The 72,089-nt window shown below is 46.1% G+C and overlaps 3 protein-coding genes and 1 non-coding gene across 4 annotated transcripts; 3 read left to right on the plus strand and 1 right to left on the minus strand.

Moving 5' to 3' along the window:
• Positions 1-23,812: 23,812 nt before the first annotated feature.
• On the minus strand, positions 23,813-27,345 carry LOC123169009 (galactoside 2-alpha-L-fucosyltransferase-like). The gene is made up of 2 exons (XM_044586872.1): positions 26,890-27,345; positions 23,813-25,502 (listed from the first exon to the last, which is right to left on the minus strand). The coding sequence occupies exons 1-2, from the start codon at positions 27,062-27,064 to the stop codon at positions 24,028-24,030; spliced, it is 1,650 nt and encodes a 549-aa protein (XP_044442807.1). The 5' UTR covers positions 27,065-27,345; the 3' UTR covers positions 23,813-24,027.
• A 2,256-nt stretch (positions 27,346-29,601) lies between these two features.
• LOC123170078 (galactoside 2-alpha-L-fucosyltransferase-like) lies at positions 29,602-32,855 on the plus strand. Its single transcript, XM_044587922.1, has 2 exons — positions 29,602-29,830; positions 31,353-32,855. The coding sequence occupies exons 1-2, from the start codon at positions 29,662-29,664 to the stop codon at positions 32,819-32,821; spliced, it is 1,638 nt and encodes a 545-aa protein (XP_044443857.1). The 5' UTR covers positions 29,602-29,661; the 3' UTR covers positions 32,822-32,855.
• A 1,598-nt stretch (positions 32,856-34,453) lies between these two features.
• Positions 34,454-38,051, plus strand: LOC123169620 (galactoside 2-alpha-L-fucosyltransferase-like). The gene is made up of 2 exons (XM_044587490.1): positions 34,454-34,639; positions 36,466-38,051. The coding sequence occupies exons 1-2, from the start codon at positions 34,510-34,512 to the stop codon at positions 37,950-37,952; spliced, it is 1,617 nt and encodes a 538-aa protein (XP_044443425.1). The 5' UTR covers positions 34,454-34,509; the 3' UTR covers positions 37,953-38,051.
• Positions 38,052-40,873: 2,822 nt separating this feature from the next.
• Positions 40,874-40,979, plus strand: LOC123171704 (small nucleolar RNA Z279/snoR105/snoR108). The gene has a single exon (XR_006485374.1). It is a non-coding gene; the product is annotated as a small nucleolar RNA Z279/snoR105/snoR108 (small nucleolar RNA).
• The last annotated feature ends 31,110 nt before the right edge of the window (positions 40,980-72,089 follow it).

Here is a 72,089-nt window from a genome sequence, read left to right on the forward strand (position 1 = left end):
ATACGTTGGAGACGTACCAATTATCAGCTTATCTATGAATATTATTTCAATCTTCCCTGAATTCTTATATGCATGATTTGATATCTTTGTAATTCTCTTCGAACTATCGGTTTGGTTTGGCCAACTAGATTGGTTTTTCTTGCAATGGGGGAAGTGCTTAGCTTTGGGTTCAATCTTGCGGCGTCCTTTCCCAGTGACAGTAGGGGCAGCAAGGCACGTATTGTATTGTTGCCATCGAGGATAAAAGGATGGGGTTTACAACATATTGCTTGAGTTTATTCCTATACATCATGTCATCTTACTTAATGCATTACTCTGTTCTCATGAACTTAATACTCTAGATGCAGGCAGGAGTCGGTCGATGTGTGGAGTAATAGTAGTAGATGCAGAATCCTTTCGGTCTACTTGACACAGACATGATGCCTATATCTCATAATCATTGCCTTAGATATCGTCATAATTATGCGCTTTTCTACCAATTTCTTGGCAGTAATTTGTTTATCCATCGTATTATTTGCTATCTTGAGAGAAGCCTCTAGTGAAACCTATGGCCCCCGGGTCTATGTCCATATTGGTTCCCACATATTCTACAAAGATCTTTATCGGTCGAAAGTCGATACCAAGGATTCAGCTAATCTCGTATGCAGTTCCTTTGTCTATCGGTATGTTACTTGCTGGAGATTCGATCGTCGGTATCTCCATACCTAGTTCAATGTCGTTATCGGCAAGTCTCTTTACTCGTTTCGTAATACAAGATCCCATGGCTAACTCTTTAGTCACATTGCTTGCAAGCTCATTATGATGTTGTATTACCAAGTGGGCCCTGAGATACCTCTTCGTCATATGGAGTGACAAATCCCAGTCTTGATCCATGCCAACTCAACAGACACCCTCAGAGATACCTGTAGATCATCTTTATAGTCACCCAGTTACGTTGCGATGTTTGATACACACAAGGTACTCCTCCGGCGTCAGTGAGTTGCATGATCTCATGGCCATAGGAACAGATACTTGACATGCAAAAAATGAGAGCAATAAACTTGATACGATCATATGCTACGTTTATAGTTTGGGTCTTTTCCATCACATCATTCTCCTAATGATGTGATCCCGTTATCAAATGACAACTCATGTCTATCGCTAGGAAACCATAGCCATCTTTGATCAACAAGCTAGTCCTGTAGAGGCTCACTAGGGACATATTGTTGTCTATGTATCCACACATGTATTTGAGTTTCCAGTCAATACAATTATAGCATGGACAATAAACGATTATCATGAACAAGGAAATATAATAATAACCGCTTTATTATTGCCTCTAGGGCATATTATCAATAGTCTCCCACTTGCACTAGAGTCAATAATCTAGTATTACAGGGTAATGATCTAACACCCATAGAGTTCTGGTCTTGACCATGTTTTGCCCGTGGAAGAGGTTTAGTCAACGGATCTGCAACATTCTGATTTGTATGTACTTTGCAAATGTTTATGTCCTCCTCCTTGACTGCATCACGGATGGAGTTGAAGCGTCGCTATATGTGTCTGGTCCTCTTGTGAAAGTTTGGTTCCTTGGCTAGAGCAATGGCACCAGTGTTGTCACAGAACATAGTCATTGGGTTAAGTACACTGGGCACAACTCCAAGATCTGTCATGAACTGCTTCATCCACACACCTTCCTTCACTGCCTCCGGGGCAGCTATGTACTCCGCTTCGCATGTAGAATCAGCTACCACGCTTTGCTTGGAACTGCACCAGCTTACCGCTCCCCCAATTAGAATATATACGTATCCGTTTTGAGACTTAGAGTCATCCGGATCAGTGTCAAAGCTTGCATCGACGTAACCCTTTACGACGAGCTCTTGATCACCTCCATAAACGAGAAACATTTCCTTAGTCCTTTTCAGGTACTTAAGGATATTCATCACCGCTGTCCAATGATCCATTCCTGGCTTACTTTGAAAACTTCCGGCCATACTTATGGCAAGGCTGACATCCGGTCTTGTGCACAACATCGCATACATCATAGAGCCTATGGCAGAAGCATAGGGGATGAAACTCATCTTCTCTCTATCCTCTGTAGTCGCTAGGCATTGAGTCTGACTCAACTTCACACCTTGCAAAATAGGAAAGAACTGAAAGAAATATGCCCTAGAGGCAATAATAAAGTTGTTATTTATATTTCCTCATATCATGATAAATGTTTATTATTCATGCTAGAATTGTATTAACCGGAAACTTAGTACATGTGAATACATAGACAAATAGAGTGTCCCTAGTATGGCTCTACTAGACTAGCTCGTTAACCAAAGATGGTTAAGTTTCCTAGCCATAGACATGTGTTGTCATTTGATAAATGGGATCACATCATTAGAGAATGATGTGATGGCAAGACCCATCCGTTAGCTTAGCACTATGATCGTTTAGTTTATTGATATTGCTTTCTTCATGACTTATACATGTTCCTATGACTATGAGATTATGCAACTCCCGAATACCGGAGGAACACTTAGTGTGCTATCAAATGTCACAACGTAACTGGGTGATTATAAAGATGCTCTATAGGTGTCTCCGGTGATGTTTGTTGAGTTGGCATACATCGAGATTAAGATTTGTCACTCCGATTGTCGGAGAGGTATCTCTAGGCCCTCTCGGTAATGCACATCACTATAAGCCTTGCAAACAATGTGAGTTAGTTGCGGGATGATGCATTACGGAACGAGTAAAGAGACTTGCCGGTAATGAGATTGAACTAGGTATGGTGATACCGACGATCGAATCTCGGGCAAGTAACATACCGATGACAAAGGGAACAACGTATGTTGTTGTGCCGTTTGACCGATAAAGATCTTCGTAGAATATGTAGGAGCCAATACGAACATCCAGGTTCTGCTCTTGGTTATTGACCGGAGATGTGTCTCGGTCATGTCTACATAGTTCTCGAACCGGTAGGGTCCGCACGCTTAACGTTCGATGACGATTCATATTATGAGTTTATGTGATTTGATATACCAAAGGTTGTTCGGAGTCTCGGATGAGATCACGGACATGACGAGAAGTCTCGAAATGGTTGAGACATAAAGATCCATATATTGGAAGGCTACATTCGGAAACCGGAATGGTTCACGTCGTTTCGGATAAGTTTCGGAGTACAAGGTGTTACCGGAACCCCCCGGGAAGTTATTGAACCTCATGGGCCTAGTGGTGGAAGAGAGGAGGCAAGCCAAGGTGTGGCGTGCGCCCCCCTAGCCCAAACCGAATTGGACTAGGGCTAGGGGGGCTGCCCCCCTTTCCTTCTCTTCTTCCTCTCCTTCCTTCTTCTCCTACTTGGACTAGGAAAGGGGGAAACCTACTCCTACTAGGAGTAGGAATCCCCCCTTGGGCGCGCCCCTTGTGGCCGGCCCTCCTCCTCCCCTCCTTTATATACGGGGGAGGGGGCACCCCATAGACACACAAGTTGATCTTTAGCCGTGTGCGGTGCCCCCCTCCACAGTTTTCCACCTCGGTCATATTATCGTAGTGCTTAGGTGAAGCCCTGCGTCGGTAACTTCATCATCACCGTCACCACATCGTCGTGCTGATGAAACTCTCCCTCGGCCTCAGTTGGATCTAGAGTTCGAGCGACGTCACTGAGCTGAACATGTACAGATCACGGAGGTGCCGTGCGTTTGATACTTGATCGGTTGGATCGCGAAGACGTTCGAGTACATCAACCGCGTTACTAAACGCTTCCGCTTTTGGTCTATGAGGGTACGTGGACACACTCTCCCCGCTCGTTGCTATGCTTCTCATAGATAGATCTTGTGTGATCATAGGAATTTTTTGAAATACTACGTTCCCCAACAGTGATATCAGAGCCAGGTCTATGCGTAGATGTTCATGCATGAGTAGAACACAAACAGTTGTGGGCGATAATAGTCATACTGCTTACTAGCATGTCATACTTTGATTCGGCGGTATTGTTGGATGAAGCGGCCCATACCGACATTACATGACCACGTTCATGAGACTGGTTCTACTGACGTGCTTCGCACACAAGTGGCTAGTGGGTGTCTATTTCTCCAACTTTAGTTGAATCGAGTGTGACTATGCCCGGACCTTGTTGAAGGTTAAAACAACACACTTGACGAAAAATCATTGTGGTTTTGATGCGTAGGTAAGAACGGTTCTTGCTAGAAGCCCGTAGCAGCCACGTAAAACTTGCAACAACAAAGTAGAGGACGTCTAACTTGTTTTTGCTGGGCTTGCTGTGATGTGATATGGTCAAGACATGATGATATATAAATTGTTGTATGAGATGATCATGTTTTGTAACAGTTATCGGCAACTGGCTGGAGCCATATGGGTGTCGCTTTATTATATGAAATGCAATCGCCATGTAATTCTTTACTTTATCACTAAGCGGTAGCGATAGTCGTAGTAGCAATAGTTGGCGAGACAATAACGATGCTTCGATGGAGATCAAGGTGTCAAGCCGGTGATGATGGTGATCATGACGGTGCCCTGGAGATGGAGATCAAAGGCACAAGATGATGATGGCCATATCATATCACTTATATTGATTGCATGTGATGTTTATCCTTTATGCATCTTATTTTGCTTAGTACGGCGGTAGCATTATAAGATGATCTCTCACTAAATTTCAAGGTACAAGTGTTCTCCCTGAGTATGCACCGTTGCGACAGTTCGTTGTGCCGAGACACCACGTGATGATCGGGTGTGATAAGCTCTACGTTCACATACAATGGGTGCAAGCCAGTTTTGCACACGTAGAATACTCGGGTTAAACTTGACGAGCCTAGCATATGCAGATATGGCCTTGGAACACGGAGACCGAAAGGTCGAGCGTGAATCATATAGTATATATGATCAACATAGTGATGTTCACCATTGAAAACTACTCCATCTCACGTGATGATCAGACATGGTTTAGTTGATATGGATCATGTGATCACTTAGATGATTAGAGGGATGTCTATCTAAGTGGGAGTTCTTAAGTAATATGATTAATTGAACTTTAATTTATCATGAACTTAGTACCTGATAGTATTTTGCATGTCTATGTTGTTGTAGATAAATGGCCCGTGCTACTGTTCCGTTGAATTTTAATGCGTTCCTAGAGAAAGCTATGTTGAAAGATGATGGTAGCAACTACATGGATTGGGTCCATAACTTGAGGATTATCCTCATTGTTGTACAGAAGAATTATGTCCTGGAAGCACCGCTAGGTGCAAGACCTGCTGCAGAAGCAACGCCGGACATTGTGAACGCCTGGCAGAGCAAAGCTGATAACTACTCGATTGTTCAGTTTGCCATGCTTTACGGCTTAGAACCGGGACTTCAACGACGTTTTGAACGTCATGGAGCATATGAGATGTTCTAGGAGTTGAAGTTAATATTTCCAGCAAATGCCCAGATTGAGAGATATGAAGTCTCCAATAAGTTCTACAGCTGCAAAATGGAGGAGAATAGTTCTGTCAGTGAGCATATACTCAGAATGTCTGGGTACCACAATCACTTGACTCAGCTGCGAGTTAATCTTCCGGTTGATAGTGTCATTGACAGAGTTCTTCAATCACAGCCACCTAGCTACAAAATCTTCGTGATGAACTATAATATGCAAGGGATGGATAAGACAATTCCTGAGCTCTTCGCGATGCTAAAGGCTGCGGAGGTAGAAATCAAGAAGGAGCATCAAATGTTGATGGTCAACAAGACCACTAGTTTCAAGAAGAAGGGCAAAGGGTAGAAGGGGAACTTCAAGAAGAACGGCAAGCAAGTTGCTGCTCAAGTGAAGAAGCCCAAGTCTGGACCTAAGCCTGAGACTGAGTGCTTCTACTGCAAAGGGACTGGTCACTGGAAGCGGAACTACCCCAAGTATTTGGCGGATAAGAAGGATGACAAAGTGAAAGGTATATTTGATATACATGTTATTGATGTGTACCTTACTAATGCTCATAGTAGCGCCTAGGTATTTGATACTGGTTCTGTTGCTCATATTTGCAACTCGAAACAGGGGCTACAGATTAAGCGAAGATTGGCTAAGGACGAGGTGACGATGCTCGTGAGAAATGGTTCCAAAGTCGATGTGATCACCGTCGGCATGCTACCTCTACATCTACCTTCGGGATTAGTTTTAGACCTGAATAATTGTTATTTGGTGCTAGCGTTAAGCATGAACATTATATCTGGATCTTGTTTGATGCGAAATGGTTATTCATTTAAATCGGAGAATAATGGTTGTTCTATTTATATGGGTAATATCTTTTATGGTCATGCACCCTTAATGAGTGGTCTATTTTTATTGAATCTCGATAGTAGAGATACACATATTCATAGTATTGAAGCCAAAAGATATAAGTTTAATAATGATAGTGCAAACTTATTTGTGGCACTGCTGTTTAGGTCATATTGGTGTAAACTGCATGAAGAAACTCCATGTTGATGGGATTTTGAAATCACTTGATTAGGAATCACTTGATGCTTGCTAACCATGCCTCATGGGCAAGATGACTAAGACTCCATTCTCTGGAACAATGGAGCAAGCAACAGACTTGTTGGAAATAATACATACTGATGTATGCGGTCCGATGAGTGTTGATGCTCGCGGCGGGTATCGTTATTCTCTGACCTTCACAGATGATTTAAGCAGATATGGGTATATCTACTTGATGAAACATAAGTCTGAAACATTTGAAAAGTTCAAAGAATTTCAGAGTGAAGTGCAAAATCATCGTAACAAGAAAATAAAGTTTCTATGATCTGATCGTGGAGGTGAATATTTGAGTTACGAGTTTGGTCTTTCATTTGAAACAATGCGGAATAGTTTCGCAGCTCATGCCACATGGAACACCACAGCGTAATGGTGTATCCGAACGTCGTAACCACACTTTATTAGATATGGTGCGATCTATGATGTCTCTTACTGATTTAACGCTATCTTTTTGGGGTTATGCTTTAGAGACGGCTGCATTCACGTTAAATAGGGCACCATCTAAATCCGTTGAGACGACACCATATGAACTGTGGTTTGGCAAGAAACCCAAGTTGTCATTTCTTAAAGTTTGGGGATGCGATGCTTATGTGATTAAGCTTCAACCTGATAAGCTCGGACCCAAATCGGAGAAATGTGTCTTCATAGGATACCCAAAGGAAACTGTTGGGTACACCTTCTATCACAGATCCGAAGGCAAGATATTCGTTGCTAAGAATGGATCCTTTCTAGAGGAGTTTCTCTCAAAAGAAGTGAGTGGGAGGAAAGTGGAACTTTGAGGTAACTGTACCTGCTCCCTTATTGGAAAGTAGTTCATCACAGAAATTAGTTCCAGTCATTCCTACACCAATTAGTGAGGAAGCTAATGATGATGATCATGAAACTTCTGATCAAGTTACTACAGAACCTCATAGGTCAACCAAAGTAAGATCCACACCAGAGTGGTATGGTAATCCTGTTCTGGAGGTCATGTTACTTAACCATGACGAACCTATGAACTATGAGGAAGCGATTATGAGCCCAGATTCCGCGAAATGGCTTGAGGCCATGAAATCTGAGATGGGATCCATGTATGAGAACAAAGTGTGGACTTTGGTTCACTTGCCCGATGATCGGCAAGCCGTAGAGAATAAATGGATCTTCAAGAAGAAGACTGAAACTGACAGTAATGTTACTGTCTACAAAGCTCGACTTGTTGCGAAAGGTTTTCGACAAGTTCAAGGAGTTGACTACGATGAGACATTCTCACCCATAGCGATGCTTAAGTCCGTCCGAATCATGTTAGCAATTGCCACATTTTATGATTATGAAATTTGGCAAATGGATGTCAAAATTGCATTCCTTAATGGATATCTTAAAGAAGAGTTGTATATGATGCAACCAGAAGGTTTTGTCGATCCAAAAGGTTCTAACAAAGTGTGCAAGCTCCAGCGATCCATTTATGGACTGGTGCAAGCATCTCGGAGTTGGAATATACGCTTTGATAGAGTGATCAAAGCATATGGTTTTATACAGACTTTTGGAGAAACCTGTATTTACAAGAAAGTGAGTGGGAGCTCTGTAGCATTTCTGATATTATATGTGGATGACATATTGTTGATCGGAAATGATACTGAATTTATGGATAGCATAAAAGGATACTTGAATAAGAATTTTTCATTGAAAGACCTCGGTGAAGCTGCTTATATATTGGGCATCAAGATCTATAGAGAGAAAGGGTTCTTGCCCGTGTTACAAGGTGTGAAGTTGAGTCAGACTCAATGCCCGAGCACTGCAGAAGATAGAGAGAAAATGTAAGTCATTCCCTATGCTTCAACCATAGGTTCTATCATGTATGCAATGATGTGTACCAGACCTGATGTGTACCTTGCTATTAGTTTAGCAGGGAGGTACCAAAGTAATCCAGGAGTGGATCACTAGACAGCGGTCAAGAACATCCTGAAATACCTCAAAATGACTAAGGATGTGTTTCTCGTTTATGGAGGTGACAAAGAGCTCGTCCTAAATGGTTACGTCGATGCAAGGTTTGACACTGATCCGGATGACTCTAAGTCACAAACCGGATACATATTTATATTGAATGTAGGAGCTGTAAGTTGGTGCGGTTCCAAGAAGAGTGTCGTGGCGGGATCTACGTGTGAAGCGGAGTACATAGCTGCTTCGGAAGCAGCAAATGAAGGAGTCTGGATGAAGGAGTTCACATCCGATCTAGGTGTCATACCTAGTGCATCAGGTCCAATGAAAATCTTTTGTGACAATACTGGTGCAATTGCCTTGGCAAAGGAATCCAGATTACACAAGAGAACCAAGCACATCAAGAGACGCTTCAATTCCATCCGCGATCAAGTCAAGGAGGGAGACATAGAGATTTGCAAGATACATTCGGATCTGAATGTTGCAGACCCGTTGACTAAGCCTCTCTCACGAGCAAAACATGATCAACACCAAGACTCCATGGGTGTTAGAATCATTACTATGTAATCTAGATTATTGACTCTAGTGCAAGTGGGAGACTGAAAGAAATATGCCCTAGAGGCAATAATAAAGTTGTTATTCATATTTCCATATATCATGATAAATGTTTATTATTGATGCTAGAATTGTATTAATGGGAAACTTAGTACATGTGTGAATACATAGACAAACAGAGCGTCCCTAGTATGCCTCTACTAGACTAGCTCGTTAATCAAATATGGTTAAGTTTCCTAGCCATAGACATGTGTTGTCATTTGATAAACGGGATCACATCATTAGAGAATGATGTGATGGACAAGACCCATCCGTTAGCTTAGCACTATGATCGTTTAGCTTATTGCTATTGCTTTCTTCATGACTTATACATGTTCCTATGACTATGAGATTATGCAACTCCCGAATATCGGAGGAACACTTAATGTGCTATCAAACGTCACAACATAACTGGGTGATTATAAAGATGCTCTACAGGTGTCTCCGATGGTGTTTCTTGAGTTGGCATAGATCGAGATTAGGATTTGTCACTCCGATTGTCAGAGAGGTATCCCTGGGCCCTCTCGGTAATGGACATCACTATAAGCCTTGCAAGCAATGTGATTAATGAGTTAGTTGTGGGATGATGCATTACACAACGAGTAAAGAGACTTGCCGGTAATGAGATTGAACTAGGTATGGTGATACCGACGATCGAATCTCGGGCAAGTAACATACCGATGACAAAGGGAACAACGTATGTTGTTGTGCCGTTTGACCGATAAAGATCTTCGTAGAATATGTAGGAGCCAATATGAACATCCAAGTTCCGCTATTGGTTATTGAACGGAGATGTGTCTCGGTCATGTCTACATAGTTGTCGAACCCGTAGGGTTCACGCGCTTAACGTTTGATGACGATTCGTATTATGAGTTTATGTGATTTGATGTACCGAAGGTTGTTCGGAGTCCTGGATGAGATCACGGACATGACGAGGAGTCTCGAAATGGTCAAGACATGAAGATTCATATATTGGAAGGCTACATTCGGACACCGGAATTGTTCGGGTCATTTCGGATAAGTTTCGGAGTACCAGGGGTTACCAGAACCCCCCCCCCCCGGGAAGTTATTGGGCCTCATGGGCCTAGTGGTGGAAGAGAGGAGGCAGACCAAGGTGTGGCGCGCGCCCCCCTAGCCCAAACCGAATTGGACTAGGGCTAGGGGGCCGGCCCCCCCTTTCCTTCTCTTCTTCCTCTCCTTCCTTCTTCTCCTACTTGGACTAGGAAAGGGGGGAAACCTACTCCTACTAGGAGTAGGAATCCCCCCCTTGGGTGCGCCCCTTGTGGCCGGCCCTCCTCCTCCTCCCCTCCTTTATATACGGGGGAGGGGGGCACCCCATAGACACACAAGTTGATCTTTAGCCGTGTGCGGTGCCCCCCTCCTCGGTTTTCCACCTCGGTCATATTGTCGTAGTGCTTAGGCGAAGCCCTGCGTCGGTAACTTCATCATCACCGTCACCACGCCGTCGTGCTGACGAAACTCTTCCTCGGCCTCAGCTAGATCTAGAGTTCGAGGGACGTCACCGAGCTGAACGTGTGTAGATCGCGGAGGTGCCATGCGTTCGATACTTGATCGGTTGGATCGCGAAGACGTTCGACTACATCAACCGCGTTACTAAACGCTTCCGCTTTCGGTCTACGAGGGTATGTGGACACACTCTCCCCGCTCGTTGCTATCCTTCTCATATATAGATCTTGTGTGATTGTAGGAATTTTTTTTTGAAATACTACGTTCCCCAACAAGAACCCCTTCTTGGACTGATCCATTTTGAACTTCTTCAAAATCTTATCAAGGTATGTGCTTTGTGAAAGTCCTATTAGGCGTCTCGATCTATCTCTATAGATCTTGATGCCGATGATTGAAACAACTTCTCCTAGGTCCTTCATTGAAAATCTCTTGTTCAAATATTCCTTCACATTTTCCAAAAGTTCTATATTGTTTCTAATCAGCAATATGTCATCCACATATAATATTAGAAACGTTATAGAGCTCCCACTCACTTCCTTGTAACTACAAGATTCTCTGAAACTTGTATAAACCCAAACGCTTTGATCACCTCATCAAAGTGAAGATTCCAATTCCGAGATGCTTGCACCAGCCCATAAATGGACCACTGGAGTTTGCACACTTTGTCAGCATTCTCTGGATCGACAAAACCTTCCGGTTGCATCATATACAACTCTTCCTTAAGGAAACCGTTAAGGAACACTGTTTTGACATCCATCTGCCAGATTTCATAATCGAAATATGCAGCTATTGCTAACATTATTCTGACGGACTTAAGAATCACTATGGGTGAGAAAGTCTCATCGTAGTCAACTCCTTGAACTTGTGAAAACCCCTTTGCCACAAGTCAAGCTTTATAGACGATGACATTACTGTCCGCGTACGTCTTCTTCTTGAAAATCCATTTATTCTGAATGGCCTTTTTCCCTTCAGGTAATACTTCCAAAGTCCACACTTTGTTTTCATACATGGATCCCATCTCGAATTTCATGGCCACTAACCATTTGTCAGAATCTGGGCCCACCATCGCTTCTCTGTAGCTCGTAGGTTCACCGTTGTCCAACAACATGACCTCTAAGACAGGGTTACCATACCACTCACGAGCTGTACGTACCCTCGTCGACCTACGAGGTTCGATAGTAACTTGATCTGAAGCTTCGTGATCATCATCATTAACTTCCTCTTCAACTTACGTAGGTGCCACAGAAACATCTTTCTGTGCTGCGCTACTCTCTGGTTGAAGTAAAGGTTCAACAACCTCATCAAGTTCTATCTTCCTCCCACTCAATTCTTTCGAGAGAAACTCTTTCTCGAGAAAGGACTCATTCTTAGCGACAAACACTTTGCCTTCGGACCTGAGATAGAAGGTATACCCAACCATCTATTTTGGGTATCCTATGAAGACGCATTTGTCCGCTTTGGGATCGAGCTTTTCCGGCTAAATCCTTTTAACATAAGCATCACAGCCCCAATCCTTAAGAAACGACAACTTAGGTTTCTTGTCAAACCACAGTTCATACGGTGTCGTCTCCACGGACTTAGATGGTGCCCTATTTGAAGTGAATGCAGCTGTCTCTAATGCATAACCCCAAAACGATAGTGATAGATCGGCAAGAGACATCATGGAATGCACCATATCCGATAAGGTACGATTACGATGTTTGGACACACCATTACGATGTGGTATTCCAAGTGGCGTCGAGTGTGAAATAACTCCACATTGTCTTAAGTGATTGCCAAACTCATAACTCAGATACTCTCATCCTCAACCAGATCATAGGAATTTGATCTTCTTGTTATGATGATTCTCAACTTCACTCTGAAATTGCTTGAACTTTTCAAATGTCTCAGACTTGTGCTCCATTAAGTAAATATACCCATATCTACCCAAATCATCGGTGAAGGTGAGAAAGTAACGATATCCACCGCGCGCGTCAACGCTCATCGGACCGCACACATCAGTATGTATGATTTCCAACAAGTCACTTGCATGTTCCATTGTTCCAGAAAACGGGGTCTTAGTCATCTTGCCCATGAGGTATGGTTCGCATGTGTCAAGTGATTCAAAATCAAGTGACTCCAAAAGTCCATCAGCATGGAGTCTCTTCATGCGCTTTACACCAATATGACCTAAGCCGCAGTGCCACAAGAAAGTGATACTACCATTATCAACTCTACACCTTTTGGCATCAATGTTATGAACATGTGTATCATCACTATCGAGATTCAATAAGAATAAACCCCTCACAATGGGTGCATGACCATAAAAGATATTACCCATATAAATAGAACAACCATTATTCTCTGATTTAAATGAGTAACCGTCTCGCATTAAACAAGATCCAGATATAATGTTCATGCTCAACGCAGGAACTAAATAACAATTATTCAGGTTCATCACTAATCCCTATGGTAATCGAAGAGCGAGCATGCCGACGGCGATCACGTCAACCTTGGAACCATTTCCCACGCGCATCGTCATTTCGTCCTTCGCCAGCCTCTGTCTATTCCATAGTTCCTGCTTTGAGTTGCAAAAGTGAGCAACCGAACCGGTATCAAATACCCAGGCACTACAACGAGAGTTGGTAAGGTACACATCAATAACATGTATATCATATATACCTTTGTTGACGTTAGCCCCCTTCTTGTCGGACAGATACTTGGGGCAGTTCCGCTTCCAGTGGCCAGTTCCCTTGCAATAGAAGCACTCAGCCTCCGGCTTGGGTCCATCCTTGGGTTTCTTCACGGGAGGAGCAACTGCTTTGCCACCTTTCTTGAAGTTTCCCTTCTTTCCCTTGCCTTTCTTGAAACTAGTGGTTTTATTCACCATCAACACTTGATGCTCCTTCTGGATGTCTGACTCAGCGACTTTCACCATCGCAAACAGCTCGGAGACTGACTTGTTAATCCCTTGCATGTTATAGTTCAACACAAAGCTCTTGTAGCTAGGTGGTAGCGATTGAAGAACTCTATCAGTGACAGCCTCTGGCGGGAACTCAACTCCCAACTCAGCCAAACGGTTGTAGTACCCAGACATTCTAAGTATGTGCTCACTGACAGACCCGTTCTCCTCCATCTTGCAGGCATAGAACTTATCGTAGGTCTCATACCTCTCGATCCAGGCATTCTTCTCAAAGATAAACTTCAACTCCTGGAACATCTCATATGCTCCATGACATTCAAAATACCTTTGAAGTCCCGGCTCTAAGCTATACAGTATAGTGCATTGAACTATTGAGTAGTCATCAACTCACGACTGCCAGGCGTTCACAACGCCCACAGTTGTCGGAGGGGGTGGTGCACCAACCGGTGCATCAAGGACATAAGCCTTTTGGGCAGCCGTGAGGATAATCCTCAGATTACGGGCCCAGTCCACAAAGTTACTTCCATCATATTTTAGCTTAACTTTCTCTAGGAATGCATTGAAATTCAGGGGAGCTACTACGCGAGCCATTGATCTACAACATAAATTTGCAAAGGCAACTTTAGACTAATATTCATGATAAATGAGTGCAGTTAATCATATTTCTTAAGAACTCCCACTCAAATCAACATCCCTCCAGTTGTCCGAGTGTAACACGATCCAAATTCACCAACCCAAGTCCGATCATCACGTGAGATGAGGTGGTTTCAATGGTGAACATCTCTATGTTGATCATATCTACTATATGACTCGTGTTCGACCTTTCGGTCTCTTGTGTTCCGAGGCCATGTTTGTACATGCTAGGCTCATCAAGTTTTACCCAAGTGTTCCGCATGTGCAAAACTGGCTTGCACCCGTTGTATGCGAACGTAGAGTATATCACACCCGGTCATCAAGTGGTGCTTCAAAACGATGGACTTTCGCAGCGGTGCACACTTGGGGAGAACACAATTTTATCTTGAAATTTTAGTGAGGGATCACCTTATAATGCCACCGTCGTCCTAATCAAAATAAGATGCATAAAAGGATTAACATCACATGTAAATCATAGGTTACATAATATGGCCATCAACTTGTGCTTTTGATCTCCATCTCCAAAGCACCAGCATGATCTACATCATCACTGGCATGACACCATGATCTCCATCATCGTGCCGCCATCGGGGTTGTCACGCCAACCATGCGTCTACTACCATTGCTACAGCTTAGCGATAAAGTAAAGCATTACATAGCGCCTAATGATTGACACGCATGTCATACAATAATTAAAGACAACCCTATGGCTCCTGCCGGTTGCCGTATGCATCGACATGCAAGTCGATATAAACTATTACAAACATGATCATCTCATATATAAAATATATTTCATCATGTCTTTGGCCATATCATATCACAACATACCCTGCAAAAACAAGTTCGACGTCCTTAGTTGTTGCATGTTTTACGTGGCTGCTATGGGTATCTAGCAAGAACGATTCTTACCTACGCAAAGCCACAAGGTGATATGCAAGTTGCTATGTAACCTTCTACAAGGACCGCCTTTGTCGAATCTGATTCAACTAAGGTGGGAGAGACAGACACCCGCCAGCCATCTTTATGCAACAAAGTCACATGTCAGTCGATGGAACTGGTGTCATGTATGTGGACATGTAAAGTTGGTTTGGGCCGCTTCATCCCACAATACCACTGAATCAAGAAAATACCAAGGAAGGAAGCAATCTGAATATCAATGCCCACAAACTCCTTTGTGTTCTACTCGTGATGTCATCTATGCATAGACCTAGCTCATGATGCCACTATTGGGGAACGTTGCATGGGAAACAAAAAATTTCACACGCTCACCAAGATCAATCTAGAAGATGAACATCTATGAGAGGAGAGATTAGATCTACATACCCTTGTAGATCGCTAAGCGGAAGCGTTAAGAAACGCAGTTGATGTAATCGAACGTCTTCGCGATCCAATCATGATCCCTCCCACGAACTCCCGATCAAGTGCCGAACGGACGACACCTCCGCGTTCAACACACGTGCGGCTCGATGACGTCTCCTCCTTCTTGATCCAGGAAGAGAGGGAGGAGAAGTAGATGGGATCTCAACCAGCACGACAGCTTGGTGGAGATGATGGTGGAGCAATCCCAGCCGGGCTTCGCCAAGCGCTACCGTAGATGCGATCTGAGGAGAAAATGGAGTAATGGGAGAGGTAGGTCTGCCTCCAGGGCATGGGAATTGGTGTGCCCAGCCCCCACACCCCTCCCTACTATATATAGGGGTGTGGGAGGCCTGGGGGGCGCAGCCCTAGCCCCTCCTCCAAGGAGGGGAGGCGTCCAAGGGGGAGGAGTGCCCAGTCAAGTTGAGGGCCCTCCCCCTTAGGGTTTCCCTTCCCCTAGGCGCATGGGCCTCTTTGGGGCTGGTGCCCCTAGCCCAATAAGGCTAGGACGTCCCCCTACAGCCCATGCACGCCCTAGGTGCTGTAGGGGCCATTTCGGCTCCTTCGGAACCTTCTAGAACCTTTCGGAACCTTCCCGATACAATACCAGTAAAACCCGAAACCTTTCCGGTAGCCAAACTATGACTTCCCATATATAAATCCTTACCTGCGGACCATTCCGGAGCTCCCCGTGACGTCCAGGATCTCATCTGGGACTCCGAACAACATTTGGTCACCAACATGAATATCCCAATACTACTCTAGCGTCACTGAACGTTAAGCGTGCGGCCCCTACGGGTTCGAGAATAATGTAGACATGACAGAGACACCTCTATGTTCAATAACCAATAGCGGGACCTGGATGTCCATATTGGTTCCCACATATTCTACAAAGATTTTTATTGGTCGAATCTCGAGCCAAGGATTCAGCTAATTCCGTATGTAGTTCCCTTTGTCCATCGGTATGTTACTTGCCCGAGATTCGGTCGTCGGTATCTCCATACCTAGTTCAATCTCGTTACCAGAAAGTCTCTTTACTCGTTCCGTAATACAAGATCTCATGGCTAACTGTCACGTCCCTAGCCTTGCTATGCACTTGGACTAGCTTGGTTGCTGCATCTTGTCTAAATTTCATTTAAAGTTGAATTGGGGATTGTTAAACCCTAGCACCAAATGAATTCAACTAGGGTCAAATTCAAATGTTTTCAATGAACCCAAAATGCCCTTTGGAAATGTTCATGATTTTTGATAAAGGTGAAAACCCCTGCCAGAAATGATGAGCATATTTATTGGCCATTTATGGATTTTTGAGCTAAATCATATTGTATTTGAATTGGAGCATTTAATGCCTATAAATATTTAAATGCTTCAATACTTCTGAAAACAATTGGGGGCTGTTGGAAATAATTCAAATAGTGCCCACAATTTTTATCAGGATTTTACAAAATGAGTTAGTAATTTTACTAATTCAAAACAGATCAAAACATAATAGCAAAAATAGGAAAACAGAAACAGAAAATAAAAGAGAGATAAAGGAGTCTTACCTGCCACTTACCTGGCCTGCACTGTGTTGGCCCAACACTGTTGGCCCAGCCCATCTCTCTCCCTTGTCTTCTTCCAGCTCACGCCAGAAGGACTGGAGCGCGCGTGGCCGACGCCCGCCGGCACGCGCACGACCACCTCCTGCTTGCCGCTTTGCCCTGGCCCTCCCTGCTGAAGCCACGCCACCCCCCTCGACCCTCTCTGGCTCTCCCAGCGCCTCCTCTCTCCTCTGGCTCCTCTCCACCTCGCGCCCGAGCGCACCGCAGTGCGCCGCCGAGCACCACCGCAGCCACTGCCGCCCCCTCGACCTCTCGAGCTTACCAAGAGCTCCGCCGCTTCATCCTCGACCTCCACACCGAGCCGCGCGACGCCGGATGCCCCACAACGCCGCCTTTGCCCTCGTCTTCAACCTCGGGCACAGGAGATCGCCGCTGGGATTCCGACGCCGTCAAGCCTTCCCCGAGCACGCTGAGATCACTGTAGACCCCGCCGTGAGCTCCTCTACCGAACCCCTCTCTCCCCGCCGTCGATTTCCTGCTCTAGCCCCGCCAACCATCAGAGCCGACAGCTCCTCGCCGCCGGCCATGTCGCCACCGCGGCTACGGCCCTGCAAGCACGCGTTCAAGCTTACCACTGAACTCACTGCACCCCCACGGGTCTAACGCGCCACCCGCGGCTCCTGCCATGCCCTGCACCGTCGATTCGTTCGACGCCCGAACGCCGGCCGCCACGCTTGCCATCGCCGCCGTCGTTCTGGGCCATCTCCGGCGAAGCTGACTGCACCACTCGACGTGCGGGATCGCCGGCGTCACGTAGGTGGTCTCCGCCGGCCATTTGGTTGCCGGAGCAAGAAACCCGAAGCCCTCCACCGTCTCTGGCCTCGCCGGCGACGAGCCGCGGGTCAACTCCGGTGAATTTGACCCGGGGTTGACCACAGTTTGACCGCCTGAGTCACTGACGTGTGGGGGCCACCTCGCTAACTAATCTGGCTTAGTGCTAACTAACTCGGTTAGTTAGCTGAGTCACTGACCAGTGGGCTCCACTGGTCAGGTTTGACCTGGACCAGCCGCTGTTGACTTGCTGACGTCAGGCTGACGCAGAAAATCATTTTCTCGATTAAAAACAATTCAGAAATTCCAGAAAATAGTGCAAACTTCTAAAATTCATAGAAATTCAACCGTAGCTCCAAATCAAATAATTTATATATGAAAAATTATCAGAAAAATCCAATCTAACCATTTATGCTACTTTCATGCATGAAAAACCAACTTATACCTGCTGTATAAGTGAAAACATTCAAATGGCATTTTAAATGCTCAAACTAGAGTTTGCATTTGAACCTTTGGTTCAAATGGACTCCCTTGCACTTGTTGCTAGCTGCATTAGCTCAATTCACAGCATATTGCCATGTCACATTCATGCATCATATTGTTGCATTGCATTGATTGGTTTTCCTCTCTGTTGCCGGTGTTTGTCCCCCCTCAGTAGACGATGTTCCGACGTTGTGATCGCTAACACTAATGAAGACTCAATGCTATCTTCAGAAGTGCCAGGCAAGCAAAAACCCCCTTGTTCATTCCGATACAATCCCACTCTCTCGCTCCTGCTCTCTTTTACTGCATTAGGACAACAACGATTCATCTGTTACTTGCTGCGGTAGCTGAACCCCTTTATCCTCTGCATGACCTGTCATTGCCACAGTAAATAGATGAAACCCACTAGCATGAGTAGGAGTTGTTTGAGCCCTGATGTGCCTACTCATTCATGCTTGTTTGTCATGCCTGCTACTTCTTAGAGTTGAGTCGAGTCTGATTCATCGGGGATGAATTGGAATGTGGTGAACATGTCCTACCGTTGAGAGCTAAGTGTGTGAACACGATTTGGTAAAGGTAGCGGTGAGAGGCCATGTAGGAGTACATGGTGGGTTGTCTCGTTGCAGCCGTCCTCAGGAACTGAGTTCTGTGTTTGTGATCCATGAACAGTTACTACCACGCATTGGAATGCTTAAGTGCCCCTCTCGACTTATTAATCAACCTGATCTCTGTCCAGGAGTTGCAACTAGTTTCTGGTGTTTGTAGGTAGTGTTAGTAGTCTACCAAGTGGCACCCGGTACAGGTGGGCTTGGGACAGACTAGGCACACGTGGCCTGGTGTACCGAGTGGCACCCGGATGGTGGGCTCGGGAACCCTGCACACATCGTTTGGGGCCGTGAGCGACACCCCGGCCGGATCTCCTTGCGGATGGAACCCGAATAGGCGATAAACCTGGACTAGAGACTTGTGTGGTTAGTCAGGTCATGGCCGACTCCCTCGCCAGGCTTCCGCTTGAAGGTTGCCGAGGTACACGACGTGTACATGGTGGTAAGTGGCGAGAGCGTGTGTGACGAAGTACACCCCTGCAGGGTTAATATGATCTATTCGAATAGCCGTGTCCGCGGTAAAGGACTTCTGGGTTGCCTATAACAGTTCATAGACAAGTGAAAGTGGATACTCTAAAATACGCAAGATAAGCGTGAGTGCTATGGATGGCGTTCTCGTAGGGAGACGGGAGCGGATCCATAGTGGTGTATTGATATGGTGAATATGTGGACTCGTGTGCGCCACCTCAAAAGAGTTACTTGCAATTGTAGCTTAGGATAGCCACCGAGTCAAAGCTGGCTTGCTGCAGTTAAACTCCACCACCCCCTTTTGGTACCGATGCATATGTAGATAGTTCCGATGTAAGTCTTGCTGGGTACAATTGTACTCACGTTTGCCTATTTTATGTTTTGCAGAGAGACGTCAGTCTCGCTAGTAGCTCCGTGTGGACTTCGACGTTTAGCTTGATACCTCAGCTACGATCTTGTGCCCTCGGCAGGATCTGGTAGATAGTCAGGCTTCGCAGCCTTTTTCTTTTGTAGTTGTCTGTACTCAGACAAGTTAAGCTTCCGCATGTGCTTGTTGCTTGTATGCTTTGAATGTTGGGTCATGAGACCCATGTTTGTAATATCTGGCTCTTCGGAGCCTAATGAATAAATACTCTGAGTCGTAGAGTCTTGTTGTGATGCCATGTTGTATTTGCACATATCGAGCATATTGTGTGTATGATTGAAATGCTTGGTATGTGTGGGATCCGACAATCTAGTTGTCTATCCTTAGCAGCCTCTCTTATAGGGAAATGTAGTCTAGTGCCTCCTTGAGCCATAGTAGTCCGCTACAGCCCGGATCACCGGAGTCCTGCTAGCCCAGCACTACTGCTCTGGACACTTGACTGGCCGGCATGTGTTTCATATCGTTCCTGTGTCTGTCCCTTCGGGGAAATGTCACGCGGTGACATCCGGAGTCCTACCTAGCCTGCTACAGCCCGGGTTCCCGGAGTCCTGTTAGCCCAGTGCTACAGCCCGGATTCGCACGCTGCTGACCGACACGTTCGATGTTGATTCATGTATGCCTGTCCCCATACGTTAGTGCCGCTTCGGGTTCACGACTAGCCATGTCGGCCCGGGTTCTCTGTCATATGGATGCTAGCGACATTGTCATATACGTGAGCCAAAAGGCGCAAACGGTCCCGGGCCATGGTAAGGCGACACCCGTGGGAGTACCGTGCGTGAGGCCGCAAAGTGATATGAGGTGTTACAGGCTAGATCGGTGTGACTTGGAATCGGGGTCCTGACACTAACTCTTTAGTCACATTGCTTGCAAGCTCATTGTGATGTTGTATTACCGAGTGGGTCCTGAGATACCTCTCCATCATACGGAGTGACAAATCCCAGTCTTGATCCATGCCAACTCAACAGACACCCTCGGAGATACCTGTAGAGCATCTTTATAGTCACCCAGTTATGTTGTGACGTTTGATACACCCAAGGTACTCCTCCAGTGTCTGTGAGTTGCATGATCTCATGGTCATAGGAACAGATACTTGACATGCAAAAAAAAATAGCAATAAACTTGATACGATCATATGCTACGTTTATAGTTTGGGTCTTGTCCATCACATCATTCTCCTAATAATGTGATCCCATTATCAAATGACAACTCATGTCTATGGCTAGGAAACCATAGCCATCTCTGATCAATGAGCTAGTCCTGTAGAGGCTCGGTAGGGACATATTCTTGTCTATGTATGCACACATGTATTTGAGTTTCCAATCAATACAACTATAGCATGGAAAATAAACGATTATCATGAACAAGGAAATATAATAATAACCACTTTATTATTGCCTCTAGGGCATATTTCCAACACTGCCCGCCCCACCGCACCACGCCGCCGTCGTCCCTACCGCCGGTTCCGCTGCTGCACCGTTGCCGCCCGATTTGAGCTCCCGCCACTGCTGGATTCAAGCGGCAGACCCGCCGCCACGCCGCCCCCGCTTTTCTGCCGCTAGACTCGAACTTCTCGCGCCGCACCGCTGTCGCCACCAATCGGCTGCCCGATTCACCGCCATGCCACCAGCCATTCAAGCTCCCGCCCCCGCATGCGACCTCCTGGATCTCATCGCTCGGCCCTCGGCGCTCCTCTTGAAGTTCGGCCACCGCTGCTCGGTTAGCAGTCGCCGCCGAAGAAGATCTCGAAGAGCAAGATTCGCTTCTTCTGTGTGCAGAAGAACCCGCCCGGGAACTTCGGAGTGGAGTTCCAGTGCGATGGCTATCGCTACTGGGTTGGCACGTTCGACTCCATTGACATGGCCGCTCGTGCATACGACATTGCCTCGTGGCATTTCGGCTGGCCGAGGCACGAGATGAACTTCCCGGAGATCAAGACTCGGGCCGACGCAGAGCTAATCGGGCCGAAGAATCCAACATTCAGGGGATGGACGAGAAGAAGGAGGGGAAGAAGAGGAAGAAGAAGAAGGCGATTCTCGTTGCTCCCGGTGATAGTGCTGAGGCGGTGATGGCGAGGTTCGCGCGAGAGTATTCGGAGTACCTCCAGGCCGAGCGTGAGTTCTACTCGAAGCGCGAGGCCGAGCAGAAGAATAAGGCGGTGAAGAAGGAGGATCAGTCGGCCCTTCGACGGTGACCCCCGTTGAGTCCGACTTGTCTGGTTGGGATGACTCGGAGGAGGAGGAGGACGTGTGCGATGACCCCAGCAAGGACGAGTTCTAGGAGCAGTTCAAGAGCGACGACCAGTAGACTAGGGGCGTGTTTGGTTGCTTGCATGAGGCCCAACCAGGCCCGCGCGGGAAGGGACGGGCTGTTTGGTTGCCTGGTTTTCCTGTTGGGCCTGCATAGCACAAAACTTAAAGCACCTCTGGGCCTGGCTCACTTGAAACGCTCAGATCGGCAGTTTCTCGCGAGCCAGGCCGAGGGGAGCGCAAGCGAGTGGGCCCTTGCACGAGCGGAGACGCCAGGGATGCGAGGTGATTACGTGAGGTCTTCTTCAACCTCCAGTAAGCTCCTATCTAATCTCCTCCCTCTGATCTACACAACGGTGCTTCGGTTCGAGGTAAGCTCTACACGAAAAAGATGCACCTCGATGCTACGGTTCCATTCAGGCGATCGGTTCGTAGTTTCGTCGGCCGTAAGTTCTTAATCTCGTGTTCCCGTTTGGAGCTATTCTGGACGAATTTTGTCAGATTCGTCGCGCACGATCGATCATATGAAATTTCCTTCGACCAGCAGCATAATCTCGCAGTTCCTCACAACATTCATGTTGTAAGTTTTTGGTTTCGGCGATCGTAGCTTCATCTCTCTTTGAGCAGCACTCTACTGCACTGCCGTCGCCAAGTCGAGCTCCTCTGTCCTCTGTTCAGAGCCCTCCTATTTGTCCCTCTCGACGCCGACGCCCTTCCCCTTGATCTCCTTGCCCACGTCCTACTACACTAGAGTCGTTTTCGGTGTCGCTCATCTCGGCCTACTCTCTGTCGTCCTCGTACTGCACTGACGGTGCAATGGCGCGCATACTGCTTTCTTGTGTCCTCTGCCTCCGTGCACACTGCAGTTCGCCGCGCCGCCGATGGGGTCGATCATCTTGGCCTCCTCTCTCTCTCGCCCTACTGCACTGGAGTCATTTCCAGCGTCGATCATCTCGGCCTCCTCTCTCGTCCACTGCACTGACGCTGCAATGGCGCGAGCACTGCATTCTCCTCCTCTGTCCATTGTCTTTGCGTGAGCACCGCAACTAGTTCGCCGACGGTGTCGCTCGTCCACGACTCCATGCTTGTCATGTCAAACACGGCGCCACGGCCACTATCCACCGTAGTCGCCATTGTCCAGCGCACACTGCACTTCTTCTCCCCTTCCCTCTGCTAGCTCTTAACCCTGTGTGCTAAGTGCAAGTGCTAGCTCTTAATCATACCCCATGCGGGCAACCAAACACCATGTTCATGTGCCGCTTGGGCCAATGCAGGCAACCAAACAAAGTGCACTTGCGTATTACCTAATGCAGGGACCCTAGATGCAGGCAACCAAACAACTCGCAGATGTCGCATATGAGGGTGTTTTTCCATAGCCACGCTGGGTTGAGATGTGTATGCAACGCAACTACTATTCACTACGTCAACCAAACACGCCCTAGTAGTAGTAGTAGTTTGATGGATGCAGTAGTTTGAAGTATGTTTAATTATTATATTTGAAGGACTATGTTTGCTTCAAATGAATTTGATATGTTTGAAATGATGTAGTAGTTGAACTAGTTTTACATCTTCATATACATCATTTATTGGAGTAGAAGTTTTACATCACCAAATATACATCATATGTTGGAGCTGAGGGTTTTTTAGAGAGGTAAAATTCACTTTTTGGTGATGTAAATTATATGACACCCACATTTACATATCTAAATTTGCGTTATCTATTAAAGATGCTCTTAGATGTGACATGATAATGTCATATTTAGATGAATCTTAAACACGTCCTTTTAACTATTTAATGTACAGAAAATATGATAGCACTATATGGTAATGTTACAGATCTGATGTCAGATTGTAACCATGAATAAATTGTCATTTTTAATGGCAAATTGCCTTGTTGTTCAGCAAACATGCTAAATTCTTGCCATGCTTAGGTTTTTGGCAGGATTTGCTATGTCCGCTCAAAGAATTTGTCATAAAAATATCAGATTTGCCATGGTTAACAATCTGACGACGGATTTGTGTGAAATCCATTTTTCTATAATAATTCTATAATGGTCTTAGTGTCCTCTTTCACTAATCCTTTGGATCAACTAGCTTCAACCCCGTGGGCCAGTCCTTGCAGTGACGCACATGCGGCACGATCTTGCCGGCATCTTGGCGTCGCTTGCAGTCGTACACCGGCGGGACGTGGTAGCAGGGCTCCATGGACATGTCCCTGCTGCACGGCCAGCTCACGGTCGTGTTGATCATCCCCATCCTCAGCACCCACGGCCTCATTCCGCCGAGCCCCTGCGCCACGTACCCGAACGTCGACTCGGCGGTGGTGACCAGCGTATCCGCCGTGCTCAGCAGGTACACCTCTGCCCAGGCCTTGCGTTCGTGCGACCTCACATGGTAGCGCTGGGTCTCCTCGTGGCTCGGCTGGTCCACCACCACCACCTCGCCGTTCGCCGTCGCGCGCTCCCAGTACGCCCCCTTCATCTTGTCGTAGTACCAAGCCTTGAGAGAGGTGATCAGAACAGCAGTGGGTTTGGCCGCGCCACCGGGCGCGGCCGCCGGCTCGTCGTCTTCCTCACCAAGCACCGCCGGGAGCAGCTTCTGGTTCTGCGTGCACGTCTTGATCTGCTCCAGGAGCTCCGGCGAGTCAGCCTGCCACGGGAAGACGCGCACCTGGATGCCGACCACGCGCCGTGCCCGCGCGAAGTGCGCGTCGTAGTACCGCGTGATGAGGCCCCAGACGCGGTTAGTCGGATGGAACAGGTACCGGCCGAGGTGGTGGAACACGGCGTCGCGCTCCGGGAACAAGGCGTCGAGCTTCCCCTGAAACGCCCTCACGAGGAACAGGCCCGGCGCGATGTAGCCGTCCGTCCTCATCACCAGCCACTGGATGTTGGACATGAGCCGCTGGTCGTCATCGCAGAAAAAAAGCTTGTCGTGGTCCGTCTGGTTGTGGTCGAGGTGGATGTACGCGAAGGCCGGCAGCTCTGCGGCGGCGGACCCGTTTACCTCACCGGTTCTGAGCACACCGTCCTCTCGCATCCTCCCATACCGCTCCGGCGTGGAGAGATAAAAGCCCTGATAGCTGACAAGCGGGAAGCCCGGAGGTAGCAGCCACGTCGTGTTGGGGAAGGGCTCGCAGAACAGCTCGTCCATCCCGTTGCTGGGGTCGACGAGGAAGACGCGGTCGGTGAGCACCGCGTACAGGAACGCCGACGCGGCGGCGATGATCCGGTTGCCGAGGCCGCGGTACGAGATGGAGACCAGGTACCTGCACTCCGGTGACGCGACGCTCTTGCCAGACTTGAGCTGCTCCAGGGCGTTGGTGTAGGCGGCGGTGCCCGGGCCGCACCGCCTTTGCAGGGCTTCGTGGCTCCGCAATTTGGAGACGAGGTGCTGTGAAGGTTGCCTGCCGGTGTTCCGACGGTACGCGGCGGACTGGTACCGGCTGCGGCAGGATTCTTGGTCGAAGCCTTCGACCAAGAGCCCGCCAAGAAGCTTGTCAGCGTGTGCTCCTGCATTCTCGTTCAGTAAGGATACTTCGGCAGGACCTGCAGAAGTTGCAGAAGTATGGTTCTTCAGTCTGGGCGGATGGTACTCAATCAAACAAGTGGATTTTCTCACTCTAACCAAGCACGATGTTGATCAAAATTGTGACTTGAATTTTGAAAATTGTAATGCATAGTAGTACAACAAAATAGATGAAGGGGATCCGAAAGCTGTTTCCTCTACTAAAGGGAGTGTTTCTAGGGCGCATGGCCGAGATGACTGAAAACTTCAAAAGTTTCAATCACTTCTATTCTCCACCAATAAACTGCAGCAATTGCACAAATACAAAGAAAAAAAATAAATAAAAACCGACAAATTACAAGAAAACGCAAAATCAACTATAACAAATTAGACAACCAAAAATGTTTTATGTCCTTTTAAGTTTACAAAAGGCCCCTAAAAAAGGTTGTAACCAAGACTTGCTGCGAACGAGGACTGAAATAACAAAAAGAAAAACAACTTCACAACAATGACTGAGAACTTCATAAATGTGACAAAAAGTACACAAAAGTGACCGAAACCGTGGTTAGGCCTCGTCAAGGCACCATGGCCGGCCTCATCTCTCCGTTTTGGCATTGTTGCTCTACGCGGCCTCCCCTCCTGTTGGAAAACTGTTGTTGCCATAGTCAGGCAACTGACGCATATTTAACATGATATTTTATATGACACCTCATTGAAACCGAAAACAACATAATAATGATGAAAAATACCATCCATGGGTAAGGGCATCTCTAACGCGGAACCTCAAATATCCCCTATATGTCTTTTACGGGAGTCTGGGCACTTTTTGCCATCAAATGATATCTCTCAAACGTCTGTGGACTGGTCTGAACTTCCAGATTTCAGTAAACCAGAAGCAAACTTTGGAGGGCGGGGGGGGGGGGGTGCTTTGGGGAGCCCGGACATCCGTCTAGGCAATCAAAAGCCACCACGTCGGACATCCCCTCTCTCCTCAACCACGAGATGCACATGCATAGATGGACATTTAGGGGGTATGGTTAGATGGCCGGCTCCCGTATCAGTGTCCAGGGCTGGTCCGCGGACACATAGTTGTTTAATTTAGGGGGTCAAAGTTGGAGATGTCCTAATACCAGAAAAATTCAGCACACATCCCAAAGTCCAACTTCGACCATAACTTAGATTAGATCAATAATATATATTTTAGTGACTTACAAATTATACCACTGAAAACATCTTTTCTATACAATTCAATGGTATAATTTTTATTGCATATAATTCACATTTAATTAATCTAATTTATGATTAAAATTGAATATTGAGATGCGTGTGCGTCTTATTCGTTGGAATGGAGGCAGTAGCCATTCACCGATCGAGCCAACAGACCATGTAAAAAACAATGGAAGGAGGAGACTGAAGAAAAGAAACAACCTCGCCGTAAGCCGGCCACGGCCGTCTTGATCCAGACCGCTGGCCTCTCGCCATTGCGGCCGCCAAGGAGAAGGAAGAGAGGTGGCACAATCAGCACGAAGGCAACGACCACCGCGTTGATCGCCGGGGCCCATCGCTTGCAGCCCTCAGGCTCAGCCGGCGTCGCGTTCTTCATGGCAGGCGGCGGCGTGAGCCAGCCGGGGCCGCCCGATCGATCTCTTGTGCCCGCCCGGCGCCAGTACGTGCGGTGCAGCTCCTCTCCTCTCAGTGCCTATCGGTTTCCAGATCGGCTTTCCTGGAGTAATACTTTTTGTCTTGATGGCGGTCTCAACCGTATACACTGTCACTACTTTTTGGTCTCATATTCCTCGTCTGCCACAAGTTCGATTTTGATTAGTGTTGGATGGAAGATAGAGGTGGAATCAAGAGTAGAAATTGCACGTAGAGTTTTCGATCCGGGATAAACGGTCGTCCTACTTGTTCACCGCTGACTTTTTTTAAGGTAATGTTCACCGCTGACTGGCCACCTTGTTTAGGGCATGTGCAACAGATTAGACGGCCGTTGTCTGTAATACTGCTCCACGTCATTTGCAGACAGGATGTACAGATAGCTATTACAACGGGTTGTCTTTAGAGTTAGTATCTAAAACTCCATAACGTGCATGCATATTTAAACAGATTTCCTGCCCACGATGCGGCCCATGATAACCAACGCACTAGTACAACGGGAAAAGATCGTCTGTAACGAGCGATTTATACGGCAACAGATCGTCGCTATTTCTACCGACAGCCTAGTTCAGTTTTCTCTTTCTCTCTCCCCCACGTCAATTATTTTCCTATGTGGCAGCTGTTAAAGACGGCTGACTGTACCCTGTTGTACATGCCCTTAGACCCACTCTTAAAATTTTGAACCGCCTCGATCGGGATGGCCGTCAGGTGGCAACCGCGATCGTCACAGATGCCACTTGTACCAGAGTGGACATGACTACAAAAAATGACAATTTAAGAAGCACTATTGACCTGTGTGTAGCTTTTTACATAACCCTATGTACAGTCCTCCATTTGGGATGGCAGAGTCGCCTACACATTTGCATATGGAGCACGCCAAAGCACAAACACAAAGTCACCATCATATGAGCTCCATATTTTCCCTGCAAGCTGTACCCACCTGTCATTGGGTCACATGTTCTCCCCCCAAAAATTCAAACGAAAACACTCAACTCATAGAACAGATTCAGAGCAGCAAGGGGTGTGCAGACGCGGTCGATGCGGAGCTTGCAGCAATGGAGGAAGGCCTTGCCCTTGCCGTCCACTGGCCCCCTCTTGCAATCACCTCGGAGACGGATAGTGCAGAAGCCGTCGCCTTGGTGCCCCCGGTACGTCAAGATATCCTTAGCGCATTCAGACTATTCGTGAACTAGTCCAGGAAATAAATGTGTCGACCATTAAGATTAACCACAAATCCAACTCTATGAGCCACGGCTTAGCCAGCTAGGTAGAGAATCAGGTGAAAACGGCCATGAAATGGGACCGTATCTCTATTGCTAGCTAACATATTCACCTCTTTCTCATTATTAGTTTTTAAAATCTGCTAGAGTTGCTCTTCTCACATTGGCGGAGCTATTGCCTCTCTTGTACTTTCAAGCACGCATCTGATGAATGAAAAATGTTAGGGATGGCAGTTTTGCCCATGGGTATGGGTACCCGCGGGTACCCTACCCGAAAACAAGTGGGCATGGGTGAGACTTTCTATCAGTTCATGCCCATGGGTAATGGGTATCCATACACGCAAAATGCATGGGTAGGGTATGGGTATGAAATTATATCCAGGGGTAACCCAATGGATACCCAGAAAAATTAATAAAAAAATTAAACCCTACAATATCTGGGTAAACCTATAGTGATTAGCATTGCAAGTTTACAAACTTGATTTTCTTTTTTCAAAGTTACTCCCTCCGTTCCTAAATACTTGTATTTTTAGGCATTTCAACAAGTGACTACATACGGAGTAAAATGAGTGAATCTACACTCTAAAATATGTCTACATACATCCGTATGTGATATTCATTTGAAATGCCTAGAAAGACAAGTATTTAGGAACGGAGGGAGTAGTTTGTAATGGAGATTAAGACATTTGTGTGTCAATCGATCATTGTGAAATTTTGATGTAAGTGCAAACTAGATTGTGATGGCCGAGTACCTAACTTTAGTTTTAGGCCCTTTTTTTGTCTTACCTTTATCATGACAATGTTATATATTGTACCCACCGGATACCCATTGGGTACAAGATACCCGATGGGTATGGGCATGGATACCAATTTATATCCATGGATATTGAAATGGGTGGGTATAGAAAAAAGTTTTAGGTATGGGTTTGGGCACAAAAAGTTCGTACCCGCCCATACCCTACCCATTGCCATCCTAAAAAAATGTACACTTGTCCGATAGTACTACGTACTCTGTTACTGGATCTCAAATTACCACTGACGATTCGCAGCTGACTTTTGCGCAACTGAACCAAAGAACCCTAGATGTGTCAGACGGCTATGATTAAATTACAGAGGTGACGGTGCATCCGCAGTTTGGCTACTGCCCGAGATTGACTCCCGCATCTGCGCCGTGCGCTACGGTTGACCTGCTACTCGCAATCTGGCCATTACCGTTGATCTCCACCTCAAGACAGCGGCGTGGCGACTCCCAAGACTGAAGCACCAGCTCTAGGAAAGGCTCGCACTCGAGAGAAGGACAGAGCCCCAGCCCACGCCACCGCCAATGGCGGTGATGAAGACGAAGCCGGCTGCAGAAGGCAAGCGATGCTGCCCGGGAATCAACACCAAGCTCGTCGCCTTCCTGCTCACAGTGCCGTCACTCATCGTCTTCCTTGGTGGGCGCAATGGCGAGCAGCCGGCGGTCGAGATCGAGGCGGCCATGCCCGGCAGAGGTAAAACTACCAAACTTGCTTCTGTCCAGTACTGCATCGTATAGATGCTAGTAGTAACCCAGGCGAGCTGGTTAGGAGAATTTGAAGGTTTTCCTTTTACCGGCGAAGTTCGTTTAGCAATCAGGACAAAATAAAAGTTGCCAAATTTTTTCGAACTTTCATTATCTTCAGTGGGTGCCTACATGTGTATATTTCAGTCAAAATGTTTCGGTGACACATGGGGTCGTGGAAAAATTCAAACACAATTCCATAATTTGTGAAACTTCCTTAAATGTTGGTAGTATTTAAGTCTTATTTAAGTGAAATCCAAATTTGATTGAAACCAACCCATGAGTGAGCTGGGTTTTCATCTTACACACGCCATGTGAATTCTTAGAGCATCTATAGCCGCAGGCTCCAAATTTGGCCCCTCAAACGTCCGTCGACGCGTCCGCGGACACTGACCGGGCAGGCCTCAAATTTTACCATTTACAACCACATACCATATTTTCAAAACATCTATTACATGCAGGGCAATGCACGACTATCATCCCGTTCGTCATGTGTCGGTTGTGCTGTTAAAACACACGAAAATTGCTCATACTTAAGATTTTCACACCCGTATTAGTCTCACCTCGCTGCGTGACGAGCTAATCGACCGGCTTAAACAGCCGGGTCGTCCAGAAGCGATAAGCTTCTGACATCATTGCATCCTTTATTTATCACATAGAAGATTTATAGTCACGGCCTATCTCCTTCGCAAGGGAAACATTCATGTGAGTATTGCTTTTTATGAATCACAATGTATCGATAAAAATTGAAAAAAGGAAACATTCATGTCAATACTGCTTTTTATAAATCACAATGTGTTGATAAAAATCTACTGCCATTGTAGTACGGGTATCAACGTATGTATATGAACGAGAAAATTTTGACACTCAATAAACAATTATCAATTGATGAAATGCAGTCCAGTGTCAAGTTATCTCGTTCATGCAGCGAGAATTAATAGATCTACACAACAACAGAGAACCTTGCCGCTATCCGCCAGTGCGGCTATTTAAGCCAGTCGACGTCCACCTCGCGTGGTGATGTGGGATTAAAATATGGAAGAGGAAGGAGGTTCTGTCGCTGCAGGTGGGACCGCTAGGAACTGCAGCGGGGTCGGCGGACGTGCCCGGGCGACCACATATCTCCCCATATTTGGGCTGGATATGAGAGGTGCCGGTCAGCCCAGGCGTCTGAGGCCCGTTTGAGGAGCCCATCTGAGTTAAATTTTCGTGACCGGTCAGTGACCGGGGGCGTTTGATGCGGGTTTGGGACGCCAGGCTGTATAGGCCCGTTTGGGGCGCCCGGGAGTAGAATGTTTTTGACTTTTTCTAGGTGCTATCAATATTTAGGATAGCCATTTTAAATCTTAAATTAAATTGCATTTTAAGTTAAAACTTTCAACCACACTGGGTTCGGTTAGTACAAAATTTGGCTTGTTTGATGCACTTGGAATGCCATACGGAGACGATAATATATTCTGCCACCTCTGCAGATCCAGAAGCTGTCTCGTTCCTGCAACGGAAGACAGCACACGATGACAGGCTTCTCGGCGGCCTCCTAGCCGACGGCTTCGACCAAAAATCCTGCCACAGCCGGCACCAATCCGCCGTGTACCGTCGTAACGCCGGCAGGCAACCGTCGCATCACCTCATCTCCAAACTGCGGAGCCACGAAGCTCTACAAAGACGGTGCGGCCCGGGCACAGCCGCGTACACCAACGCTCTGGAGCAGCTCAAGTCCGGCAGGAGCGTCGCGTCACCGGAGTGCAGGTACCTGGTCTCCATATCGTACCGCGGCCTCGGCAACCGGATCCTGGCCGCGGCGTCGGCGTTCCTGTACGCGCTGCTCACCGACCGCGTCCTCCTCGTTGACCCCAGCCACATGACGGACGAGCTCTTCTGCGAGCCGTTCCCGAACACGACATGGCTGCTGCCTCCGGGGTTCCCGCTCTTCAACTATCAGAGCTTTTACCTCGACACGCCGGAGAGGTTCGGGAGAATGCGGGAGGACGGAGTGCTGAGAACCGGCGTGACAAACGGCTCCGCCCCCGCCGAGCTGCCGGCGTTCGCGTACATCCACCTCGACTACAACCAGACGGACCACGACAAGCTCTTCTTCTGCGACGACGACCAGAGGGTTCTCCGGGACATCCAGTGGCTGGTGATGAGGACGGACAGCTACATCGTGCCGGGCCTGTTCCTGGTGAAGGCGTTCGAGGAGGAGCTCGACGGTCTGTTCCCGGAGCGCGACGCCGTGTTCCACCACCTCGGCCGGTACCTGTTCCACCCGACCAACCAGGTGTGGGGCCTCATCGCGCGGTACTACCGCGCGCACCTCGCGTCGGCGCGGCGCGTGGTGGGCATCCAGGTGCGCGTCTTCCCCTGGGAGGCGGAGTCGCCGGAGATCCTGGAGCAGATCAAGACGTGCACGCAGAACGAGAGGCTGCTCCCGGCGGTGCTGGACGAGGTGGAGGACGACGAGCCGGCGGTGGCCGGTGCCCAGCAACCGACGGCCGTCCTGGTCACCTCCCTCAAGGCCTGGTACAGCGACAAGATGAAGGAGATGTACTGGGAGCGCGCGGCGGCGGACGGCAGGGTGGTGGTGGTGGAGCAGCCGAGCCACGAGGAGACCCAGCGCTACAACGTGAGGTCGCACGAGCACAAGGCCTGGGCGGAGGTGTACCTGCTGAGCGTGGCGGACATGCTGGTGACCACCGGGCAGTCGACGTTCGGGTACGTGGCGCAGGGGCTCGGCGGGCTAAAGCCCTGGGTGCTGCACCATGTCGCCAACGGCACGGTGGGGTGGCCGTGCAGCAGGGACGTGTCCATGGAGCCGTGCTTCCACGTCCCGCCGCAGTACGACTGCAAGCGACGGGAAGACGCCGGCCTGGTCGTGCCGCATGTGCGCCACTGCGGAGACCTGCCCGCGGGACTGAAGCTAGTCGATCGAAGAGAATGGTAGAAACAAGACAAAAATGACCGTATTTCTTTGACGAAAACTTCCGAATGCACATGCTTTGTATCGATATCCAGCCATACTGTGCTGATGGGTAGAACATTGCCGAAAATTCTGAATGCACAAACAAGAGATGGTGTATAGAAAGCCAGCCATAACCTTGCGCTGATGGGAAGGAGTAGGACATTGTCGAAAACTGCTCTGTGGTTACTTTCTGCTGCTGATGATGTTTACGAGTTTGTGTCACCAAGATCGTATGTTGCTGATACTACAAACATTATTACTTCCGTTATAACTGACGACCGTGATGTTTTTAGTGTCATTGCCGAACTACTCTCCTTTTCTTTTAAAAAAGAATATATTAATATTGCGAAGATGACAATTATACCTGGCCACTATACAAACAAGATGTCGAAAGACGCCAAGAATACAGACAGCCAAAAAAAAAAGAACAGAAAAAAAAGACCCCAGCTCGATGATCAATCACTAGCCGCAGCAACATTCTAACCAGCACCTGGGTTACAAAAAAAAGTTCTTCAAAAGCGACGCCTCAAAAAAGGAAACAATGTACAAGCGTTGTCGTTGCCGATCGAAGATCTTAAGTTTTTTCACCCTGAAGAAAGTGCGAGTTCATCTAAAAAACAATGCCTACAACAAGACCATTGCAAGATGCAACCAATAAAGGGTAGACCTCGGGTTTTCACCTTTGGAATCGAAATTCGGCACTCAAGGAGCACCATAAAAAATGTAGTCCTTAAAAGCATACACACCCCTCATCTCTTATTGGCTGATATGTCAAGAAACAAGAAACGATGTAGAATTAATGCACCGCGCCTAGTGTTTTGAGATTATTTGGTTTTCGTAAGATGACTTACACACCTAACGAAGGAAGTATCATTTTCGTATCCCGTCGTGTATGAGTACATGGGTGTGTGTGTGAAAGCGACGTGTGTGTGGAAGTGGTTTTGTGTGGCCGAAAACACCCCAAGCGATTCCAGTGTTTTAGCGCACCCATGCAATGCAAAATCCAGCCCGCTGGCTGGGTTCAATCGCACGGCTGTCAAGGCGGTTGAAAAAAGGCAAAAAGATTTGGCTAGGTTTATAAGAAAAAGAAAAAATTTCAAAAAAATTATACAAATATTTATGCAAGATAAAGAAATATAGTATCGACTAAGACATAACTAAGTCTCAATCGACTCAGACTGAGCAATACTGAACGCAAAATCATCACCGTGCCCTTGTACAAGCCTTGTGGGAATCAAGAAGCAGCCAAAACTGAAGAAAAAAAAGTAAAGAAAAGGAGAATCACATCGTGTCCTACACTCCACGCGTTGACTGCCCATCCTCTCTCCCATATCACGCGCTGGCTCGGTTACCCAGAAGAGTCAACGTCGGATCCCGCCCCGGCTTGACGCAAAGTAGAGTAGCAGCCAAAACGAAATCGCCACACATTTTTTGACATGATGCAACGCAGCTCTAATGGATCGATCCAACGTATACACGTACACCGCACTCCAACGTGTACTTTCTTTCTTTTGAGATGCACTCCAACACGCACTTTTGCTCCCATGACAAGTTACGGCTGGCGTTAAAAACCATGCATGGGGCTTTCGCGTCTCGATCGTACGGAGACGATGGACAAGAAGTCGGACGATCATCGGCCGGCGAGGAGGAGGGATGGCAAGGAGGAGAGGATGGGCAGGGCGGGCGTGGTGCTCATCGTGTGCCTCTTCACGCTGCCGTTCCTGGTGTTCCTCTTCGGCGGCCGGGCGGCCGCGCCGGCCGTGTGGCACAACGCCGCCAAGCTGACGGCTACAGGTAGAGGTACAAAAGATCTCCTGTGATTTTGCACACTCCTGATTATATCTGCAAAACCGTGTAGCACGTGTTTGCAAACGGGACAAAACCAAGGGCGTGAAGCAAGGCCATCTCCAACACCGACCCCTAAACCAAACACCGTATCTGTCCACGGACATTGTTACGAAAGTCGGCCATCCAAGCATACCTTACAAATTTTAAATTAGGTTTTAACAAACCGGACAATTTTCATGAAACATGACGGAATTAGCATTATAATAGCTAGCTTCCACCAAATAAATTCATATTAGCACTGCATTATTGTAGCTTCTGCCAAACAAAAGCAAAGTAGCTTCCGTCAAATTGATGCATGCTAGCTTTAGATTCCGCCAAAATAGATTACATCATTAGCTTCCGCCAAATGCAGTGCGTAATTTTCTAAATGCTAGCAGCCTTCTTCCAAATGCTCGTAGTCTTCCATCAAACGTATAATCACCTTTCAATCGGCAGCCTTTGTGCGGCATGCTAATTTTTCGCCAGACAATAACAGCCAGCGATCTTCCGCCATCCGAACCGAGAGAGGATATGTGGTGACTTTTGATTGGGCAGACGGATGTCCGTACTCCCGCAAAGCCACCAAGTTGGCGGGAAAACGAACATCCGGACACGTCAACGGACCAATGAGGTACCGTGTTGGATGCAAACTATATCTGAACACGTCAGTCCAAACGGATGTAGACGGTTTGAGACTATGAAAATGCCCTAAAGCCGTCCATATATGGAGAATTAAGCTTTAGGATTTTTCTACACATCATTACTCTCCACCAGCGTATCAATGTAGAACCGCCTCAATCGTCTCTCGAACCTTTCCGGTGGTGATGCTGCCGAGGCACAAAACATTAGACCGGAACAGTGTATTTGCATGAACAGTAACCCATGAGGAAAATAAGTTTAAGTTATTGACCAATTACTATTTTTTACACCACGACATCAGTGAACAGTGCATCAAGTATTACCCAAAGAAAACCCGGAACAATATCTGAATTTATCCAGAACTGCTAACCGAAACAATAACCCAAATAAACCGAAACAAAAACCCAAATAACCCGAAACAGTAAAACCAGTGAAGTGAAAAAACACCTGAATAAACCGAAAACATTAACCCACTTAAACCATAAGCCGAAGCAGTAACTTATTGTAAGCCAGAGCAATACACCCGAATAAACCGAAACAACAAAAAGGTAAATCAGCAATATGCATTGTCACGAACAGTAATCTAAAAGAAATAAAAAAAACCTCCCTCGAACCGGAACAGTAAAACCAGTGAACGGAACAACACGTGAATAAACCAAAAACATTAACCCATCGGAACCGTAAACCAGCACAGTATCTGAATCATAACCAAGAACAATACACCCGAATAAACAGGAACAATAAAAATAATAAATCAACACCAGGCATTCAGTAACCCAGAAGAAATACAAAAAAAAATCCCTAAAAAAGTGAGACTCCTTCTCCCTCGATGAGTTCACCTATGCAAGAAGAATAGCCATGTTCTACGGCGTCCATCACTTTTTTTAACTTAGGGAAGGGGAAAATATGTGCTCATGAAAAAAATATTAATAGGCCAGCCGGTTTACTTAATTTGTTAAATTATTTAATGTTTATTACATGCCTACACATATCATGGGGTAAGATAGAATTTGTGCTCTCCTTTTCATTTTATTATTCGCATAATACATGTTGTTTTCTGGCTTATTTTGGTAAAATACAGACGGAATCGGTCATGGGCGCTAGTAAAATAAAATTGGTATTGTAAACCTGACAAGTTCTCGTGCTCGATGGTCCCTCAGGAATGTTGAATGTCTCTCGTCCAAGCGCCACAAGCGGCGCAGACGAGCTCTTCGGCGGCCTGCTCGCGCCGGGCTTCGACCGACGCACGTGCCTGAGCCGGTACCAGTCCCCGCATTACTACAAGCACTCCCCGTACGCGCCCTCGCCGCACCTCCTGCAGAAGCTGCGCGACTACGAGGCGCGGCACAGGAAGTGCGGCCCCGGCACGCCGCTGTACGCCAAGTCCGTCGATCACCTCCGCTCCGGCAGCAGCAGCAGCACGGAGGATGATGAGTGCAACTACGTCGTGTGGATCCCCTACAACGGCCTCGGCAACCGGATGTTGTCGCTGCTCAGCACGTTCCTTTACGCGCTCCTCACCGGCCGTGTCCTCCTTGTGCAATCCACTGACGACTTCACCGACCTCTTCTGCGAGCCGTTCCCCGGCGGGACCTGGGCGCTGCCGCCGGACTTCCCCGTCGCGGACATGTCCCGGCTCGGGGCGCGCTCCAACGAGTCGTACGGGAACCTCCTCGATGACAAGAAGATCTCCAACGATCTAGCCAAGGCGACGGCGCAGTCGGTGCCGCCGTACGTGTACCTGCACCTGGCGCACGACCTCCGGCGCTCGGACCGGCGCTTCTACTGCAACGACGACCAGCTGGTGCTGGCCAAGGTGAACTGGCTGCTGCTGCAGAACGACTTCTACTTCGTGCCGGCGCTGTACGACATGGCCGAGTTCGAAGGCGAGCTCCGGAGGCTGTTCCCGGCTATGGAGAGCGTGGCGCACCTCCTCGGCCGGTACCTGTTCCACCCGTCCAACTCCGTGTGGGGCATGATCACGCGCTACTACCACTCGTACCTGGCCCAGGCGGAGGAGAGGATCGGTGTGCAGATCAGGATGTTCTCCTGGGCGTCCATCCCCGTCGACGACATGTACGACCAGATCATGGCGTGCTCCCGGCAGGAGCACATACTGCCGGACGTCGACGGCGACGAGGCGAACACGACGAGCGCCGCGGCCAACGGCTCCAGCAAATCCAAGGCCATCTTGATCGCATCGCTGCGGGCTGAGTACTACGAGAGGATCAAGTCGACGTACTACGAGCACGCGGCGGAGGGCGGTGGCGGGGTGGGGGTGTTCCAGCCGAGCCACGAGGAGAAGCAGACGATGGGGCAGCGGTCGCACAACCAGAAGGCGCTGGCGGAGATCTACCTGCTCAGCTTCTCCGACGTGCTGCTCACCACGGGGATATCCACGTTCGGCTACATGAGCAGCAGCCTCGCGGGGCTGCGTCCCACCATGCTCATGATCGCCAAGGACCACAAGGTGCCCGAGACGCCGTGCGTGCGCGCCATGTCCATGGAGCCGTGCTTCCACATGACGCCCGATGTCAAGTGCCATGGAAAGGAGGTGAACAAGGAGGAGCTGTCTCGGCACGTCAAGGAGTGCGAGGATGTACCCAAAGGGATGAAATGGATTAAAGGTATCAAGTTAGTTGATTAGAATTCTACTGGTCATCAACCCGTGTATCTCAAACCAATATTGTATATTTGCCAGTGACGAGTCCACTTGGAATTTTTTTAACGGGATTGCTAAATCTTAGTCGACCGAGACTCAACAAAATTTTGGTCAATGCTACATTCATGACACCTTACATGAAGATACGTGCAAAATTATCTTTTAAAATGTTTCATTCTTCTTTTCTACTATAAGTTATGTTAGTTGACTGAGACTTGATTGCTCGAGTAAGATCTAGCCACACTCAAAAATTTAATTACATTGAAAATTATACACTTTTTTTTTGGTAAATATTGGAAATCATACTAGCCTTATTCTTACTTGGCGCCCCTGGAGATTGAAAATTATATTGCAGTGAACAAATGGTCGCTTGGAGAGCTTGGCGTGGACGAGCTTTGTGGTCGCCATGTGGACTGGTAGGTCGCCCGGTTATATCAGGGCTGCTGACACGCACATTAAGTCTAAAGTTTTAGGTTCCGAAACATATTTTTTCGTCGTTCGTTTGTATCAAGTTTCAGCAGTTGAAACTTAGATAAACAAACAAAACTTAATTTAGATTTGGTTCAAAAGATATAAAAAATTGAAAATCGAAAGCAAAAAAAATTGAGGTTTGCCCCCCCCCCCCCCCCAAGTGTCTTGGCACCGGAAGCCAAAAATGCACACTAAACAATGGATAATAATCATGCATGGCTTCGGTCATTTTGAATCGAAGTGCTAGTTGTAATATTAACGTAAATATGCATAATTGATATACTTCATACTAATTAAATAACCATCTTATGTCTCACAAGGAGGAAATTCCTACGTGTATGTACTGAAAACTGATATAGAACAGTGGCATAAAAAATGATAAAGAGGATAGTGACATGAAATAGGAAAAAAAAATCAATGGAGGTATGGAAAGACATTACAGAATAGGTAAATAATGGCACAAAAATAAGTATGGAGATTGATAGAATAGGTGAGAAAAATAGATGCGGAGTGCTCCGGGGCTTCGAACTAGCTGATGCGGCGGGCCTAGTGGCATGCACCCACTCGGGGCCTTGGTAGCGGGTGTTCGCTTGGAGAGCTCGGCGTGGACGAGCTTTGTGGTCGCCATGTGGACTTGCAGGTGGCCCGGTTATATCAGGGCTGCTGACACCCACATTAAGTCTAAAGTTTTAGGTTTCGAAACTTAATTTTTCGTCGTTCGCTTGTATCAAGTTTTAGCAGTTGAAACTTAGCGAGGTTTTAAAAATTCATCAAAGCATGTTCAGAATGGAACTTATTTGAAAGCACTCACCAAAAGAAACACGGATACATAAACAAGACTTAATTTAGAGATATAAGAATTTGAAAATCGAAAGCAAAAAAAAATTGAGCCCCCCCCCCCCCCCAAAGTTTATCAAGTGTCTTGGCGCCAGAAGCCAAAAAGTGCACACTAAATAATGGGTAATAATCATGCATAGCTTCGGCCATTTTGAATCAAAGTGCTAGTTGTATTATTAAGGTAAATATGCATAATTGATATATTTCATAGTAATTAAATAACCATCTTATGCCTCACAAGGAGGAAATTTCCTACGTGTATGTACTGAAAACTTATATAGAACAGCGGCATAAAAAATGATAAATAGGATAGTGACATGAAATACGAAAAAATCAATGGTGGTATGAAAAGACATTACAAAATAGGTAAGGAAAAATACCTTACCCCGCAAAAAAAAGGAAAAATACCTTAATATTGGCGCAAAAAATAGTATGGAGATTGACAGAATAGGTGAGAAAAATACCTTAATAATTGCGCCGCCTGCTGGTGTCGTGATCCACCGGATACGGAGTGCTCTGGGGCTTCGAACTAGCTGATGTGGCGGGCCTAGTGGCATGCACCCACTCGGGGCCTTGGCAGCGGGTGTTCGCTTGGAGAGCTTGGCGTGGACGAGCTTTGCGGTCGCCATGTGGACTGGCAGGTGGCCCAGTTATATCAGGGTTGCTGACACGCACATTAAGTCTAAAGTTTTAGGTTCCGAAACTTAATTTTTCGTCGTTAGCTTGTATCAAGTTTCAGCCGTTGAAACTTAGCGAGGTTTTAAAAATTCATCAAAGCATGTTGGGAATGAAACTTATTTGAAAGCACTCACCAAAGAAACACGAATACACAAACAAAAATTAATTTAGAGATATAAAAATTTGAAAATCGAAAGCCAAAAAAAAAGAGGTTTGCCCCCCCCCCCCCCCCCCCCCCCCCCCCCAAGTATATCAAGTGTCTTGGCGCCGGTAGTCAAAAAATGCACACTAAACAATGGATAATAGTCATGCATGGCTTCGGCCATTTTGAATCAAAGTGCTAGTGGTAATATTAAGGTAAATATGCATAATTGATATATTTCACAGTAGTTAAATAACCATCTTATGTCTCACAAGGAGGAAATTCCTACGTGTATATACTGAAAACTGATATAGAACAGTGGCATAAAAAATGATAAAGAGGATAATGACATCAAATAGGAAAAAAATCAATGGTGGTATGAAAAAGGCATTATAGAATAGAGATTGACAGAATAGGTGATTGCATACCTGGGAATAGAGATTGTTAAGGAAAAATACCTTAACAATGGCGCAAAAATAAGTATGGAGATTGACAGAGGTGAGAGAAATACCTTAATAATTGCGCAAAATAGTATTTTATGGAGATGCGGGGGATCAAACCCCGTGCCTCCCGTATGCAAAGCGGGCGCTGTACCATTTGAGCTACATCCCCTTGAACGTATCTTTGGTCTAAATTCTCCTATTTAAATTTTAAATTCGGCCCTACTTCTGCAACTCGAAGACTAACCTCCACGGGCCAATCTTTTACCTACGATGACCGGCCCACTTGTGTACGCCTGATGGCCCGTGCAGATTTAGGCATTGGTACAGGCAGCAAAGGGAAATGAGGAGTGGTACAGGCTCGCTGAATTATGCGAGAGGGGTGCCCGCCCCAATAAGCCTGTTACGACACTGGGACATCCCTGTGATTTACCATCTGATCCTGAATATAAAACTTAATGTGTTTCTTGTTTAACTTAATGCGTTTCTTGTTTGTGTTTCTCTCCTTTGTTTATTTTAAATTTTGATTTAAAAGCCTTGGTTTAGATTTTTGTTTTGGTTCACCAAAAGTTTGATTTGATTATTTATTTTTGCTTTTGGTTTTGCTTATTTGCTGATCTTCTTTTTGTGGTTGACGGTTTGATCGGAAGGCCAGGTCGGCCCGCACCGTCTGTTTGCAGCAGCGGGGGCTTCCGTCCGGGTCTTGTCAAGTTTACTGAGCTTTCGATCTTATGTGGTCTCTACTTATTTGCTATATTGTGCAAGCAGCGAACGCAAATCACTCGAAATGGCGGGTAGCCTAGCCCCTTTTATAGGAGAAATATTGTGCATGATTATACAACATTTCATGAGCTGCCAAAGTGTCTTCGCTTCTCACATCATTGCAGCTCCACAAACAATACCTCAACGAGTTTGGAGTATTCCGAATGGTCTCTCCACATTCTTCCTAGAGCCTTTTTGTGCTTGTGCAAAGAGACATTGTTACCAACCACAAGGATCCAATATAGTCTCCACATCCGAATCGGCAAGGTAATACCCCATGTTGCAATTGGTCGTTGACGGTGTAGTTCCACGGCGGAGTTTTCCATCACAAAATCCCTTGAACAAAGGAGATTGTTGGAGCACATTAATGTCATTGTTAAAACCAGGCGTGCCAAAGAAAGCATGCAAATCCACAAGTCCTTCGATGCCACTGCTTAAAGTATGATGGTGGCTTATTTGACGTGACCGGTACTGCCCATGCAAACCTTTTGGGTTGTTCTTCCATAGCCAGTGCATGCAATCAACTGAATCGAGCATACCTGGGAATCCTCTTGATGCTCTGCTTCAAACACCTTCACCACAGTGCATACAAATTGCACCATGATGCTCAAGACGGTGGTCTCTCCCATCCGGATTCAGTATCAATGACATATGTGGCCTTACCACAAGTAAGCATCCTAGGAGCAGTCGTGCATTTTTTCAAAGAAGAGAAATAAAGTTTTCTGCAACAATCATTCCTAAGCTTGAAGTTGCCGTCAGCCTTCTCCACGGTAGTCACTACGTGCAAGAACATATTCCTGCCATCCGGAAGCGACGTCGAAAAAACCCTTCATGGTATGTTGGATCCTGTGTGAAGTAATCTGTGTACGGTGCATTGGCAATCCTATCCAGGGGAATAACTCTCTGGCCCTTTATGGAACACTTGAAGTTCAATACGTCCTCCTTTGCCTTCTCCATTTTCTCTTGGATGCCCATCATCATCGTCATTTCAACATCTTCATTGTTCGAGTCTGATGAGCGATGAACTCGTTTAATATGAATTCATCAAGGTCCATGTTTCCATAGCCATCATTCCACGCCGAACCCATCGGTGGCCTATAAATGACCAAAAGAATGAAAAAACTGCTCCAACATTTCACTGAACACATAGAGTGCTATGTGTATATCTATTGGAGTTAGATGTACATGGGCGGCGTCCGATGGCAGCACGGTCAGCGATGTGGGTTGGGGCCTCCGTAAGCTGTGGGTTGCGGACGACGATGACGAAACTACAGTGGCGGTTGTGCGGGCGAGGTGGAAAAGAGAAGAGGAATAGGTAGGGCATGCAAGGCGGGGGACGTCTTCAAGAGAATTTGTTCGGGCCCTTGCAATCTGTCTTACGCGGCGTGTATGGTTGCTTCGGTTGCAGATGCTCTAACTTGTCATAGTGCAACCGCACTTGCGGTGCCTACCGTATTTTGCCTAGGAAAAACACGAGATTCTCCTCACAAAAGCACGAGTTTAGCAATCCAACACACTAAACACAAAAACCAGCTTTACACATAACTGGTCACATCCAATACGTTGTATCCTAACAAAGATCTTTGGTTTAGTACTTCAGTTTCAATACAAGAGCATATGACCACTTAATTCTGGGTCACTCAGCTAATTCGTAATTAAGTTCAAGGAATTCATTAAAGAAACACTATAAACATGTAGCATTATTGGTGGAGTTGTATGTTTGCCCTATGCTTAAATCCTGGCTTCGCCCTTGAAAACAGAACCGCCAGTCGCCACTACGCCTCGCATGTCTATCATCCATGCTTGCTTGTGTGTGCTCCTCACCTCCTCGCAAACACGACAACGCCGGTGTCATGGACTCAACATTGCGCTTCTCCGTTTTGACTATTTCCACTTCTTGACACCAAGTCTTGCAACAAATTACGGACCTGTAGTCATCTTAACAAGTGATCATGTTTATTTGGTTGGTTATTTTATTTCTATGGTTCAAGGGGTTTTTGAATTTTGACAAATATTTCGCTTTTGTATCATTGGCCGCTTCATTTTTGTTCTATGTTCATTTCCAGCTATATATTTCTATATAGTCTTGCTAAATTTCAGTCAACTGAGAGCTGGTTCTGTCTAAGTCAATGCTATATGTGTGAGATCTTACATTAAGATATTTTTTTCTTTAAAAGATCTCAATATAAGATCTATGCAAATATTTCGGTTCAGTTTTTTTCTTTCTCACATGTTATGTGACGTGACCGAGACTTGGTTAAGTCTCAGTGGGAGACGGCTAAGACCTACGCAAGTCCTTTTTTGTATTTGTCTTCAGAATTTCTACATTCGTTTTCACATTTGATAATTTTTAAAGAAACAAATGCGATAACACTCGATTTCTTTCATTCCCATTCCTATTTCTATCCACATGTACTTCCATGGTCGCCTAGTTGACCTCTCTCGCAGTCTCCACGAAAGCCAACAATGGATACGCGTGTACACACTTTAGCTATATGTCAGTCAACTAGCACGCGTGTGTTCTGTAGTTCTTTTCTTCCTACCCTTCCGACAGATGTCACAAAACTAGAATGTAGAGTCGATCCTTAGTTTGTCTTTCTCGCTGTTAAACTACCCCTCTTAGGGGGTCGATGTTATTGTAACTCTGGTGGTTTCATTGATGAAATGGAACTGGGGAGAGGCCTCCCCATTCTTCTAAAAAATTATCAACCATTGTTGGAGCATCTAGTTCGAAGTGTATCCAGATATCATTATTTCTAACTTGCGTAGGGCTTTATTAGTTAGCATTGATCCAAAGGTTTAGACAACACTACTGAAATATGAAACTTTGCCCAATAGTGCCAGGTTGTTTGCCAAGTGCATTTCATCGGGTGTTAGTCAAATATGATCTTTGTCGAGTTTCACACCCAAAAAAAACTTGACAAAAAGGGCACTTAATCACATGTGTGTGTTGGGAAACATAGCATGCAATTTCAAAAATTTCCTATGCTCACGCAAGATCTATCTAGGAGATGCATAGCAACGAGAGGGGGAGAGTGTGTCCACGTACCCTCGTAGACCGAAAGCCGAAGCATTTGACAACACGGTTGATGTAGTCGAACTTCTTCTCGTTCCGACCGATCAAGCACCGAACGTACGACACCTCCAAGTTCTGCACACGTTCAGCTCGATGACGTCCCTCGAACTCTTGATCCAGCAAAGTGTCGAGGGAGAGTTTCATCAACACAATGGCATGGTGACGGTGATGGTGAAGTGATCCGCGCAGGGCTTCGCCTAAGCACTACGACAATATGACCAGAGGAGTAAACTGTGGAGGGGAGCGCCGCACACGGCTAACAGTTGTTTATGTGTGTTCTAGCGGTGCCCCTCCCCTCATATATATAGGTTGGAGGGGAGGAGAGGCAGCCAAGGGGGCGCCCCAAGTAGGAGGAATCCTACTTGGGCGCCTCCCAATTCGGCCTCCCCCTTCCATATCCATCCAGAGGGAGAAGGAAAGAGGAGGGGGGAGAGAAGGAAGGGGGAGGCCGAATCCCTCCCCTTCCTTTCTCTCCTCCTCCTTTTCCTTCCTCTTCCTATTCGGCCTACATGGGGGGCGCAGCAGCCCATGTTGGCTGCTGCATTTCCCCACTTGGCCCAATAGGCCCAAATCTTTGCCGGGGGATGCCCGGAACCCCTTCCGGTGACCCGATACGTACCCGGTATCCCCGGAACACATCAGTGTCCAAATACTATCGTCCTATATATGAATCTTTACCTCTCGACCATTTCGAGACTCCTTCCCATGTCCGTGATCTCATCCGGGACTCCGAACAACACTCGGTCACCAAATCACATAACTCATATAGTACAAAATCGTCATCGAACGTTAAGCGTGCGGACCCTACGGGTTCGAGAGCAATGTAGATATGACCGAGACACCTCTCCGGTCAATAACCAACAGCAGAACCTGGATGCTCATATTGGTTCCTACATATTCTACGAAGATCTATATCGGTCGTACCGTAATGACAACATATGTTATTCCCTTTGTCATCGGTATGTTACTTGCCCGAGATTTGATCGTTGGTATCTTCATACCTAGTTCAATCTCGTTACCGACAAGTCTCTTTATTCGTTCCATAATACATCATCCCGTAACTAACTCATTAGTCACATTTCTTGCAAGGCTTATCATGGTGTGTATTACCGAGAGGGCTTAGAGATACCTCTCCGATACTCGGAGTGACAAATCCTAATCTCGATCTATGCCAACCCAACAAACACCTTCGGAGATACCTGTAGAGCATCTTTATAATCACCCAGTTACGTTGTGACGTTTGATAGCACACAAGGTATTCCTCCGGTATCCGGGAGTTGCATAATCTCATAGTCAAAGGAATATGTATATGACATGAAGAAAGCAATAGCAATAAAACTGAATGATCAATATGCTAAGCTAACGGATGGGTCTTGTCCATCACATCATTCTCCTAATGATGTGATCCCGTTCATCAAATGACAATACATGTCTATTGTTAGGAAACTTAACCATCTTTGATTAACGAGCTAGTCTAGTAGAGGCTCACTAGGGACACGGTGTTTTGTCTATGTATCCACACATGTATCAAGTTTCCGGTTAATACAATTATAACATGAATAATAAACATTTATCATGATATAAGGAAATATAAAATAACAACTTTATTATTGCCTCTAGGGCATATTTCCTTCAGTGTGCTAGGTTCTGTTGGGGAACGCAGTAATTTCAAAAAAATTTCCTAAGATCACGCAAGATCTATCTAGGTGATGCATAGCAACGAGACGGGAGAGTGTGTCTACGTACCCTCGTAGACCGAAAGCGGAAGCGTTTAGTAACGCGGTTGATGTAGTCGAACGTCTTCACGATCCAACCGATCCAAGTACCGAACATACGGCACCTCCGTGTTCAGCACACGTTCAGCACGATGACGTCCCTCGAGCTCTTGATCCAGTTGAGGTCGAGGGAGAGTTCCGTCAGCACGACGGCGTGGCGACGGTGATGACGAAGTTACCGGCGTAGGGCTTCGCCTAAGCACTACGACGATATGACCGAGGTGTTAACTGTGGAGGGGGGCGTCACACACGGCTAGGAACAATTGAGGTGTGTTCTAGGGGTGCCCTCCCCATGTATATAAAGGAGGGAGAGGGAGGGAGGCAGCCTAGGGTGCGCCCAAGTAGGAGGAATCCTACTTGGGCCCCTAGTCCAATTCGCCCCCTACCATATTTGGACAAGGGGGAAAGGAAGGAGGGGGGAGGGGAAGGAAGTAGGAGTCCTACTTCATACTTTCCTTTTCCTCCTCTCCTTTCCCTTTCTCCCCACATGGCTGGCCCTATAGGGGGCGCACCAACCCCTTGTGGGCTGGTGTGTTCCCTTACTTGGCCCATTAAGCCCATATCTTTGCCGGGGGTTGCCTGGAACCCCTTCCGGTGACCCGGTATCACCCGGAACACTTCCGGTGTCCAAATACCATCGTCCTATATATGAATCTTTATCTCTCGACCATTTCAAGACTCCTCGTCATGTCCGTGATCTCATCCGGGACTCCGAACAAACTTCGTTCCTACAATCACATAACTCATAGTACAAATCCTCATCAAACGTTAAGCGTGCGGACCCTACGGGTTCGAGAACTATGTAGACAGGACCGAGACACATCTCTGGTCAATAACCAATAGCAGAACCTGGATGCTCATATTGGCTCCTACATATTCTACGAAGATCTTTATCGGTCAAAGTGCATAACAACATACGTTGTTCCCTTTGTCATCGGTATGTTACTTGCCCGAGATTCCATCGTTGGTATCATCATACCTAGTTCAATCTTGTTACTGGCAAGTCTCTTTACTCGTTCCGTAATGCATCATCCCGCAACTAACTCATTAGTCACATTGCTTGCAAGGCTTATAGTGATGTGCATTACCGAGAGGGCCCAGAGATACCTCTTCGATACTTGGAGTGACAAATCCTAATCTCGATCTATGCCAACCCAACAAAGACCTTCGTAGACACCTGTAGAGCATCTTTATAATCACCCAGTTACGTTGTGACGTTTGATAGCACACAAGGTGTTCCTCCGGTATTCGGGAGTTGCATAATCTCATAGTCAGAGGAATATGTATAAGTCATGAAGAAAGCAATAGCAATAAAACTTAACGATCATTATGCTAAGCTAACGGATGGGTCTTGTCCATCACATCATTCTCTATTGATGTGATCCCGTTCATCAAATGACAACACATGTCTATGGTTAGGAAACTTAACCATCTTTGATTAACGAGCTAGTCAAGTAGAGGCATACTAGGGACACTCTGTTTGTCTATGTATTCACACATGTACTAAGTTTCCGGTTAATACAATTCTAGCATGAATAATAAACATTTATCATGATATAAGGAAATATAAATACCAACTTTATTATTGCCTCTAGGGCATATTTCCTTCGGTCTCCCACTTGCACTAGAGTCAATAATCTAGTTCACGTCGCCATGTGATTTAACACCAATTGTTCACATCTTTATGTGATTAATACCCATAGTTCACATCGCCATGTGACCAACGCTCAAAGGGTTTACTAGAGTCAATAATCTAGTTCACATCGCCATGTGATTAACACCCAAAGAGTACTAAGGTGTGATCATGTTTTGCTTGTGAGAGAGGTTTAGTCAATGGGTCTGCCACATTCAGATCCGTTTGTATTTTGCAAATTTCTATGTCTATAATGCTCTGCATGGAGCTACTTTAGCTAAATGCTCCCACTTTCAATATGTATCTAGATCGAGACTTAGGGTCATCCAGATCGGTGCCAAAGCTTGCATTGACGTAGCTCTTTACGACGAACTCTTTATCACCTCCATAACCGAGAAAAATCTCCTTAGTTCTCTATGTTGGGGAACGTAGTATTTCAAAAATTTGCCTACGATCACGCAAGATCTATGTAGGAGAAGCATAGAAACGAGCGGGGAGAGTGTGTCCATGTACCCTCTTAGACTGAAAGCGGAAGCGTTTAGTAACGCGGTTGATGTAGTCGAACGTCTTCACGATCCAACCGATCAAGTACCGAACGCACGGCACCTCCGCGATCTACACACGTTCAGCTCGGTGACGTCCCTCGAACTCTTGATCCAGCTGAGGCTGAGGGAGAGTTCCGTCAGCACGACGGCGTGGTGATGGTGATGATGAAGTTACGGCGCAGGGCTTTGCCCAAGCACTACGACGATATGACCGAGGTGTAAAACTGTGGAGGGGGCACCGCACACGACTAAGAGATTGTCTGTTGTGTCTTTGGGGTGCCCCTGCCCCCGTATATAAAGGAGGGGAGGAGGAGGCCAACCAACAAGGGGCGCGCCAGGGAGAGGGGAGTCCTACTAGGACTCCAGTCCTAGTAGGATTCAGCCCCACCTTTTTTCCTTCTACCGGAGGGGGAAAAGGGGAAGGAGAGGGAGTATGAGAGGGAGTAGGAGAAGGAAAGGGGGGTGGCGCCCCCTTCCCAAGTCCAATTCGGCCTCCTCCCTTGTGGGGGTCGCAGCAGCACCTTGTGGGCTGGTTAGCCTCCCTCCTATGGCCCATAAGGCCCATATCTTTCCCTGGGGGGGTTTTGGTAACCTCCCGGTACTCCAGAAAAATGCCCGAATCACTCGGAACCATTCCGATGTCCGAATGCAACCTTCCAATATATGAATCTTCACCTCTCGACCATTTTGAGACTCCTCGTCATGTCCGTGATCTCATTCGGGACTCCGAACAAACTTTGGTACATCAAATAACATAACTCATAATACAAATCGTCATCGAACGTTAAGCGTGCGGACCCTACGGGTTCGAGAACTATGTAGACATGACCGAGACACATCTTCGGTTAATAACCAATAGCAGAACCTGGATGCTCATATTGGCTCCTACATATTCTACGAAGATCTTTATCGGTCAAACCGCATAACAACATACGTTGTTCCCTTTGTCATCGGTATGTTACTTGCCCGAGATTCGATCGTCGGTATCGTCATACCTAGTTCAATCTCGTTACCGGCAAGTCTCTTTACTCGTTCCGTAATGCATCATCCTGCAACTAACTCATTAGTCACATTGCCTGCAAGGCTTATAGTGATGATCATTACCGAGAGGGCCCAGAGATACCTCTCCGATACTCGGAGTGACAAATCCTAATCTCGATCTATTTCAACTCAATAAACACCATTGGAGACACCTGTAGAGCATATTTATAATCACCCAGTTACGTTCTGACATTTGATAGCACACAAGGTGTTCCTCCGGTATTCGGGAGTTTCATAATCTCATAGTAAGAGGAACATGTATAAGTCATGAAGAAAGCAATAGCAATAAAACTAAACGATCATTATGCTAAGCTAACGAATAAGTCTTGTCCATCACATCATTCTCTAATGATGTGATCCCGTTCATCAAATGACAACACATGTCAATGGCTAGGAAACTTAACCACCTTTGATTAACTAGCTAGTCAAGTAGAGGCATACTAGGGACACTCTATTTTTTCTATGTATACACACATGTATCAAGTTTCCGGTTAATACAATTCTAGCATGAATAATAAACATTTATCATGATATAAGGAAATATAAATAACAACTTTATTATTGCCTCTAGTGCATATTTCCTCCAGTCTCCCACTTGCACTAGAGTCAATAATCTAGTTCACATCGCCATGTGATTTAACACCAATAGTTCACATCGTCATGTGATTTAACACTCTATAGTTCACATCGCCATGTGACAAATACCCAAAGGGTTTACTAGAGTCAATAATCTAGTTCACATCGCCATGTGATTAACACCTAAAGAGTACTAAGGTGTGATCATGTTTTGCTTGTGAGATAAGTTTAGTCAACGGTTCTGCCAGATTTAGATCCGTATGTATTTTGAAAATTTCTATGTCTACAATGCTCTGCACGGAGCTACTTTAGCTAATTGCTCCCACTTTCAATATGTATCCGGATTGTTACTTAGAGTCATCCAGATCGGTGTCAAAGCTTGCATCGACGTAACTCTTTACGACGAACTCTTTATCACCTCCATAACCGAGAAATATTTCCTTAGTCCTCTAAGGATAATTTTGACCACTGTCCAGTGATCTACTCCTAGATCAAAATTGTACTCCCTTGCCAAACTCAGGGCAGGGTATACAATAGTCTGGTACACAGCATGGCATACTTTATAGAACCTATGGTTGAGGCACAGGGAATGACTTTCATTCTCTCTATATCTTCTGCCGTGGTCGGGCTTTGAGTCTTACTCAACTTCACACCTTGCAACACAGGCAAGAACTCTTTCTTTGACTATTCCATTTTGAACTACTTCAAAAACTTGTGAAGGTATGTACTCATTGAAAAAACTTATCAAGTGTCTTGATCTATCTCTATAGATCTTGATGCTCAATATATAAGCAGCTTCACCGAGGTCTTTCTTTGAAAAACTCCTTTCAAACACTCCTTTATGCTTTCCAGAAAAATCTACATCATTTCCGATCGACAATATGTCATTCACATATACTTATCAGAAAGGCTGTAGTGCTCCCACTCACTTTCTTGTAAATACAGGCTTTACCGCAAGTCTGTATAAAACTATATGCTTCGATCAACTCATCAAAGCATATATTCCAACTCCGAGATGCTTGCACGAGTCCATAGATGGATCACTGGAGCTTTGCACACTTTGTTAGCACCTTTAGGATCGATAAAACCTTCTGGTTGCATCATATACAACTCTTCTTTAAGAAATCCATTACGGAATGCAGGTTTGACATCCATTTGCCAAATTACATAAAATGCGGCAATTGCTAACATGATTCGGACAGACTTTTAAGCATCGATACAAGTGAGAAAGTCTCATCGTAGTCAACACCTTGAACTTGTCGAAAACCTTTTTCAACAATTCGAGCTTTGTAGATAGTATCACTACTATCAGCGTCCGTCTTCCTCTTGAAGATCCATTTATTCTTAATGGCTTGCCGATCATCGGGCAAGTCCACCAAAGTCCACACTTTGTTCTCATATATGGATCCTATCTCAGATTTCATGGCCTCAAGCCATTTCGTGGAATCTGGCCTCATCATTGCTTCCTCGTAGTTTGTAGGTTCATCATGGTCTAGTAACATGACTTCCAGAACAGGATTACCATACCACTCTGGTGCGGACCGTACTCTGGTTGACCTACGAGGTTCGGTAGTAACTTGATCTGAATTTTCATGATTATCATCATTATCTTCCTTGCTAATTGGTGATGAACTACTTTCCAATTTGGGAGAAGGTACTTACCTCTTCAAGTTCTACTTTCCTCCCACTCACTTCTTTCGAGAGAAACTCCTTCTCTAGAAAGTATCCATTTTTAGCAACGAATATCTTGCCTTTGGATCTGTGATAGAAGGTGTACCCAACAGTTTCCTTTGGGTATCCTATGAAGACACATTTCTCCAATTTGGGTTCGAGCTTATCAGGTTGAAACTTTTTCACATAAGCATCGCCGCCCCAAAATTTAAGAAACGACAGCTTAGGTTCCTTGCCAAACCACAATTCATATGGTGTCGTCTCAATAGATTTAGATGGTGCCCTTTTTAACGTGAATTCAGTTGTATGTAATGCATAACCCAAAAACAATAGTGGTAAATCGGTAAGAGACATCATAGATCGCACCATATATAATAAAGTATGGTTACGACGTTCGGACACACCATTTCGTTGTGGTGTTCCAGGTGGCGTGAGTTGCAAAACTATTCCACATTGTTTCAAATGAATACCAAACTCATAAATCAAATATTCACCTCCACGATCAGATCGTAGAAACTTTATTTTCTTGTTACGATGATTTTCCACTTCACTCTAAAATTATTTGAACTTTTCAAATGTTTCAGACTTATGTTTCATCAAGTAGATATACCTATATCTGCTCAAATCATCTGTGAAGGTCGGAAAATAATGATACCCGCCGCAAGCCTCAACACTCATCGGACCGCATACATCAGTATGTATTATTTCCAATAAGTCAGTTGCTTGCTCCATTATTCCGGAGAACGGAGTCTTAGTCATCTTGCCCATGAGGCATGATTCGCAAGCATCAAGTGATTCATAATCAAGTGATTCCAAAAGCCCATCAACATGGAGTTTCTTCATGCGCTTTCCACCAATATTACCTAAACAGCAGTGCCACGAATAAGTTGCACTATCATTATTAACTTTGCATCTTTTGGCTTCAATATTTATGAATATGTGTATCACTACGATCGAGATTCAATAAACCATTTATATTGAGCGTATGACCATAGAAGGTTTTATTCATGTAAATAGAACAACAATTATTCTTTGACTTAAATGAATAATTGTATTGCAATAAACATGGTCCGATCATATTCATGCTCAACGCAAACACCAAATAACATTTATTTTAGGTTCAACACTAACCCCGAAGGTAAAGGGTGTGTGCGATGGTGATCTTATCAACCTTGGAATCACTTCCAACGCACATCATCACCTTGCCCTTAACTAGTCTCTGTTTATTTTGTAACTCCCGTTTCGAGTTACTACTCTTAGCAACTGAACTAGTATCATACACCACGGGGTTGCTATAAACACTAGTAAAGTACACATCAATAATATGTATATCAAATATACTTTTGTTCACTTTGCCATCCTTCTTATCCGCCAAGTATTTGGGGCAGTTCCACTTCCAGTGACCATTTCGTTTGCAGTAGAAGCACTCAGTTTCAGCCTTGGATCTTGCTTTGGGCTTCTTCATGGGAGTGGCAACTTGCTTGCCATTCTTTCTTGAAGTTCCCTTTCTTTCCCTTGCCCTTTTACTTGAAACTAGCGGTCTTGTCAACCATCAACACTTGATGCTTTTTTTGATTTCTACCTTCGCCGATTTCAGCATCGCAAAGAGCTTGGGAATCGTTTCCATTATCCCTTGCATATTATAGTTCATCACGAAGTTCTAGTAATTTGGTGATAGTGACTAGAGAACTCTGTCAGTCACTATCTTATCTGGAAGATTAACTCCCACTTGATTCAAGTGATTGTAGTACTCAGACATTCTGAGCACATGCTCACTAGTTGAGCTATTCTCCTCCATCTTGTAGGCTAAGTAGTTTGTCAGAGGTCTCATACCTCTCGACTCGGGCATGAGTCTGAACTACCAATTCCAGCTCTTGGAACATCTCACATGCTCCGTGGTGTTCAAAACGTTTTTGAAATCTCGGTTCTAAGCCGTAAAGCATGGTGCACTAAACTATCAAGTAGTCATCGTACCGAGATTTGTCAAACGTTCATAACGTCTGTATCTGCTCCTGCAATAGGTCTGTCACCTAGCGGTGCATCAAGGACATAATTCTTCTGTGCAGCAATGAGGATAATCCTCTGATCACGGACCTAGTCCGCATCATTGCTACTATCATCTTTCAACTTATTTTTCTCTAGGTTCATATCAAAAATAAATGGGGAGCTACATCGCGAGCTATTGATCTAAAACATAGTTATGCAAATACTATCAGGATTTAGTTCATGATAAATTAAAGTTCAATTTAATCATATTACTTAAGAACTCCCAATTAGATAGACATCCCTCTAGTCATCTAAATGATCACGTCATCCATATCAACTAAACCATGTCCGATCATCACGTGAGATGGAGTAGTTTTCAATGGTGAACATCACTATGTTGATCATATCTACTATATGATTCACGCTCGACCTTTCGGTCTCAGTGTTCCGAGGCCTGAAAGTGCGTTATATCGACTAGAGGGGGGGGGTGAATAGGCGATTTTTATGAATTCTTCACTGAGGAATTTGCCAGTGAGGAAATTCCTTAGCGAAGAACTACTTGCAGCGGAATAAGTACTCAAAAGTAAACATAACAGAACACAAGCATGGTCATCATGATGAAAGGAAGACAAGCACAAAGTACAGAAAGCGTAAACACAGGATAGCACAGGATGAAGACAAACAGACTGAAGAAATTGAACTGAGGAAATTGAGAAAGTCTTCAGTCAAAGTCTTCAAACAGATATGAACAAGCACACAACAACTGTAATGAGGAAATGAACGAGTTGAGGAAATAGAACCAGTAAGCTTCGTGAAGACAATGATTTGGTAGACTAGTTCCAACTGCTATCTCAGTTGTACATCTGGTTGGAGCGGCTAGGTATTTAAACCTGAGGACACACAGTCCCGGACACACAATCCTCACCGTATTCTCCTTGAGCTAAGGTCACACAGACCTCGCCCAATCACTCGTGGTAAGTCTTCAGGTGACTTCCGAATTTTCACAAACTCGGTCACTCGGCGATCCACAATTTCCTCTTGGATGCTCTAGACCATGACGCCTAACCGTCTGGAAGAAGCACAGTCTTCAAAGGTAACAAATGTCGGATCCACGCAAGATCAATCTCTTCAGTGACGCTCAATCACTTTGGGTTTGTAGGTGTTTGGGTTTGGGTTTTCCTCACTCGATGATTTTCTCTCAAAGTCCTCGGAGGATGGGATGCTCTCAAATGACAAGTGTCAGTTTCTCTCGGAGCAGCCAACCAGCTAGTGGTTGTAGGGGGCGACTATTTATAGCCTAGGGAGCAGCCCGACATGATAAGACATAAATGCCCTTCAACAATATGACCGTTAGGTGTGGGTAGATATTTTGGGACAGCTGGCGCGTAGCACAGCAACGGTCGGAAATTTGAGGCTCAAATTCCTCAGGGCTATCATGTTCCTCACTGTGTAGGCAATCCGCACTGGTGAATTCCTAACTCCTCAGTCAGAACAAATTCCTCAGAGACCAGAAGAACTTCGTCTCTATCACTGAAGAATATGAGATTGGTAGGTGTAGGATTTTGAGTTGAGCATCACATGGAAGTTTTTCCTTAGTATTTCCTTGACCCCCTTTAACAGTACGATGTTTCCTATGATCCAAGAAAGAGAAAATGAAACTACGAAAACAAAAGTCTTCACGCTTCATGTTCCTCGAATGAATACAAAGTCTTCAAGGTCACACCAATTTCTTCACTTTCAAAGTCTTCAGAAAGTCTTCAGAAATCCAAAGTCTTCAGTCGAAGAACTTCATTTTATGGGTCGACTTTCTCTATAAATATCAAATTCCTCATAGACTTATAGACCTGTGTACACTCACAAACACATTAGTCCCTTAACCTATAAGTCTTCAATACACCAAAATCACTAAGGGGCACTAGATGCACTTACAAGGCCATATCTGCATATACTAGGCTCGTCAAGTTTAACACGAGTATTCTGCGTGTGCAAAACTGGCTTGCGCCTGTTGTATGTGAACGTAGAGCTTATCACACCCGATCATCACGTGGTGTCTCAGCACAAAGAACTGTCGCAACGGTGCATACTCAGGGGGAACACTTATACCTTGAAATTTTAGTTAGAGATCATCTTATAATGCTACCGCCGTACTAAGCAAAACAAGATGCATAAAAGATAAACATCACATGCAATCAAAATAAGTGATATGATATGGCCATCATCATCTTGTGCCTTTGATCTCCACCAAGGAAGGAATCTTGACCTTCTTGTATTTCTTCGGTGGAGGTGCAGACCAGTCAAAGTCTTCCTTGAGACCCATGTTCTTTAGATCTTCTTCACCATATACATGTGACAGAATAGCCCAGGTGCGATCGAAGACTTCATGGAGGTAGTAATGGTTTTTCTTCATTGCATTATGTGTAGCAGTCATGTTGTGAAGAACTGAACCAAACTGACGCTTAACCCATTTATGGTTTCGATCCACCTTCTGGTGAAGACTTAGCAGAAGCTCACGGTCAGTCATCACACGAGGAGCAGTGGCTTGAGGATTTGGCTTGGATGCATGGGCAGCAGAATCATGAGTGCCACAGTCATCATTGGTGGAATAAGATGCAGCCTTGCGAAATTGACCATCCAATGGACAAATGCCTTCATCTATAACAGCTGGTGCCTTGCCCTTTTTGTCAGCTGAGGAATAGGTCCGCTTGAGGACTTCAATCGGGGCAAGTAGCTGAGGTGATTCTGAAAATCAGCTTTGTAGTTGAGTGAAGACCTTGTCCTGAGGAATCTCATAATCCAAGGTGCATAAGGCTTCAGCTCAAACGGAGAAAGTGCAACATTTGCCAGAGTCCTCATGAAGAAATCATGATAATTGACAGGAATGCCATGAATGATGTTGAAAACCAGATTCTTCATGATGCCGACAATTTCCTCATCAGATGAGTCGTGGCCTTTGATTGGACTCATAGTCTTCGAAGAATGCGATAGACTGTCCTTGGTACATACTGCAATTCCTTCACGAGGAATTTTGTCCTTGAGGCTTGACCAGGTTTCAATGGCTTCATCAGCACTTGCATATAGTGATCAGTAAGCTCAGGCTCTTGGTACATGCAACGAGCTCCTTCAGGTGGAGGACTGATGGGCAGGGCGTGAAGTAATTCAGAGGCCGGTGCTTTGTAGTGAGTGTTTTCGGTCATCCAGTCCAAAATCCAGGAGTTCACATCGTCAGCATCTCCTCTGATGTGCAATGTTGCGTAGAATTGAAGAATGAGTTCTTCATTCCAATCAACTATGTCTGTGCAAAAGTTGAGGAGGCCTCTGTCATGAAGCACACTGAGGACAGGTGCGAAGCATGGCAGTGATTCCATGTCCACATGAGGAATATGCTCGTGGTCGAAGACTTTGTCCTTGTTGAAGAGCACTGAGGAATAGAAGTTGGCCTGGCTGGCGGTCCAGAAGCGCTTCCTTCTAAGACGAGCAGAATCGTAGGGATTGTAGTCAGTGAAGAACACGTGCTCGCCGAAGAAATTATCAGCCTTGAATTTTTGCTTCTTTGAGAATGGATCCTTTGGCTTGGGCTGAGGAGTGTCAGTCAATTGCATTATCACCTCAGGAATCGCAATCTTAGGTTCTTCAGGCTGAGGAATTTCAGCTTCTACTCCAGTGACAACCTGGGTCTTCAATTCTTCATTTAAATTTTCTTCAGCACTAGTGGCTGGAATTTCTTCATGGACAGACGGTGTGGCATGTGGTTCACCAGATCCCATTTGAACTGTAGTTACTAGGGACTGAGGAATTTGTTGCAATGGTGTGAAGAGTGGAGAGTTGGGGTGCTGACTTTCCCAAAAGTCATCATTTAGCACGGGTGTGGTACATCCAATGTCCACATTTTCATCTTCCATTTCTTCAACGCCGGCCTCTTCAGCAGTAAACTGAGGCATAGGCGAGGAGACAACTGGTGTTGAAGGGATTTCATCCACTTCAATTTCTTCATCCATCTGCTCTGACGAAGCAGCAGAAGGATTTTCTTCATCGGATTTGCTAGGAATCACATATTCTTCATCATAAGGAACAATGTCCTTTGATGGCATGGTTGAGATAGGAACAGCATCAATGGGGTTTGCAAATGAGCTGGTCAGAGACTTCATCTTCTTCGGAGCTGAAGAATCTGATGAAGCTGATGCCTTCCTTTTCTTCACTGCTGCATGCTCTGCAGCCTTAGTCTTCTTCACATCTGAAGCAGATGGAAGGATCGGAGTTGGGCTAGGCGCAGGAGGAGCAGAGGACTGTGGTTGATTTTCTTCAGGCACAACTGATGCAGTTGCCCTGACCTCTTCATTTTCTTCAGGCGCACCACTAGTGGATGCCCTGGCAATTTCATCAGCGGCTAGAATGCAGTCATCAGCCCTGGAACTCACATTTTCTTCAGCAGCCTGAATGTCATCAGCGGTGCTGGCATGTTCTTCAGTCGGCTGAGCAGATGCTTCAGCCTGAGGAATTTCTTGTTGCAATGGAGCAGCAACATTTGGAGTGAACTTTTCTGTTAGCTTCACAAAACGGACTTTGGCTCCAAGCCAGTCAGCATGGTATACATCAAATTCATCACTGAGTTTCTTGATCTCAGATTGAATGTTGACAAGTTCTTCAGTTGTCATAGAGACAACGTGTTTCTTCAGAAAATGCTCATTCTTGTACTGCGCTTTCTTGATCTGCCTGGCCTTTTCAAATTTCCATTTTTCTTCTTGTATGAAGGCAGTCAGCATATGACTTTGGCCAGGAGTCAACTTGAAATCAGGCAAAGGAGTGTTTGGGTCCTTGTGCCAGAGGTCAATGTAGTCGAGGATCAACTTTGGATCCAAAAGCAGTGGCACATTTGTGCCCTTGGCTCTAGCGGCCCTGACTTGCCTATCTCTGATGATTTCCGCAAGGTCTTCATCATCAGCTTCGTCTTCATCCGACAAGACTTGGAAGGCGACCTGCTTTTTGTGAGGACTTGGGCGCAAACCTCGTCCAGCAGTGGCCTTTGTCTTCAGCAGAGAGGGTCCCATTGAAGAGTTTGGTGCAGCTAAGGAACTAGCAGAAGCTCCTGAGGCAATAGAGATGCCTGTCGTCCTTTGGCACGTGGCAAGATGCACAAGTGCTGAGGATTTGGTCGGAGCAGCTGAGGACTTGAGCGGATGAGCTGAGGAGTTTGGAGGAGCAGGAGCAGCATGAGGAATTGGCCGTGAGGGCTTTGAGGAATCTGGCTGTGAGGGCATTGCTGAGGTACTTGGTCGTGAGGGCACTGAAGAAGAAGACTTGGCTTGTGAGCAGGCTTCTTTGACATGACCTTCTTAGGCTTGACAGAGGCCTCAGCAGCAGCAGCAGCAGAGTCTTCGTTGAATTTCCTCACTGCTTCCTTAGCCTGTTTGGCCAACTTGGCCTGGCGCTTGGCTCATTCTTCAGGATAGTCCTCACCGCGCTTGAGGCTGGTGGGATCAGCTATTTGGCCAGGTGCCAATGGAGGTCTTGAGCATGGAGGGGTAACAGCGAATTTCTTCATGTATTTGGGAGTAACATATCTGTACTCCCTCCACTCTCTTGCCCATCTCCTCTCTATCTTCTGAATGCGCACCTTGCGCTGATTTTTATCTTCCTCAGGGGTGTTCAGTACCCAGCATAGATGTCCTCAGGGATTTCAAAAGCAGTGTTGACCTCAGGCCTCTTTCCTCCTTTCTGTGGCTTCTTTCCATCAGCCATTTTCTTCAGCTGAGGAATTTGAACAATGGAATTCTCTGAAGATGTATGCAAATTTTCTTCGAGGAACGCTGCAAATGAGTTAAGTTGATGAGAACCTAGTGATTCATCAGCGGACATGAGTACCTGTGAACAGAGTATAGTTGCGAGGAATTTGAAGAGGTCATATGCGTTCTTAGAAGGTTTTGTAAAAAGAACAAGTTTGAGGAATTTTGACCAGACGAGTCTTGAAGAATGTCACTAAGCGTTCTTAGTCTTAGGTTCCAGAGTTGTACAGATCAGAAATCCGCACAATTGAGGAATCTTGAAGAGAAATTATAGCTTAGAGAAATGAATCAAGATCAGATGACATGTGAGGTGTTTAGTGTGTGAAGAATTTGAAGAATAAACACCTTTGATGATTTTGTAGAAATCATTTGAATCAAAGAGGGCAGTAAAAGTAACTTTTAATTACCCTGAACGAAGAACACGACGAACTGGGATGTGGAGATGTGAAGTTCGTCAGTGCAGATCTTCCACGCCCTAACTTGGCGGAGGAAGACAGCTACAGCGGCGGCGGAGTGAAGAAATCCACGGTCGGTGCGAGTACGACGGCGACGAGGTCGAGGCAGTGAAGCTCTTCCTCACCGGCGACGATGAAGTAGCGGCGGCGCTAGGGTTTGAGAAGCTCGAGCTGGCGTGAGGTCGAACGAAGTAAAAGAAGTGAGGAAGGGGAGGGGTATTTATAGCCACGGTGAAAAACTGTTCGCCCGAAGAATTTGGACGAACGTGCCCTTGACCCTTCTCATTCGCTTGACATGTGTCACCCACGTACTGAGAAGTGGAGATCGTGTGAGATCGTGGGTGAATAGATAAGTATTATCGTGGGATGCGGAACGGTTTGAGCGGCAAAGCCGAAAATTTGGATAAGATAAGTTTTAACGTTCCGTTCGCAAATTCTTCAACTGACAAGGACACAGTGAAGATTTTGAACGAGTTTCAAATAGAACGCACATGAAGAATTTGTGAATAGATTGGGTTGAGTTTAGCATAGAGGGGGTAGGGTCCGATCATATTCACTTAGCAGAGAAAACAACTTGAAGAAATAGCAATAAGTGAATGCTGTAGAGGACATAAACTCACATATATATATATATATAGCCAATGAAGAAAAATGACGGAAACAGTGAAGACAATGCAAAGTTGAAGGACATGAACAATTGAGGAATTTCAACACTGAGGAAAAAAACTCAAATTGAAGATTTTTGACTTTTGGTGGTGGCGTGACCCACCGTATAAGAATGATGATTTCAGACACTGTGTACAATTGTCGTAGAGTTCTGAGAATCAAATTCTTCGTTAATTTCTTCACACTTACAGTGTTATTCTTCATTGATTAAAGAAAAACGTTTCTTCATGTGTTGCACATCTAAGTCATCAATTTTGCATAAGTGTTAGGATGAGTGTCCTTTTCAAAGAACATTCGAAGATTCTAAAATATTTAGCTCACACCGCAACTTACTAAATCTCTTCTGAAAGATCGTGGATGTCGCCTGGGGGGGGGGGTGAATAGGCGCTTTAAAATAATTACGGTTTAGGCTTGAACAAATGCGGAATAAACCTAACGGTTAATTTGTCAAGCACAAAACCTAAAACAACTAGGCTCACCTATGTGCACCAACACGTTATGCTAAGCAAGATAAACAACTATGTGATAGCAAGATATATAACAAGGAACACTACGGCTATCACAAAGTAAAGTGCATAAGTAAAGGGGCTCGGGTAAGAGATAACCGAGGCACGCGGAGACGACGATGTATCCCGAAGTTCACACCCTTGCGGATGCTAATCTCCGTTTGGAGCGGTGTGGAGGCACAATGCTCCCCAAGAAGCCACTAGGGCCACCGTAATCTCCTCACGCCCTCGCACAATGCAAGATGCCGTGATTCCACTAAGGGACCCTTGAGGGCGGTCACCGAACCCGTACAAATGGCAACCCTTGGGGGCGGTCACCGAACCCGTACACTTTGGAAACCCTTGGGGGCGGTCACCGGAACCCGTCAAATTGCTCGGGGCGATCTCCACAACCTAATTGGAGACCCCGACGCTTGCCCGGAGCTTTACACCACAATGATTGAGCTCCGAACACCACCAACCGTCTAGGGCACCCAAGCACCCAAGAGGAACAAGATCAAGGGTACCAAGCACCCAAGAGTAATAAGCTTCTCAACTTGTAACTTCCACGTATCACCGTGGAGAACTCAAACCGATGCACCAAATGCAATGGCAAGGGCACACGGAGTGCCCATGTCCTTCTCTCTCAAATCCCACCGAAGCAACTAATGCTAGGGAGGAAAATGAGAGGAAGAACAAGAAGGAGAACACCAAGAACTCCAAGATCTAGATCCAAGGGGTAACCCTCACATAGAGGAGAAAGTGATTGGTGGAAATGTGAATCTAGATCTCTTCTCTCTTTTCCCTCAAAAACTAGCAGGAATCCATGTAGGGATTGGGAGTTAGCAAGCTCGAAGAAGGTCAACAATGGGGGAAGAACACGAGCTCAAAGGATAAGGTTCAACGGGAAGAAGACCTCCTTTTATAGGTGGGGAAAAATCCAACCGTTATGCTCACAGCCCGCACAGAGCGGTACTACCGCTCCAAGGAGCGGTACTACCTCTAGGGCGGTAGTACCCCTTTGAAAAACAACAGCAAGGAGGCAAAAGGCCAGTAGAACAGCCGGAGCGGTACTACCGCTCGTCCCCACGATACTACCGCTCGACCTCACGGTACTACCGCAAGTGGTAGCGGTACTACTGCTTGCGAGCGGTACAAAAAAAAATACTTCCGTGCCTACTTCGGCTGAGCAAAACACAAGATTTTGGTCTGGAGCGGTACTACCGCTCAGGAGCCGCGGTAGTACCGCTCCCAAGAGCGGTACTAAAAAATTACATTCGCAGCAGCCCCTTTAAAGGACACCAAAACTGACACAACTTCCGCAAACGGACTCCGAATTCGACGAAACCAAGTTTGTTGGAAAGCTAGCGACAATGGCTAACACAATCTTGATAGAAATACCAATAAGAAGCAAATGACAAAAGGCCCAAAAGAAAATGGTGAGAACCCTTCCTCGGATAAGATCGGTAAAACTCCCAACATCGAAAACATCATAGAAGACGCATGCAAACTCCGTTTTCGATGAACTCAAGCTTGTCATCAAGATGACCATAAGCTCTAAGACTCACAAAGAGAACCAAACAAGAACCAAGAAACATGATGCAAGGATGCAATGGTTTGAGCCCTCGAGGAACGATACGATCAAGCTACTCACTTGAGAGCCCCCCTTGATAGTACGGCTATCGATCCTATAACCCGGTCTCCCAACTACCACCATGAGACCGGTAAAATAGAAAACCTATCAAGGGCAAACCTTTGCCTTGCACATGGTCCACTTGAGCTAGATGATGACGATCTTGACTCCCTCAAGTTGGACCACCTTTCTTGATTGCGTTGGCTCGATGAAGACTAGATGATTACTCCCCCATAGTCCACTATGGGTGAGCCACTCTTCGGCACATCCTCACAAGTCCATTGTCACCACAATGGACGGCAAGCTTCAAGCACTTGATCTCTTCGTGATGCTCCACTTGAACTTGCACACGGCAATCTTGATGACGATCACCACTTGATGTCATCCTCTCCATGGGTTGAGTGATATCTTCCTCTTGACGCAAGCCCATGAACACGTACCTAACCCCACATAGAACTCTCACATAGACCATGGGTTAGTACACAAAGCACAATGGACAATGCTTACCATACCATGGGATCACTTGATCCCTCTCGGTACATCTTCTACGCTTTGTGAGTTGATCAACTTGATTCACTCTTGACTTAGTCTTGATCAACCTAGAATCTTTCCAACTCTCTTCATTTGGATGATGTCTTGAAGGTAAACATGAATGATCACACAATCTTCTTCTTCAAGACATGCTTGCAATAAGCTCAACTCTCACATGACCAATCTTTGGATAATTCCTTAATAGCACCTTGGTCAACACAAACTCTCCTTGAAACCAACACCATGTACTCCAAGAAAAGCCTATGGACAAAACCTTCAAATATAACTCAAGGCAACCATTAGTCCATAGAGATTGTCGTCAATTACCAAAACCAAACATGGGGGCACCACATGTTCTTTCATGTTCTCATCCAAGGGCTTCGTGAAGATATTGGCTAGCCCGTTCTTCAGTCTTCACATGCTCAATAGAAATGTCGCCCTTCAACACATGATCATGAAGAAAATGATGATGAATCTGGATGTGCTTTGTCTTCGAGTGCTGAACTGGGTTGTGAGCAATCTTGATGGCACTCTCATTGTCACAGAAGAGAGGCACATTCTTCACGTTGACGCCGTAGTCCTTGAGAGTTTGCTTCATCCACAGCAATTGAGCACAACAAGAACCAGCAGCAATGTACTGAGCTTCAGTAGTAGACAGTGATACGCAGTTCTGTTTCTTCGAGGACCAACAGACCAAAGATCTTCCGAGGAAATGGCATGTGCCAGATGTTGACTTGCGGTCCACACGATCACCAACATAGTCAGAGTCAGAATATCCAATGAGATCAAAAGCCGAGCCCTTGGGGTACCATAATCCAAGTGTTGGTGTGTGAGCTAGATATCGAAGAATATGCTTCACGGCCTTATGGTGTGATTCCTTCGGTGTAGCTTGAAATCGGGCACACATGCAAACACTAAGCATAATATCTGGCCTAGATGCACATAAATACAATAAAGAGCCAATCATGGAGCGGTATACCTTTTGATCGAAGTCAATACCATTTTCATCAGTGCATAGATGGCCATTTGTGGGTATTGGAATTTTGACCCCTTTGCAATCTTGCATGCCGAATTTCCTCAGTACATCCTTAAGGTATTTCTCCTGAGATATGAATATGCCATTGCGCTGTTGACGAATTTGAAGACCTAAGAATAATTTCAATTCTCCCATCATAGACATTTGATATTCTTCACTCATCATATAGGCAAATTCATCACTGTAACGTTGGTCAGTACAGCCAAAGATAATATCATCAACATAAATTTGGCACACAAACAATTCACCATCATAAGATTTAGTGAAAAGAGTAGGGTCAAGTGAACCGGGTTTGAAGCCTTTCTTCATGAGGAATTCCTTCAAAGTATCATACCACGCCCGAGGGGCCTGCTTGAGGTCATAGAGGGCCTTATTGAGTCTGAAGACTTTGTCAGGATGCTTTGGATCTTCAAAACCTGTGTGTAGCCTTGAGCTACAAGCCGTGCCTTATTCCTAACCACAAAGCCATTTTCATCTTGCTTGTTGCGGTAGATCCACTTTGTGCCAATGATATAGTGCTTGCGAGGATCTGGACGTTTGACTAGTTCCCAGACGTTGTTGAGCTCGAACTGATGTAACTCTTCTTGCATAGCTTGAATCCACTCAGGCTCCAGAAATGCTTCATCTACCTTAGTGGGCTCTGTGATAGACACGAAAGCAAAGTGCCCACAAAAGTTAGATAAATGTGAAGCTTTTGAGCGTGTGAGAGGAGCTGGTGCTTCAATGTCATCGATGATTCTCTCAATTTGTACTTCGTTTGCAACGCAAGGATGAGCGGGTTGTCGTCGAGGAATTTGATCAGCATTTTCCTCAGCACCATTTTCTTCAGGTGCATCAGCATGATGTTCTTCATGTTCTGGAATGAATTCTTCAGCAGATTCTTCGGTAAGAATGACATCCTCAGTAGCCTTGAACTTGATAGTTTCCTCTGGTGCTGGTTCATCTATCACAGAAGGTAGGTGCTCCCTTTGTGAGCCATTAGTTTCATCGAACCGCACATCTACAGTTTCAACAACCTTGTGAAGAACGTTGTTGAAGACTCTGTAGGTGTGCGAGTCCCTTCTGTAACCAAGCATGAAACCTTCATGTGCTTTCGGTGCAAATTTAGAGTTGTGATGAGGATCTCTAATCCAGCATTTAGCACCGAAGACTTTGAAATAACTTACATTGGGTTTCTTGTCAGTGAGGAGTTCATAGGCAGCCTTCTTGAAGAATTTGTGAAGATATACTCTGTTGATGATGTGGCAAGCAGTATCAATTGCATCAATCCAGAAACGATGAGCCATTTTGTATTCATCAAGCATAGTGCGAGCCATCTTAGCAAGAGTCCTGTTCTTGCGCTCCACGACGCCATTCTGCTGAGGAGTATAAGGAGTAGATAACTCATGAGTAATACCAAGTTCATCAAGATAGTCATCAAGAACAGAATTCTTGAACTCAGTTCCATTGTCACTTCTGATGTGCTTGATCTTCACACCAAAGTTGGTTGAAGCCCTCGAGGAAAATCGTTTGAAGACTTCCTACACTTCATGTTTGTAAGTAACAATGTGTAGCCATGTGTATCGAGAGTAATCATCAACAATAACAAAGCCATATTGAGATGCATCATTTGAAACTGCAGAATAATGGTTAGGACCGAACAGATCCATGTGAAGCAATTCAAATGGTCGAGGGGTGGTCATGATTGTCTTCGCTGGATGTTTGGCCTTGGTCATTTTTCCAGCTTCACAGGCTCCGCATAAGTGATCCTTGAGGAATTTTACATTCTCAATGCCAATGACGTGCTTCTTCTTCGCAAGCGTGTGCAAATTCCTCATGCCTGCATGACCAAGTCGTCGATGCCATAGCCAACCTTCTGAAGCTTTTGCAAGTAGGCACACGGCTGGTTGCAGTCCTGTAGAGAAATCAACAATATACAAGTCTCCTCTCCTAAATCCTTCGAAGACATTGGAATTGTCAGCTTCCATAACCACAACACAACGATGCTTGCCAAAGACAACAAGCATATCAAGATCACAAAGCATTGAGACAGACATGAGGTTGTATCCTAAGGACTCGACAAGCATGACTTTGTCCATGTGTCGATCCTTTGTGATCGCAACCTTACCTAGACCCAATACCTTACTTTTGCCTTTGTCAGCGAAGATCATATGCTTCAGATGCGATGGTGATAAGGGAGCATCCATCAATAGATTCTTGTCACCAGTCATGTGATTTGTACATCTACTATCGAGGACCCACTCAGTGGCTTTGGGTTGATCATCCTGCAGATGAATTAGTGCAGCTTACGAACTTCATATACTTCATCAGTGCAGAATATGACATCACAATTCATCAGATCAATTTCATCAAGCAATGCAACAGATAAAGCAGTATGAGGACGTGAGAAATGAAAGTTCATTTCTTCATGATTAGCCTGCGTCCTTTCAGGCACTTTTCAGGTCTCCAGCAAATTCTTCAGATGTTTACGCACATCTGGAGACCTGACCCTGCATAAGAGATTAGTTCTTTTTCTTCACCACCCACATCTAAAGTGGTGGCAAAGAGTTCATCACTCTGCGAGCTCCATACGAGAAAGGTGGCATAGAAGCCAATCCATTTCGTTTCACATAAGAGGAGTTAGGGTAAGCATATGAATAAGCAGAGAAATTCTTCGAGGACTTATGAACATAATGATTAGAAGAATAATGCTCATATTCATAGCCCTTAGCTCTTCCCTGCGAGACAGAGTTGTTAGCATGATGATAATCATATGAGGACTTTGATCCTTTTGAGGAATATGATCCACGTGAGGAATTCGGTCTGTATGAGGACTTGGATCCATATGAAGAATTTGATCTGGGGTTCCTATTCTTCACAGGTGGTGTCATGAGGATATTCACCTGAAGACTTTGAAGGCACCCTTTGGGAACCCAGATTTTCTTCATAGGGGAACCGTCCTGCAGTTAGTGCCAACATATCTAGCAAATACTTCACCATTCTGATTTTTGAACAGTTTATAGTTGGAGTCAAATGACTCATCAGAAGAATGAGGAGATTCACATGTAAAATCTCTTCTTATCAGGCATCTTGAGTCTGAGATATCCTAACACCAATCAGATATGAATCCTGGTCAGATATGATGGTTGGGACGCATTTTCCAAGAGTTATAACATTGGTCTTTATATGACCCAGTAAGGTGATGTCATGCCTAGCACACCTGGCTGGAGGGCCTATTGTTATAGTTCTTCCTTTTAGCAATGTTAACCATTCTTCCATGAGGAAATTGAAAGACTTATTCTATAAGTTGTTCCTGATGAATCCATTGAGTATCCAAAGTCTGACCTTTGCTTGAAGACAATGTCAATGATATCTCGAAGCATGTCTGTGGTACTTCGATTTTCAATAAGAACATTTGAAGCACAATGCTAAATGTTTCTTGCTCAATTATCCAAACAACGTTGTATAGGTAATGTCATGAAATTTCTCTCCGCTTACCTAAAGGGTTTTCTACTTTAGATCCTATCATGGATATCTTGCTCTGCTTGTCCTTGGGAAGGATATACTCCTGATATATGTATTTAAACACATTTTCCTTTCCGTTGTTCTGTTTAAAATGATAATCACATTTTCCATTCCATTGTCTTGTTTAACCTTTCTTGTGGTCTATATAATCTAAGCAGTAATATTCTCCTGCTTATGTAAACACATCGTCGTACAACCTAGTTAGTAAGACTCTATAACTACTGTTGATGGCATTCCGGTAACCGCCGATGGACGAGAACTTTGCCTATTGGTCCGCCTCGTTCAATGAGCAGGAAAATGGTTCTCTTCGTCCCTCGCCCTTGGTACCGATGTTGTTGCCGACATGACCGACAAACTATCCTCTGACATGCCTTGCTTACATGGACGTGCAAGACGTCACCTCCCTTCCTACTTTTAACCCACATGGTGGGCCCATAACCCACATTTCCATAGGATCGGAACCTAACTCTCATGTACACCCCCTGTTCCCAAAGTTATTCCTCGCGCGTGGCCTCAAACGTAATTCACGAGCCACCTTCCGATGAGATCATCAACTCTGGTATCAGACACAATACTTATTCCCGTTGCTATGAACCCCCTTTCACGCCCTGTTTCAGGCACTGAAGGATTGCCCGCCCGCTCAAAACTTCTCATGATACCTTCTTACTTTGCTCTCGATATTTTCTAAGGTTTCAATTCGAGAGTTACTTTCCGCCACCTTCCCCAATGTTATCTACTAGATAGTCAACCTTGCAAGGGTCCTTTCTCCCGGAGTTCCCTTCTTATCCTTTCGTAAGTACGGTGAAGATCCTGAAGGAAGGACAACAACTTTATCATGATGCATTGATGCATAGGAATGGAGACATCAACGGTATGGATCGACCTCTTCGAGAAGAGCAACCAAGACCGAGAAGATTCGTTAGAATTTCGTAACCAGAACTTTCCCCCTTACTCCTCTCTTAAATCTCGGGACGAGATTTCTTGTAGTGGAGGAGAATTGTGATGCCCGGATAATCAGACTACAGTAATTCCCTGTTAATGATGCCACGTCACCTCGATTACTGTTGCTAATCTTGCGTTAGTTCGAAAATGATTCAAATTCAGATTCAAAATCAAGCAAACAACAAAAGTTTTGAAACAATAAAACTAAAATGTCCTAAATGTGTCGGATAAATCATAGGTAATTGTGGTGGCGAAACCAAACTCTGAAGAAGTGTTTAAAGGCTCTAAAATAATTATGATAGTAGCAAAAACAATTAATTACATGCCTTTCACAATTAATAAAATACTAAACAGTTTTATTTTGTCACCAAACTTTTTGTGGCATCTGGGTATTTTGAAACACTAATTTGGGTACTACTTATATATTTTATAAAACAAATATATATAGAAAATAAAATAGAAAACTAATAAACAGAAAATAGAAATAAAAGAAAAGGGAAAACACCCCTAGGCCATGGCCTAGCAGGCCACCAGCCAGCCAGGCCGGCCCACCCCGTCCCTGGCCTATATGGCCTACCTCTCCATCCCCCGAAACCCTAACCCCCCACGTTCCCCACTCCTCTCCTCTCCCCCCCGCTGGATCTGGATCGGGGCGACGACCCCGACGACCGCGCCCTGCCCGCTGCCGCTCGAAGGCCCCCCGACTCGCCGGATCGCTCCGCCGTTGCCGGAGCCCCTCCTCGCCGGACTGCTTCCCCTACGCCGCCCTCGTCCCCGACCTCCTCCTCACGTCTCGCTACCCTTGACCCTACGACCCCACGGTGAGGCCCGGCCTCTCCTCTGCCAGTCCCGCCATCGCCTAGCGCCGTAGCTCCGCGCCCCAGCTCCTCGCCTCCCTACAGCCGGACCGCGCCCGTGGACCCCTTCCCCCTGCTCGCCGCAGCTCCGGCACGGCTCTGCCCGCGCCACCGCGCCGCGTCCGGCTGACCCCGCTCAAGCACGCACGCTCTCGCCCGCGCGCTGCAGCCGCCCTCCCTCCAGCCAACGCCCGCCGCTGCTCTGATGCGGCCACAGGCCTCGCCTCTCACACGACGGTCCCTGCCGTCCGCAACTGCCTCTCTCCCCCCTGCTGCTCGCTCGCCTGCGTCGTCGCATGCTGCGCGAGTCGGCTCGCGCCCGCGCCTCTGCTCCTCGCGCCATCATGCGCGCACGCCCCCGCTAGGATTCACTTGCGCCCACTCGAGGCCCTGCTGCCTCCGCCGCCGGACCACGCCGTCGTCGCTCCGCCGTGCTCGCCCACTGCGCTGCCCGACCACTTCGGTGCTCTCCTTCCCCTACACGCCCGTGCTGCGCCCCACCTCGTCCAGCCAGCCTCGTCGCCTTCGGCCGGACCGGCCCTCGCCGCGCCCCGGCAGCCGCGCTGCCGGACCCGCCCGAGGCCAGCGCCCGGGCTCGCCTCATCGGGTGCTCGTGGCCGAGCCCCTGCGCCCGCGAACCCGGTGCCTGCTAAGCCCCCCTGCCTATGACACAGGGGGCCCACCCGCAAAATGTTAAAAAAAGGATTTACATAATAATAATAATAAATAAAATATTAGTTAATTAATAAAAATTAAATTAACTTAACTTAATTAATTATGCTTAATTAACCTAATTAACCATTGTTAATTAATTAAACAATAATTAGTTTAGTTTAACCCTAATTAGAATAAATAGGGTATGACAGCTGGGACCCACACGTCAGTTTGACCAGTCAACACCTCTGTTGACTGCTGACGTCATGCTGACGTCATGCTGATGCAACAATACTAATTTCGAATTAATTTAATAATAATAATTTAGAAAATGATTTAAAACTTTAAAAATTAATATAAAATAAACCGTAGCTGGGATAGAAAAACTTTGTACATGAAAGTTGCTCAGAACGACGAGAGAATTCCGGATACGCAACCCGTTCGTGTGCTACGCTTCCCTAGCATAGCAAACACGCAACTTTCCCCTCCGGTTCTTTTGTCCGAAAACGCGAAACACCGGGAATACTTTCCCCGGATGTTTCCCCCCTTCGCTGGTACCACCTCCTACCGCATTAGGGCACACCTAGCACCGCGCTTAGTCATGTCTTCCATCGTCATGCTTATGTTTGCATTATATTTATTGTTTCTTCCCCCTCTTCTCTTGTTAGACACCGAGACCGACACCACTGCTACCCAGTACGACTACGGTGTTGACGACCCCTTCTTGCCAGACCAACCAGGCAAGCCCCCCTTGATCACTAGATATCGCCTATTCTTCTCTCTACTGCTTGCATTAGAGTAGTGTAGCATGTTACTGCTTTCCGTTAATCCTATCCTGATGCATAGCCTGTCCTTGCTACTACTGTTGTTACCTTTACCTGCAATCCTACATGCTTAGTATAGGATGCTAGTATTCCATCTGTGGCCCTACATTCTTGTCTGTCTGCTGTGCTATACTATCGGGCTGTGATCACTCGGGAGGTGATCACGGGTATATACTATATACTTTATACATGATATATGTGGTGACTCAGGTCGGGTCGGCTCGTGGAGCACCCGCGAGTGATTCACGGATTGGGGGCTGAAAGGACCTTTGTCCCGACGGCCCTCTGGGTGAATCTTTGTGGCAGAGCGACAGGGCAGGTTGAGACCACCTAGGTGAGATGTGGGCCTGGCCCTGATCAGCGTTCGCGGTTACTTCATAATAACACGCTTAATGAGATCTTGGTATTTGATCTGAGTCTGGCCACTGGCCTATACGCACTAACCAACTATGCGGGAACAGTTATGGGCACTCGGCGTCGTGGTATCAGCCGAAGCCTTCATGACGTCAGCGACTGAGCGGCGTGCGCCGGATTGGACTGGAACGACTGCTCTTGTATTAGGGAGGCTAGGTCTGCTTCCGGCCGCCCACGCAACGTGCAGGTGTGCAATGGGCGATGGGCCCAGACCCCTGCGCCATAGGATTTAGACCGGTGTGCTGACCTCTCTGTTGTGCCTAGGTGGGGCTGCGACGTATTGATCTTCCGAGGCCGGGCATGACCCAGGAAAGTGTGTCCGGCCAAATGGGATCGAGCGTGTTGGGTTATGTGGTGCACCCCTGCAGGGAAGTTTATCTATTCGAATAGCCGTGATCTTCGATAACAGGACGACTTGGAGTTGTACCTTGACCTTATGACAACTAGAACCGGATACTTAATAAAGCACACCCTTCCAAGTGCCAGATACAACCCGGTGGTCGCTCTCTAACAGGGAGACGAGGAGAGGATCACCGGGTAGGAGTATGCTATACGATGCTACCTGGTGAACTTACCATCTACTCTCTTCTACATGCTGCAAGATGGAGGTGGTCAGAAGCGTAGTCTTCGACAGGATTAGCTATCCCCCTCTTATTCTGGCATTCTGCAGTTCAGTCCACCGATATGGCCCTTTACACATATACCCAT

The sequence above is a fragment of the Triticum aestivum genome, chromosome 7D, assembly GCF_018294505.1.
Source record: "Triticum aestivum cultivar Chinese Spring chromosome 7D, IWGSC CS RefSeq v2.1, whole genome shotgun sequence".
Taxonomy (NCBI): domain Eukaryota; kingdom Viridiplantae; phylum Streptophyta; class Magnoliopsida; order Poales; family Poaceae; genus Triticum; species Triticum aestivum.

Coding starts and splice junctions, on each gene's coding strand:
- LOC123169009 (XM_044586872.1), bottom strand. CDS start 27,064: ATGAAGAACGCGACGCCGGCTGAGCCTGAGGGCTGCAAGCGATGGGCC. Junction 25,503..26,889: donor CGTGGCCGGCTTACGGCGAG/GTTGTTTCTTTT, acceptor CAACTTCTGCAG/GTCCTGCCGAAGTATCCTTA.
- LOC123170078 (XM_044587922.1), top strand. CDS start 29,662: ATGGCGGTGATGAAGACGAAGCCGGCTGCAGAAGGCAAGCGATGCTGC. Junction 29,831..31,352: donor GGCGGCCATGCCCGGCAGAG/GTAAAACTACCA, acceptor CCACCTCTGCAG/ATCCAGAAGCTGTCTCGTTC.
- LOC123169620 (XM_044587490.1), top strand. CDS start 34,510: ATGGGCAGGGCGGGCGTGGTGCTCATCGTGTGCCTCTTCACGCTGCCG. Junction 34,640..36,465: donor GCTGACGGCTACAGGTAGAG/GTACAAAAGATC, acceptor ATGGTCCCTCAG/GAATGTTGAATGTCTCTCGT.